The sequence below is a fragment of the Mustela lutreola genome, chromosome 6, assembly GCF_030435805.1.
Source record: "Mustela lutreola isolate mMusLut2 chromosome 6, mMusLut2.pri, whole genome shotgun sequence".
Lineage (NCBI taxonomy): Eukaryota > Metazoa > Chordata > Mammalia > Carnivora > Mustelidae > Mustela > Mustela lutreola.
The window spans coordinates 148,076,408-148,148,496 of NC_081295.1; the positions used below are offsets into that span (position 1 = coordinate 148,076,408).

General features: G+C 39.9%; 1 long non-coding RNA gene across 1 annotated transcript; it reads right to left on the minus strand.

Annotated features, from left to right (window-relative positions):
- Positions 1-7,822: 7,822 nt before the first annotated feature.
- On the minus strand, positions 7,823-33,339 carry LOC131833270 (uncharacterized). Its single transcript, XR_009354376.1, has 4 exons — positions 33,281-33,339; positions 32,138-32,376; positions 12,680-12,789; positions 7,823-8,042 (listed from the first exon to the last, which is right to left on the minus strand). It is a non-coding gene; the product is annotated as an uncharacterized LOC131833270 (long non-coding RNA).
- Positions 33,340-72,089: the final 38,750 nt, after the last annotated feature.

Genomic DNA, 72,089 nt, shown 5'->3' on the forward strand with positions numbered 1-72,089 from the left:
AATTTGCAAAGCTTGGATGCTCTGAGGCCAAAAAATTCCTATTGGTCAACCAAAAGTTATGAAAGATAGTAATCCTCTCTTCTCCAAGCATGAGCAACTGCCAACAAATCTGTATCAAGAAGAGGACTTTTTCATTAAAGAGATAAAGATATAGAGAGGCCTAGTAACCTTATGTGCTCTACAAAAGTGCTCAAGGGGAGAACTTTATTTATTCTAGAAGGTTGATATACCTGGTGAAGAGGTCATGTCTCTAAACCCACTTGTCTGTAAAAAAGGGAATGATCTCTATTAGAATTACTTCTCTTCCTGACTCAGCATTTTTGGAATTGAAGATAAAGACCTACTCTTATCTTCCTGCATAAGCCACCCCTCCAACCTGTTTTTGAAAGAGCCATTTGGTGAGGGGGCTTCCCCTCCTTCCTCCATAAAATGCCAGGAAAAGTAGGGTGCATTCTTTCATACCTTTGTTGAGCTCATCGTGAAATGACATTCAAGGAACTATTTACTACCTGTGTTAGTTTCCTATTGCTGCTACCAAAAAATTACCACAGATTTAGTTGCATAAAACAACACAAATTTAATCTCTTCTATTCCTCAAGATCAGAAGTCTGAAATGGGGGACACCTGGGTGGCTCAGTTGGTTGGACGACTGCCTTCGGTTCAGGTCATGATTCGGAGTCTCGGGATCAAGTCCCGCATTGGGCTCCCAGCTCCACGGGGAGTCTGCTTCTCCTTCTGACCTTCTTCTTGCTCGTGCTCTCTCTCACTGTCTCTCTCTCAAATAAAAAATAAAAAATAAAAAAAGTAGTCTGAAATGGGTCTTAAGTCCTATCTCTTTCTTATACTTTGATTTTTTGGTCTTCTTCTTATAAGGCCTTTGGTAATTCTATCAGGCTCACCCAGGTAATCCAGAATAATCTCCTAGTCTAAAGATCCTTAATTTAATCACATCTGCAAAGTCCCTTTTGCCATACAAAGTAGCATTTACAGGTTTGAGGATTAAGATGGATACAACCTTGAGAACCATTTCTTTGTTTGCCACACTAGCAATGCATATATGGTCATGAAAAACATTCTTGGCTTTTTAGTCTCTGGTCTTCAAGCACACTTTTTCAGAGAATCCATGATTTCACTTTATCTAGTTTTCCACACCATCCAAAGAAAGCTCACAGGATTTGGTATTTGGCTTGCAACTGGCACTGTGCTTGACTTTGTCTTTTTCTGTACCACCCCTGGAACGTTCTTAATGTTTGGGCATAGAATGGGTCCTGTTTCTGGAGTGTGGTAATAAATCCGGTGGATGTGCTTTACTTTACAATTATACTCCATTATTGTCATTAGGGAGATAATGCTCTTCAACCAAGTAGAAAAAAATTTTAGGGACTAATTGACTACAAGGAATTAAACTCATTCATGATAGCTCCAACTCAAAAAGATATCTTTTGGAAAGACATTTTTGGGAGCTGCTAACCTGAGAGAACCAGGAACTGATGTTTGGACTTAGTGTTTCTCTCAGTCTTTCTGTTTCTCTATGCCACCCCAGATCAACTTTCTTATTTTTTTAAAGATTTTATTTATTTATTTTTGAGAGAGAGAGCAAACACATAAGAAGGGGGAGGGGCAGAGTGAGAGGAAGAGGAGCAAGCAGACTCCCTGCTGAGTAGGGAGCCCGATCCCAGGGCTGGATCCCAGGACCCTGGGATCATGGTCTGAGCCAAAGTTCGGTGCTCAAATGACTGAGCCACCCAGGCACCCCCCACCAGATTGACTTTCTGAGCAGCTATAACACAGGCTGAACCAGAGATGGCCAATACCAGTTTTTTCTCACCAGGGAGTTTAACACAGACCAACTAAGTATCTTTGAATCCCAAACCTCAGTATCTGGGAGATGGTACCTGATTAGCTTGGCTTGACTTGGTGTCTAACCCTGTTCTAGTCAACTGTGACCAAGCATGAAAGGAATAAGACATGGGATCCATTGCTCTCAGTGGGGTTTGTATGGTGAGACCATTAGAATGAAGGGGTGAATTGTTCTCCAAGAAGGAAGCATGGGTGCAAGGTGGAAATGACTGCTAAATCCAATATATGTCTTCCATATCTTGGGAGGTGAGACATCTGGACTTCCCACTCAAAGGAGAGATAACAATAACAATACCAGGCCTTGTGGTGTAGACCAAAAGAACAACGTGCTGAGGATATCTCTCACATTCCCAGTTTCAGATTTAGCTCTGCCTCTTCCCTCAGTCTATGTGAATTCTGTTGGGGGTCAGATCCTCTGGGCCCACTGCTTCCTGTGGCAGAGTCAGCTTGTGGACCACAGCATACCTGTGTTCTTTTCTCTCAGTGGGTGTTGTGATTGGGAAGTAGCCGCTCAGCTGGGGCCCAAGTTTTTCAGCTTCTTTGGGTTGAGCTGGAGCCACATGGCCGAGCACTCCATAATGGAACATGAACAAGCTCTCATTGGACATGCTCCATGCTCTTCTCCCATTGGCTTTTGGTCTCCAAGGACTCAGTCCCTACTACATGGAAGAGCTTTGATATGGAAAGAGCCTGGGTCCCTGCATCACTTCTGGAGGAAATCTGCCCACTACCAGGAGCCCTTCATTGGATTGTTCAACGAGTATCAAGTCACTCCTATTGCGGTAAGACACTGATGCTTTATAACTAACTTCTGGCTACTAATATGTCAAAGTTCTTCTAATTCAACAAGGAATAGCTTCAGAGAATTGCTAGAGTTCCTTGTATCTCCACCTAAGACCGAGCAAACATCCATTTCTGCTGAACTCTACAGGCCAAAGGAGTGGCAAGTGACGGAGTATAGATTGCTCCGTTTACTGAGGGTTAATTACTGACACCTGTACCCAGGAAAAACATACAAAAATCAGGAAAGAAGTTACCTGCATCTCTCTCTTCAAAAAATGGAGGATATATATATATATATTTCACACACACACACACACACACACACACACACACACAGAGCAGGAAGAAACCTGCATTGCAAGGAGTAACGAAGACCACTGTGAAAATTTGTTCCAGAATTTAAAATTCTTAGGTTTGGATGTGGTGGTGATCTGGTTGCAACATCTGTCACCCTATAGATCGCCAGTGTTGATTTGGCTGATCTGGCTGGCTAGGTGGGTGTCCCCTTCCTCCCTCACTGCTCCATGTGCGTCCCTCCTGAAGCTGCATGCAAGGTCAAAGAGGATGACCTTCCCTGATAGAGGAGAGGACCATTCTTCAGTCAAGGGTATAGGAATAGCTATGCTCCCCAGCTAGGACCTCCAAACAAGCTCTCAAGGTCCATTTGTAGGGAAACGTGGGAGAGTAGAGACTCCAGACACATCCAAATAAGGCGCTGCACGTGGCAGTCTGCCTTTCAAAAAGAAATAAATAAATAAAATTCTTAGGCTTACCACTGAGTCACCAAATAACTATATAAAATATCAGCAAAGTGAGAGAGGAACAGAACAAAGCAAAAGAAAACTCAGACTTCTCTATGATTACAGAAACTGTTAATTCTCCTGTATCGACATGCACGTTTGAAGAGTAGAAGGGATGTATTGTGATTTGTGTGCTTGTAGGTGAGGATTTGAAAACGTCAGACTTTTATTTACATTGGTAAAAGGCAGTCTGCAAGCCACAGGAAGGGAAGAACAGCTTGCCTTGGAATTTTGGGCAATTTCACAGGTTGCTAGTCAATTTCAAAGGATTGCAACATGCAATAGATAAGAAGTAGTCTGGAAAGAAGTGAGGGGCAGGACCATTTACAGGAAGGAGAGAGGAGCCCTTGCTGCCACAGGAGAAATACTGGTTAGTTTCAGTGTTCACAATTTATAAATGAGTTAAATTTCAAGGTGCATTACTATTTATTCATTATTTCCCTTTAATGAATGCTTAGAGTGACTTGTTTACTAGAACAGTTATAGATAAAATGATAAGGTAAAGGTGTTGCTGTGAGAACAGGTATACTACTCTGGATATATAAACAAACAATTGTGAGACAAGAGAAATCTCATAACAAAAGTATGAAAGTCAGTTGTTTGGAACAAAGAACATGTTTCTTTAATAAATAAAATTATTAAAAATGCCTGAAGGATAAAAACCAATGGACCCAAACCTGTTTGATCCATCATGTACCCAAAACACAGTGAAAAGGGATTATTTTATCTATATCTTACTGTCTTTCAACTTATGGTGGTATTTTCACAAAAGATCCAGACAAAGTAGGCAATCCGAAGCATGAGTAACCTGTTATCATTCTATATTTAAATAAAACAAAATCTTTACACATCAGTTGCTTCTCCAACACTCCCATATTGGAGAACTCCCTTGTAATAAATGAGCTCTACAAATTCTTCATTTTCTAGGTGATGCCCAGCCTTCACTTGAATGAGGGAGATTGGCCATTGCTGAGCAAACCTAGTTCCGTGAGTGGGAGTGTTTGGAGGCCGGCAGTTTTGGAAGTGGGTGTTAAGGTACCTCTGAGCTCAGGCATGTGAACTCCAGTGTCATCCCAGCTGGTATAGTAAACAAGAAGATGGTTCTGGGAAACTGCTTCAGGCAGCCTTCTGGTAGGAGACAGATGGCAGCCTCAACTGGGATTTTGAGAAACTTTATAGCAGGGACTATTTACAGAGGTGTGAGCAGGGCTGAAGGAACCAACAAGCAATGTTGAGGCACTCAGAGGCTGACAGTAGTGGGAAGCTGTTACATCTCTGGGTCTGAAAGGGAGTATTAGTTAGTGTTCTCCAAAGGGAAAGAACCAGTAAGATACGTACATATGTATGGATGGATGCAAGTATATGTTTATATATACATATACATATATATATAATATATTCTTTAGTTCATTAACTAATTAGGAATTAGTTCATGCAGTTACAGAGGCCAAGAAGTCCCCAGAAGTGCAGGTGGGCTACTCAAAGACCCAGAAGAGCCCATGGGTTTGAGCTACAGCCTGAAATCGAAGGCTCCAGAAGCAGGAGAGCTGACGGTACTGTTCCAGCTCTTGTCTGAGTCCAACAGCAGGAGAAGGCTGATGTCCCAGCTCAAAGATAGTCAGGTAAAGAGAAAGAATTCTTTTTTACTCAGCCTTTTAGTTTACTCAGGCCTTCAACAGATTAGATGAGACCTACCCTCACTGGGGTGAACAATCTCCTTTACACAGTCCACTGAGTCAAATGCTAATCTCATCCGTAAACAGCTTCACAGACACACTCAGAAATAACATTAACCAAATGTTTGGGCACCCCATGGCCTGGTCAACTTGGCATATTAAATTAACCATCACAGGGGCAAAAGTGAAGAGCGTTCCTGGTGTGAGGTGGAGTAGCGGGTCTTGAGAAGGGATCCATAATCAAGAGAGGTCCAGCTGTTATCAGAACAGCTCCCAGACAGAGAGGTGAATAAACACTCTGATCTTTCTCTCTGTGCCCCTCATCTCCTGCCACTGCCTCCCAATGGCCCAAAGGAACCAAAACCCAGTGGATCATGGAGTCTGACTGATGTAGTCAGTGGTGTGGAGAGAGGTCAGCTGCAGACAAAAGAGAATGGCTTGGAGAAAGGGAAAGTGGAGACTACCACACTCAGCAACTTTACAGCTGTTTTTAAAAGGCAGGCTTCTCTGGGCACCCGGGTGGCTCACTTGTTAAGTGTCTGCCTTTGGCTTGGGTCATGATTCCAGGGTCCTGGGATGGAACCCCACATTGGGCTCCCTGCTCGGCAGGAAACCTGTTTCTCCCTTTCTCACTCCCCCTGCCTGTGTTCCCTCTCTCACTGTGTCTTTCTCTGTCAAATAAATAAATAAAATCTTTTTAAAAATTAATTAACTTGAAAAAAAGTATAGGTTTCTCCCTCACCCCCTTTTGAAAGTAGAACGCTCCTTTGAAACCTTTTGTAAGCCAAAATGGCACAACTTGAAAAGGCAATTACCATTCATTTGTATGTAAACACTTTTGAGCTTTTCCAGACCCCCCAAATAATGTCTCTTATCCTTTCCTGATACCTTAGGACACATCTTGCTAATAGATGCACAAAATAAATAGACGTAAAGCATAAATGTTCCCAGACATGATTCACAGCTATGGAGGCTCAATGCTAAGAGGCTGAGGGTGGTGGGAGAAGGAGCCTGGGTGGGGAGGGGGTGGGGGGATCAATTCTTACAGCTCAGGGCGCCTGCTGCCTCTGTCATGGCTCCCTGCAAAACCTGCTGAATGCTATTTTCACTTTTTGCCTTTTTTCCTATAAACGAAATGGCCTCAAGATATCTTTTGGTTAGTGAAAGCAGATACCAGTGTAGGCCCTTCCTAAAAGCAAAGTGGTGTAATGCAAGCTTTCAAAAACTGGAGAGTACTTGTACCTAGTAAGGAAAACGCTGAAAATAAGACCATTACTCATGGCCAGGGATGGCTCAGGGTTATTCGGTCTCAACATTCAACAACTTGAAGCATTCAACAAGCAGGAGACTTATTTTGTAATTCACATGCAATATTTGAGGCATACCAATTTCATATGGCTGCATTTATTATTAGAAATTCTGTAATTCTGTGGGGCGCCTGGGTGGCTCAGTGGATTAAGCCTCTGCCTTCGGTTCGGGTCATGATCTCAGTGTCCTGGGATCGAGCCCCACATCGGGCTCTCTGCTCAGCAGGAAGCCTGCTTCCCCCTCTGTCTCTGCCTGCCTCTCTGCCTACTTGTGATCTCTCTCTGTCAAATAAAATAAATAAATAAAATTTAAAAAAAAATAAAAAAGAAATTCTGTAATTCTGAGAATGCATTTCTTACTTCTTCTTTGAGGCTTTAAGCTATTGTAGGGAAAACATTGCCTTAGAGTTTTATTTCCCCAACAGTGCCTTGAACATGGCAGGTGTTCCATAAATATATGCCGAAGTACTATTCAACTTTTTTCTTTGAACCTTTTTTATATGAAATATAAAAAAAAAAAAAAAAAAAAAACAAGAAAGGTCTCCTAAGTGTCATATAGTATCAGCTAAGGAGATTTTTAGCACAGTAGGTAGTGAGAAGAGAACTAAATTGCTTAGTCTAAGACTTCTTAGAGCTCATTTATCCAACAAATATTTATGGAGCACTCATGCTGTGCCAGACACTGTGTTAGGCTCTTGAGATACAAAATGACATTTCCAATGAAGAAATCTACTAAGCACATGAACCATTTGGTTTCTTATGGCATGTAACTAGCCAATAGACACTATTCAAAAGAAAACCAGAGATGCAAAATGGTGTCACTTGGGCCAAGTCACCAAACTGAGGCTTCAAACCTAACCTAACTGCACTTTCAACCTCCCCCAGAAATGTATTCTTAACTGGTCAGTCAAGAATTTTCTGGTCAGTACTAATAATATGATCAGTCATATGGGCCTTCTTCATTCCCCAAAGGAAGAGGAGGTGATCCACCTACAACCCTTTGGTCCCCAAATGAAGGTGACCTCACCTGAAATAATCCCTTCTTTCTGTTTATGACTTCCTGCCTTTAAAAACATTTCCCTTTTGGGAGCACTTTGGATTGCCTCCCTACTTGTAAGATGTGATTCTGCCTGATTTATGAATCATTTTATAAAGCCAATTAGATCTTCAAATTGAATTAAAAAAAAAACACTACATAGAGGATTGGACAGCCTTATAGAGGTCTGAATTGGTTAAGCCAATGAAATGGGTTGTTATGACCTATTTATTTCAGGCATGCAAGAACACCATTCATTTTGCTGTCCACTGCCCTACTGTGGATTTATTCCTCAACAGAACTTTGTTTGCTATAACAGACATGGTGCTAAAGATCATGACCAAACCATTTAATAAAGTTATGTGCTGTATCAATCACTTATAGCTTCTCCCAAAACTTGGACCTGGGGATGATGTGCCCTTGAAATTGAAGAGCCCAAGGAAGAATAATAGTCGCAGAACAGTTAGGCTTTCTTTAGCATTGTCAAATGCCAGCATAGCCCTTGGGGAAGCATCTTTTATATCTGCAGACAAAACAATGTTCCCATCCACCAGTTTCAGCTGGCTTTTGCTTCTGGACCCTAGGGCATGAAAAGTTGTTATTTAAGGAGCCAAGAATATTCAATGGGGAAAGGATAGTCTCTTAAAAAACGGTGTTGGGAAAACAGGATAGCAGATGCAAAAAAATGAAATTAGACTCTTATCTTACATCATTCATGAAAATTAACCTGAAATGTATTGAAGACTCTGATATTGTGGCTTATAATGAAGAAATTGATCTTTACCTTTTTTTTTTTTTTTAGCACAGAACTCCAGAACCCTTGGAAATTCCTAAGTTATGAGAGACATAAAAAGGTGTCTACTGTTACGTAAATGGTGACTTTTGGAAAACCCCTTAGCTCGCCTAAGGATGTGGACTGATTGCCAAAGGGCCCAACCATGTGGTTAGAGGGTTGGAATTTTCAGTCCCACACTGAGATCTGGGATGGGGTACTGGGGCCATAGACTGAGTTCAGGCTTGAATGGCTGATGATTTAATCAACCATGCTCTATAACAAATCCTCCATGAAAACCTAAAGAGAGAAGATTCAGAGAACTTCCAGGTTGGTGAACCTGTGGAGGGGCTCAAAAAGTGGCATGCCTGGAGACAGCATGGAAGCTCTGAGCCATATCTTGCCCTAAGCATTTCTTCCATATGGCTGTTCCTGAGTTATATCTTTTTATAATAAACCAGTACTCAAATAAGTAACATATTTCTTCGAGTTCTGGGAGCTGCTCTAGCAAATTAATTTAACCCAAGGAGTGGTTTGCTGAAGCCTGATCTATAGCCAGGGGGTCAGAAGCTCAGGGAACTACCTGGATTTGGGATTGGTACCTGAAGTGTGTGGTGGGGGGAGGGACAGTGTTGGAGGGCTGAGCCTGTAACCTGTGAGATATCTCCAGGTACTCTGGGTAAATAGTGTCTGAATCAAATTGTAGGACACCCAGCTGGTGTCAGAGATTGGCTTGGTCGTGTGGAACATGCACAGGCAGGTGCGCGCACGCACACACACATACACAGAGGAAAAATTACATCAAACTAAAAAGCGTGTGCACAGAAAAAGAAACAATCAATAAAATGAAAAGGTAGCCTTTGGAATGGGAGAAAATGGCTGCAAATCATATCTCCGATAGGGGGTTGATACCCAAAATATAAAAAGAACTCATACAACTTAATAGCAAAAAACCTCAGATAATCTGATTTTAAAAATGGGCCAAAGATCTGAATAGACATTTTTTCCAAAGAAGACATTCAAATGTTCAACATACATATGAAAAGGTACTCAAAATCGTTCATCATCAGAGAAATGCAAATCCAAACCACAGTGAACTATCACCTCACACCTGTTAGAAGGGCTATCATCAAGACGACAAGAGAAGACAAGTGCTGGCAAGGATGTGGATAAAAGGGAATCCTTATGCACTACCAATAAGAAGATAGGAATGTATACTGGTCCAGCCACAGTAGAAAACACTATGGAGGTTGCTCAAATAGTTAAAAATAGAACTACCATATGATCCAGCAATCCTACTTCTGTGTATATATCCAAAGGAAATGAAAACATGATATTGAAGAGATATCTGCATTCCCATGCTCAATGCAGCACTACTCACAATAGCCAAGATAAGGAAACAATCAAGTATCCATCATGGGTGATTGCATCAAGAAGTTATGTACATTATTATAATATATACAATGTATGTTATATGTTATATATAGTATATATTACATATTCATATACTATACATATATATTACATACATACATATATATATTTTAATATTATTTAGCCACAAGAAAGAAGGAAATCTTGCCATTTGTGACAACATGGATGGAATGTGATGTCATTATGCTAAATGAAATAAGTCTGAGAAAGGCAAATAGTGTATAACTTATTATGACATCTAAGAAGCTGAACTCGTAGGACTAGAGAGCAGAATGGTGGTGATCAGGGGCTGGGGAAGGGTGGGGGAAATGGGGATATGCTGGCCAGTGAATATTAACTTCCAGTTTTAAGATGAATAAGTTATGGGGGTCTAACGTAAAGCATGGTGATTATAGTTAATAATACTGTATTATGTACTTGAAAATTGTTGAGAGAGCAAATCTTAAATGTTCTCACCACAAGAGAAGTGGTAATTATGTGACAGGATGGGGTGTTAGCCACTCTATGGTGGTAACCATTTTGTAATATTATAAGTGTATTGAATCAACACACTGTACACCTTAAACTTATATAATGTTATATGTCAATCTCAATAAAGCTGGGAGTAGGGTGAAGAAAAGCTACTGTTTATTTGAGTGGGTTCGCTCAAAGCAATACAGCCTTGACTTCTAACTTCCTTTTCTAGAACCCTGTCTTCTTTCATAATTCTGGGCAAGTGGATTGGATTCCCCTGCTGTTTGTGTCAAACAGCAATTCTTTTATGTTGCTCTATTATAAATGCTGCTCAGACATTTTGAGTCAAAACTGTGAAATATCCCTTCTTGCCTTCCCATTATCTATTCTATTACTAGATTTAAGACTTGTGAATAATCCCATATGTGACCTTGGTTAGAGGATTCTTTTTTTAACCAGGACAAAAACCAATTGAGTGATCTCTTCATGTAGGGTGTGCCAGTAGTTGAATATCCTACATACTTTTAAAGAGTTTTATTATTTGATCTCAAAGTATTCTGTAACAGGATGGGATAGATTTTCTTCAGAATTTAACTTTATACTCATTATATCTATCATGGGCTGTGAGACATATATTAGAATTACTGAACTAATGTCAATCAGAGTTTTACATTGAGTATTGTCCATCTGAAAGGAAAATTTACCAGGTTTCTCAATGTGATCACTAGTAATATATTTTAATTAACTTGCTGATGTGCTCATTAGTTGCAGTTCTGATTTAGAAATGAGAATAATAGTGATGACATTTCTTCCTTCCCTACTTCAGATTTGTTGAATCAAATTAAAGTAGCTTTTATTTTATAAATACTTGTGCACATCTTTATAGATGATAAGATCTTCGAATTGAGATATATTTTTATTTTTGTTTTTTCCCCCACAACCAGCCCCAAATATAGTAACTTATAATAAGAGATACTCCATAAATGTTAGTGGAATTGAATCAACATGAGTTTTTGAAAACTGTTAACGTGGAATAAAAAGAAATTAAATACAAGGCTTAGAAGGTAAATTTGAGGAAATCTCTCAGAAAGTATAATAAGGGGATACTGATATGGAAAATAGAAAAGTAAATTAGGGGATTTTAATAGATTAATAAAAGTTCTATAATCAAAAAAAATAGAGAAATGAAAGGAAGATATCAAATAAATTACACAAGAAAAATTTCAAGAACTGAAAAACGTATTACAGATTTAAAGTGTCCATTGAAGGCTGAAACAAATGAAGAAAAAACTCATCAACTCATATAATAGTGAAATTTTAGAACCTGGAAAAAGAAGCAAGCTCAAAGACTGCTAGAGGAAAGAGAAGATCAAGACCAGTGATTAATAATCATTTGGAGCTAGATTTTTGAACTGCAAAATCAGTAGCTATCATATAACTAAATGGTACTTTGAAAATTCTGAGGGAAAAGTCAGTTCAACCTAGAATCATACACAAAAAGCTATTATTAATCAAGGATCAGAAGGAAATAGAATGTGTTGTGGCATACAAGATCTCAAAATTCCACTTTACATATATCCTGTCTCATGAAGTGTTCTACCCAAGCAAGAGAGTAAACCAATAAAGAGGAAGACAGTAATAGATCCAAGCAATGGGAGATGAAAACAGGATCAAAAAGACATCCTAGTGCTGTGATGAAAAAAGATACAGGATGAAAGCTATGTCTGAGGCTCAGGGGTCAAGTTCACATTATATCAGGTGGTTAGAGAATTCCACAAGAAATATTGATGAGAAAAAACAAAATAATTACAATTCCTTATGGCTTGCCCATGCTAAGATAGTTTATTTTATGTCTATGTAGGAATGCTAAGAGGAAAAAGTCATGATATTATAGAAAACCACATGAAAACACTAAGGCAATTATAAACTCTAGAAAAACAAAAATTTGTATGAGACAGTAAATATATCACATTCTCTATCTCAATTTGAATAATTTAAACATAATAATGATTACTGCAAACATGAAGAAAAAGAAAGTATGTATGTGTACATGTATAAGAGAGAAAGTATAAGAGAGTTAAATTTTCATCTCCATAAAAGAAAGACAAGAATTAGTTAAATGTAAAAATCATAAAATAGTAGTGTAAGCTTATTGTTTAAAAATATTATGGTACATATAAAAAGAAACAGAAGAGTTGAAAGTAATTATCTCCACAAGGAGGCAGAACTCACAGGTAGGAAATTTTGGAGCTGAGGAAAAAAAGAAAATTAAGTTAAAAATTACATCATGATTTCCCCCAAATTCATGCCAATGCATACATACATATACATATATACATGTATATACATATATGTATGTATATACACTATATATAGTTGTATATAACTATGAAATATATATAACTAACTATATATTTAGTTTGAAAGAACTGCTAAATTATAATACTTGATAACAGAAATAATTGAAAGTAATATCTACACATTGGATTGTGTGTGCATATATATATATATGCATATATATATTGTGTGTGCATATATATATATATATATATACTCACCTAGATATGTACTGTTTAATGTTAGTCACGTGTGCTCTTGAGCATTAGAAATGAACTGGTCCAAACTGAGATGTGCTATAAATATAAAATATACACTGGATTTTGAAGGCCTGGTTTAAGAAAAAAAGATGTAAAATATCTCAATACTAGTATTTTCCACTTTAAAAATTTTTGATAAGAATATTTAACATGAGATCTACCCTTTGAAAAATTTTTAAGTATACAACCCTATATTGTTCCCTAAGGCATGATATTGTGTGGCAGATTTCCAGAAGTTTCTCATCTTGCAGAATTGAAACTTTATTTCTGTTGAACAAAATCCCCTTTCCCCCTCCCCTAATCCCTTGCAACCAACATTCTACTCTCTGCTTCTGTAAGTTTGAGTGTTTTAGGTACTTCATATAAGCAGAATCATGCAGTATTTGCCCTGTCACTGGCCCATTTCATTTAGCATAATGTTCTTCAGTTTCATTCATTTTGTCACACATGGTAGGGTTTCCTTCTTTTTTTAAATTTAATTTAATTTTATTATTTTTTTAAGGGTTTCTTTCTTTTTAAAGGCTAAATAATATCTCCTTGTATGTATATGCAAACTTTCTTTCTTCATTTATCTATTGATATACAATAAACAATAGGATTGTTTTCCTATTTTGGCTATTGTGAAGAATGCTACAATGAAGATCATTAGTTCTATTTTTTTATTTTTTGAAAAAACATTATACTATTTCCCATAGTGGCTATACTATTTTACATTCCCACTAACGTGTACAAGGGTGAAAATTCTATTTTACAAACAAATAAATGAAGGATGACTGGGTGACTCAGTTGTTAAGCATCTGCCTTCAGCTCAGGTCATGATCCCAGGGTCCTGGAATTGAGTCCCACATCCAGCTCCTTGCTTATTGGGGATCCCACTTCTCCCTCTGCCTACCACTCCCCCTGCTTGTGTTCTCTCTCTCTCTCTCACAAACAAATAAATAAAATCTTAAAAAAAAAAACCACGCACACACATGCACACACAGGGGCGCCTGGGTGACTAAGTGGGTTAAAGCCTCTGCCTTCAGCTCGTTCCTGATCCCAGGGTGCTGGGATTGAGCCCCACATTGGACTCTCTGCTCAGCAGGGAGCCTGCTTCCTCCTCCCTCTCTCTCTGCCTGCTTCTCTGCCTACTTGTGATCTCTATCTGTCAAATAAATAAATAAAATCTTAATTAAAAAAATAAGAAGAAAAAAACACACAAATAAACGGAAAGATATTCTATGTTCGCTAATTGGAAGACTTATTATCTTTAAAATATCTATACTACCCACAGCAATTTATAGATGCAATATTATCCCCATCAAAATCTCTATGGTATTTTTTATAAAAAATATAAAGGACCACCTTGAAATTCATATGGAAACACAGAAGATCCCAAATATTCAAAGCCATCTTAAGAAAGAAGAACAAAGTTAGAGGTATCACACTCCTTTATTTCAAAATATATTACAAAGCTACAGTAATTAAACCAGCATGGCACCAGCATTAAGACAGACATATGGACCAATGGAAGAGAAGTCTAAAAGTAAACTCAAACAGAACTAAGGCTCAACCAGGGTATCAAGAACACCCAATGAGGAAAGGATAGTCTCTAACAAATGATGGACTAAAGGCTTAAACATAAGACTGGAAACTGTAAAACTCTTAGAAGAAAACATAGATGGAAATCTTTGACATTAGTCTTGGCAATGGTTTTTTAGATATGCCATCAAACCATAAGCAACAAAAGCAAAAATAGACAAATGGAACCACAGCATACCAAAAAGCATTTGCATAAGAAAGGAAACCAACAAAATGAAGACAGCATTTCCAATGATTTTCCCATTTCTCAAAACCTCTATCTGCTAATGGGTCAATATCACTTCTCTATTTTTATATTGATTTAGTGGTAATATTTGTGATATATTGGGTTACAGAAAATAAATAATTCAATCTGTTTTACTTGCTACTTTTGCTTATTGTTGAATGTGGCTACCAGAAAATTTTAAATCATACATGTGGTACCCTTTCCACCATCTTGGAGCCTGTGGGGTCTCCCTGGGGACAGAACTAAAACAACAAATGTGTGTGGAAGGCTGTGGTCCAAGGCCATGTTTTCTGGCTATAAGCAAGGGTTTCCAGAACCAGAGGGAGCACACAGCCCTTCTTAAAATTGAAGGTGTTTATGCTCGAGATGACACTGAATTCTTTCTAGGCAAGAGATGCACTTACATGTACAATGCAGAGGACAGCATAGTGACTCCTGGTGGCAAACAGAACAAAATAGTGATGTGGGGAAAGTAACTCACACTCATGGAAACAGTGGCAAGGCTTGTGCTGAATTCCAAAGGAATCTTTCTGCCAAAGCCATTGGCTGAAGAATCTGTGAGATGCTGTGCCCCTCAAGGACTTAAACTGCCTGTTAAGTAAATAAATAAAGGTGTGTATTTTTAATAAATAAATAAATACAATTACATACATGGCCTGTGTTATATATTTTTTCTTTGTTCCTTCAGCATAGAGACCATATTTTATCCATTTATAGATACTTAGAATGGTGCCTAGCATATTTGGGGTGATAAAAAATTTGCCTAATGAAGTAATGAACACCACAAGGATTTTTAGGATTGTGACTGTTCACGAGCCTCACTGCATGTAACAGAAAAATCTTGAAATAACAGTGGTTTGAAAAATTCAGATGTTTATTTTTCACACACAAAAAAGAGGTTCAGAGCTAGGCTCCTGAGAACCAGACCAAGACTCCACACATTTGAGAGGCACAGGGGCTCCTCCAGCTTTCTGCAAATCTTGCGTTTTCAAAGATGCTCAATCAGATACAGAGTTGCAAATGATGCCGAAGTAGACTACACGTAAATCTGTGTTTACCTCTGTTATAATCCATTTTAGTGCAAGAGCTTTTATGGGGGTGGGTAGATCACAGAAAGCATCCAGGTACATTGTTTTTGAAATATTTACACTTAACAGGGAAATGTTTTAACTTAGGTATCTAGAGGAATGTGTAGTTAGCATGTCTTCTAGTCTCTCCTTCAAATATCAGATGTTTCCAGCAAGCTATTGCCAAGGGCTGGATCAGAAGCAGGACTGAAATCTCCTAGGAGTGCTTGTAGAGCCTCTGTTTTGTGCTGTTGATTAAAGAGAGAGCCATATGCTTTAGGTAACAGGTGTGCAGGTGGCAAAGACGACATTCTGTTATGCAAATTTAGTATCCTAAGTGGTATGCTAGCCCAGAAAAGGGGCTACCAGATTTGTGCACAACAGCTGATAACAGGGTGTCTGTGCAAAGGCAGCATTTACTCAAAAAAGAGCCTTGAGTCAAGGCAAGCACTTGAACAAGAATTTGGTTGCAAATCCTTGCCCAAGGAATGGATGAGTAAGGTTTGGACTGGTAAAAGGCAGGTGGAACCATCTGGTCATTTCCACCGTAAAATACCCTATGCAGAGTCTGGGTAGGAGAATGAGTTTTAGAAGGGTGGACCCTGAAGAGTTATCCCCAAGATATATTTCAAGATTCTGAATAAGTCAGGCTGAGGCTAAGGATTTTGTTGTTTGAACTTTGGATACAGTTCTAATATCTTTGGTGATTATAGTTTTTGTTTCTTTAATGTTCAGGTAGCTTGATAGCAATTTTCACTCACACTATAACCTGAATGTGTGGTATAAGTGCAACTCTTTTTATTTGTTTCTCTTTGTTTGTTTGTTTTTTTCTTTCCCCCAAGTCTTTCCCGTTGTGTCATTCTACATCAAGCTTCTAGTTGGAAAGGATCCTCTCTCCACTTAGATGAACTGTATGGACTAGGTTCTTCAAGCTTGGCTGGTACCACACTAAAGGATAAGAATTTGAGAAATCTTCTTTCAAGATAATGGTTTAGGTTGCTTGGCTTATGCTGTGTAACCCCTTGAGATGTCAGAAACTGAATGTTCCCCACAGTATTTCTCTTTGAATCCCACTTGTAATATATTCTCTTCTTTCTTTAGGGAGATGGATTCCCAGGGAAGCCAGATGAAGGTCATTTATTTGTTAAGACAAATGAGGAAATTGCATTGAACTTTTAAAAAGCACATCCACCCTTTCAGCTAATCCCTACCTCCTTGATTCTAGAAGTTCATAGTTGGCATGATCTGGGATGCCTAGATCATAAGTCTTCTGAGAGCAGAGATCCTGGTTGTTGTTTCCCACTGTACACCAAGCTCCTCAGACACTACTTTGAGGACTCTGTAATCAACCAGTAAATATTTTTTGAATGAATGAATAAACCATGAAGAAGTTGGAATCTATACCCAGATGGAACAGATTAACCCAAAGATGACTCACATTCATCTAAGTCCAAGAAAATTCATTCCCTGTAATGCTAAAAAGAAAGTAGATGTGGACCATTGAACAGATGAATCATAAACCAATGAGTCTCCAATTTGGGGCAGATGCAGAACATTCCAGATTAATTGTTGTGTGGATTGCACTTTGAAAATATTCTGAATGCACTATGACTGAAGAGAACATTAGGGGAAGTAACTTGGCAAAAACTGGAGGCCATCAAAAAATGGTATAAAACTTGACAAATGGAGAGTCAAGATGGCGGAGGAGTAGCAGACTGAGAAGACATCAGGTCGCAGGAGTTCAGCTAGATAGTTATCAAACCATTCCAAACACATACAAACCCAATAGGAGATCGAAGAGAAGAAGAGCAGCAATTCTAGAAACAGAAAATCGTCTACTTTCTGAAAGGTAGGACGTGCAGAGAAGTGAATCCAAAGCTACAGGGAGACAGACTGCGGGGGGAGGGACTGGCTCCCGGCAAGTGGTGGAGCAATGGAGCACAAAACACGAACTTTTAGAAGTCTGCCCCACTGAAGGATGGCGATCCAGAGGCTAAGCGGGGGTGGAGCTCTAGCAGGGACAGTGTGGTCTCAGGTACCACAGGGTCACAGAAGGATCAGAGGTGTCTGAGTGTGGCAGAGTTGCCAGGTATCAGAGCAGGGAAGCCAGCAGCAGAGATGGAGCTGAGGAGTGAGCTCTCAGCTTGGGGTTCCCTTAAACTATGATCTGTGACACAATTGGGTCACTGCTCTTTGAGCAGGAGCCCCACAAGTGGCAGATCTCAGGAGACTTACATTCCTCCTCCAGGAGAAGCAGCCCTAGAACACGTGGCAGGAATCTGCTGGGTTTGGAGACTTCAAGCAGACCATGGGCCAGAGATAGAAATGCTTGGTCACAGGCTGGGCGAGCTCAGAGCGTGGCGGGAGACCACGGAGACAGGGGGGACTGATAGATTTTCTCCGAGGGCACACTGAGGAGCAGGGCCCGAGCTCTCACCTCCTCTGGGTGGGAGACTGGGCGACCGCCATCTTCATTCCTGTCCTCGAGAGCTCTATGGAAAGCATTCAGTGAACAAAACCTCCAGATAGCCAAGACGAGTAGATGGCTTAGCCCAGCTCCTGGCAAGGGTGGTGCAATTCTGCCTCCCGCAGAGACATTTGAGAATCACTACAACAGGCCCCTCCCCAGAAGATCAGCAAGAACATCAAGCCAAGACCAAGCTTACTGGTCAAGGAGAGCAGTGGAATTCCAGAGAAGGGGAAAGCAAAGCATGGAATTCTTAGCTTTCTCCCCATGATTCTTTAGTCTTGCAAAGTTAATTAAATTTTTTAAATTTTACTTTTTTCTTATTCTAATTTTTTTAAGCTTTGAGGAAAAATTTTAAAACTTTTAAAGTTTTTAAAAGTTTTAAAACTTTTAATGTTTTTGGGACGCCTGGGTGGCTCAGTTGGTTAATCAGCTGCCTTTGGCTCAGGTCATGATCCCAGCGTCCTCGGATCGAGTCCCACATCGGGCTCCTTGCTCCGCAGGGAGCCTGCTTCTTCCTCTGACTCTACCTTTCACTCTGTCTGCCTGTGCTCGCTCTCGCTTGCTCTCTCTCTGACAAATAAATAAATAAAATCTTTAAAAAAAAAACTTTTAATGTTTTTTAACTAGTTTATCGTAACAATACCTTTCTAAAAAAATATTTTTGAGCCTTCATTATTATACTCATATTATATCCTTCATTGTACCTAACTTTATTTTTGTAGCTAACATAAATTATATCTAACTTTATTTTTTGTGTATATATATATATATATATATAGGTTATACATATAACCTATATGTATATTTTTGGGATAAAATTCTTCTAATAGATCAAAATATACCCTAAATCTAGCACAGGGCTTTGTTCTAGTCTCTAGCCTCAGCAAATTCTCTCCACTTTCTTTTTCTTTCTTTTCCAACCAACTTACCTTATCAATTCCTTTTTTAGAACTTTAAAAATTTTTTTTATCTTTATAGTCATATTCTATCCATTCATCATGTTTACCATTATTTTTGTATATATATAATTTTTCTTTCTTTAAAATTTTGGGAGGTAGTTTCTTCTAAGAGACCAAAATACACCCAAAATCAAGTATCAAGTGGGTGGCTCTGTTCTATTCACCAGTCTAATACACACACACACACACACACACACACACACATATATATAATTTTTTTAAGTATATATATATACATATGTATACTTAAAAATTTAAAAAAAAATTTTTTTTTACTCCATTTCTTCTCCCCCCAATTTGGGGGTATCTTCTGATTTGGTAAGCATACATTTTTCTGGGGTCTTTGGCACCTTTTTAGTATTTTATTCTCTTGTTCATATATTCTTATCTGGATAAAATGACAGGGCAGTAAAAAGTCACCACAAAAAAAAAAAAAGAACAAGAGGCAGTACCAAAGGCTAGGGACCTAATCAATACGGACGTTGGGAATATGTCAGATCTAGAGTTCAGAATGATGATTCTCAAGGTGCTAGCTAGGCTCAAAAAAGACAAGGAAGGTTTTAGAGAAAGCCTGTCTGGAGAAATAAAATCCCTTTTCTGGAGAAATAAAAGAACTGAAATCTAACCAAGCTGAAATCAAAAAAGCTTTTAATGAGGTGCAGTAAAAAATGGAGGCTCTTACTGCTGGGATAAATGAGACAGAAGAGAGAATTAGTGATATAGAAGACCAAATGATGAAGAATAAAGAAGCTGAGCAAAAGAGACAAGAGAGACAAACAACTGCTGGATTATGAAGGGAGATTTCAAGAGATAAGTGATACCATAAGATGAAACAATATTAGAATAATTGGGATTTCAGAAGAAGAAAGAGAGAGGAGGGCAGAAGGTATATTGGAGAGAATTATAGTAGAGAATTTAATATGGCAAAGGGAACAAGCATCAAAATCCAGGAGACACAGAGAACCCCCCTTGAAATCAATAAAAATGGGTCCACACCCCATCATCTAATAGTAAAACTTACAAGTCTTACCAACAAAGAAAATCCTGAAAGCAGCTCCAGACAAGAAGTCTGCAACATACAATGGTAAAAATATTAGTTTGGCAGCAGAGTTATCCACAGAGACCTGGCAGGCCAGAAAGAACTGGCATGATATATTCAGAGCACTAGTTGAGAAAAACATGCAGCCAAGAATACTATATCCAGCTAGGCTATCATTGAAAATAGAAGGAGAGATAAAAAGCTTCCAGGACAAACAAAATCTAAAAGAATTTGCAAACACCAAATCAGCCCTGCAGGAAATATTGAAAGTGGTCCTCTAAGTAAAGAGAGAGCTTAAAAGTAGTAGAGCAGAAAGGGACAGAGACAATATACAGTAATAGTCACCTTACAGGCAATATGATGGCACTAAATTCATATCTCTCAATAGTTACCTTGAATGTAAATGGGCTCAATATCCCAATCAAAAGACACAGGCTATCATAATGGATAAAAAACCAAAACCCATCAATATGCTATGTACAAGAAACTCATTTTAAACACCCAAACACCTCCAAATTTAAAGTGAGGGGGTGGAAAACAATTTACCATGCTAAATGGGCATCAAAAGAAAGCTGGGGTGGCAATCCTTATATCAGATAAATTAGATTTTAAGCCAAAGACTATAATAATATATGAGGAAGGACACTATGTCACACTCAAAGGGCCTTTCCAACAAGAAGATCTAACAATTTTAAATACTTATGCCCCTAACATGGGAGCAGCTAACTATATAAAACAATTAATAACAAAATCAAAGAAACACATTGACGATAATACAATAACAGTAGGGGACTTTAATACCTCCCTCACTGAAATGGACCAATCATCCAAGCAAAAGATCAACAAGGAAATAAAAGCCTTAAGTGACACATTGGACCAGATGAACACCACAGATCTATTCAGAACATTCCATCCCAAAGCAACAGAATAGCGTTGGTGGTATAGTGGTGAGCATAGCTGCCTTCCAAAGCACCAGAATACATATTCTTCTGTGGTGTACATGGAATATTCTCCAGAATAGATCACATCCTGGGTCACAAATCATGTCTCAACCAGTACCAAAGATTGGAATCATTTTCTGCATATTTTCAGACCACAATGCTCTGAAGCTAGCGCTCAATCACAAGAGTAAAGTTGGAAAGAACCCAAATAAATGGAGACTAAAGAGCATCCTACTAAAGGATGAATGGTTCAATCAGGAAATTTAAAAAGAATTGAAAAAATTTATGGAAACAAAAGATAATGAAAACACAACTGTTCAAAATCTGTGGGACACAGCAAAGACAGTCCTGAGAAGAAAGTATATAATGATACAAGTCTTTCTCAAGAAACAAGAAAGGTCTCAAATACACAACCTAACCCTATACCTAAAGGAGCTGGAGAAAGAACAGCAAATAAAGCCTAAACCCAGCAAGAGAAGAGAAATAATAAAGATCAGAGCAGAAACTAATGAAATAGAAACAAAAAGAACAGTAGAGCAAATCAAGGAAACTAGGAGCTAGTTTTTGTTTTGTTTTGTTTTGTTTTTTAGGAGCTGGTTCTTTGAAAGAATAAGATAGATAGGGGCACCTGGGTGGCTCAGTGGGTTAAGCCACTGCCTTCGGCTCAGGTCATAATCTCAGGGTCCTGGGATCGAGTCCCACATCAGGCTCTCTGCTCAGCAGGGAGCCTGCTTCCTCCTCTCTCTCTGCCTGCCTCTCTGCCTACTTGTGATCTCTCTCTGTCAAATAAATAAATAAAATCTTAAAAAAAAAAAAGAATAAGATAGATAAACCCCTAGCCACACTTATCAAAAAGAAAAGAGAAAGGACCCAAATAAATAAAATCATGAATGAAAGAGGAGAAATCATAACCAACACCAAAGAAATACAAACAATTATATGCAACTATATGCCAGTAAATTTGACAATCTGGAAGAAATGGATGCATTCCTAGAGATGTATAAACTACCAAAACTGAACCAGGAAAAAACAGAAAACCTGAACAGACCCATTACCAGTAAGAAGATTGAAGCAGTCATCCAAAATCTCCCAACAAACAAGAGTCCAGGGCCAGATGGCTTCCCAGGGGGAATTCTACCAAACATTTAAGGAAAAATTAATACCTATTCTCCTGAAACTGTTCCAAAAAATAGAAATGGAAGGAAACTTCCAAACTCATTTTATGAGACCAGCATTACCTTGGTTCCCAAACCAGACAAAGACCCCATCAACAAAGAGAATTGCCAACTAATATCCTTGATGAACATAGATGCGAAAATTCTCACCAAAATACTAGCCCATAGGATTCAACAGTACATTAAAAGGATTATTCACCACGGCTAAGTGGAATTTATTCTAGGGCTACAAGTTTGGTTCAACATCTGCAAATCAATCAATGTGATACAAGACATTAATAAAAGAAAGAATAAGAACTATATGATACTCTCAATAGATGCTGAAAAAGCATTTGACAAAGTACAACATCCTTTCCTGATCAAAACTCTTCAAAGTGTCAGGATAGAGGGTACATACCTCAATATCATCAAAGCCATCTATGAAAACCCACAGTGAATATAATTCTCAATGGAGAAAAACTGAGAGCTTTTCTGCTAAGGTCAGGAACATGGCAGGATGTCCATTATCACCACTGCTATTCAACATAGTACTAGAAGTCCTAGCCTCAGCAATCAGACAACAAAAATAAATTAAATGCATCCAAATCAGCAAAGAAGAAGTCAAACTCTAACTCTTTGCAGATGATATGATACTATATGTGGAAAACCCAGAAACTCCACTCCAAATCTGCTAGAACTTGTACAGGAATTCAGTAAATGTTCAGGATATAAAATCAATGCTCAGAAATCAGTTGCATTTCTATACACCAACAACAAGACAGAAGAAATAGAAATTAAGGAGTCGATCCCATTTACAATTGCACCTAAAACCATAAGATACCTAGGAATAAACCTAACCAATGGCAAAGAATCTGTACTCAGAAACCTATAAAGTATTCATGAAAGAAATTGAGGAAATGGAAAAATGTTCCATGCTCATGGATTGGAAGAACAAACATTGTGAAAATGTCTATGCTACTTAAAGCAATCTACACATTTAATGCAATCCCTATCAAAATACCATCGATGTTTTTCAAGGAAATGGAACAAATAATCCTAAAATTTATATGGAGCCAGAAAAGACCCCAAATAGCCAGAGGAATGTTGAAAAAGAAAACCAATTTGGCGGCATCACAATTCCAGACTTCAAGCTCTATTACAAAGCTGCCATCATCAAGACAGTATGGTACTGGCACAAAAACAGACACATAGATCAATAGAAAGGAATAGAAAAATGGACCCAGAAATGGATCCTCAACTCTATGGTCAACTAATCCTCGACAAAACAGAAAAGAAAGTCCAATGGAAAAAAGACAGTCTCTTCAACAAATGGTGTTGGGAAAATTGGACAGCCACATGCAGAAAAATGAAACTGGATAATTTCCTTACACCACACACAAAAATAGACTCAAAATGGATGAAAGACCTCAATGTGATAGAGGAATCCATCAAAATCCTTGAAGAGAACACAGGCAGCAACCTCTTTGACCTCAGCCACAGCAACTTCTTCCTAGAAACATTGCCAAAGACAAGGGAAGCAAGGGCAAAAATCAACTACTGGGACTTCATCAAGATCAAAATCTTTTGCAGAGCAAAGGAAACAGTCAACAAAACCAAAAGACAACTGACAGAATGGGAGAAGATATTCACAAATGGTGTATCAGATAGATAAAGGGCTAGTATCCAAAATCTATAAAGAACTTATCAAACCCAACACCCAAAGAACAAACAGTCCAATCAAGAAATGGGCAGAGGACACGAACAGACATTTCTGCAAAGAAGACATCCAGGTGGCAAACAGACACAGGAAAAAGTGCTCCACATCACTTGGCATCAGGGAAATACAAATCAAAACCACAATGAGATACCACTTCACACCAGTCAGAACGGCTATAATTAACAAATCAGGAAATGACAGATATTAGTGAGGATGCAGAGAAAAGGGAACCCTCCTACACTGTTGGTGGGAATGCAAGCTGGTGCAGCCACTCTGGAAAACAGCATGGAGGTTCCTCAAAAAGTCGAAAATAGAGCTACCCTATGACCGAGCAATTGCACTGCAGGGTATTTACCATAAAGCTACAAATGTAGTGATCCAAAGGGGCACATGTACCTGAATGTTCATAGCAGCAATGTCCACAATAGCCAAGCTATGGAAAGAACCTAGATGTCCATCAACAGATGAATGGATAAAGAAGATGGGAGATACACACACACACACACACACACACACACACACACACACACAAGGGAATACTATGCAGCCATCAAAAGAAATGTAATCTTGCCATTTGCAATGACATAGATGGAATTAGAGGGTATTACGCTGAGTGAAATAAGTCAATCAGAGAAAGACAATTATCATATGATCTCCCTGATATGAGGCATTTGAGAGGCACAGTGGGAAGTATGAGGGATAGGGAAGGAAAAAATGAAACAAGATGGGATTAGGAGGGAGACAAACTGTAAGAGTATCTTAATGTCACAAAACAAACTGAGGGCTGCCAGGGGGAGGACGGTAGGGAGAGTGTGGTTGGGTTATGGGCATTGGGGAAGGTATGTGCTCTGGTGAGTGCTGTGAAATGTGTAAGCCTAATGATTCACAGACCTGTACCCCTGGGGCAAATAATACATTATATGTTAATTAAAAAAAAAAACTTCACACACACACACACACACACGGTTACACACAATCTGAATTATATCAGCGGATTGTCTCAAAGTCAATATCCTAGTTGTGCTGTTACACTATAATTTTATAAAATGTTACCATTGGAGGAAACTGAGCCAATTGTACGAAGACTCTATCATCTCTCAGAATTGCATGTAAACCTATAATTATTTCAGTATAATTCCAATAAAAGCAAAAAATAATAGTACTAAAAAGAGAGAAGAGACCATTGTGAGATGGTCTGCCAAGGATATGGCCAAGGGCACCAAAAATTGGGGGCCACTAAATTAAATAAATAAATAAATAAATAAATACATCTTTATTGAACTGAAATATAGGATTATCCAAAGAGGGCAGTCAAGAAGGGTTTAATCATAGTTTATTTGTCATTTTTGACTAGGTGAACTGAGGTAGATACCTTGAGACCATGATTCAAATCTTTTGATTAACTCCTGTAATATTATTAGCTTTCTAATTTCATAGTCTCACATACATAGTTTTGTGTATGATCAGATTCATCCAATTTTAGTGTTGTTTTGTTGTAATTAGTGTTAGATATGACAAGATAAGAAATTCCTTCAATTTGATCCCATAACAAAATCAATGTTTTCATTTGTCTGTTGTCTTTTAAAGCTGTCCATATATGTATTCAATTTTTATATATTTGTAGCAATATTATAACCCCAATTTTAAGTTATTTATTTTTACTTAGCATTATACCCCCTGATTCTCCATTTTTGTTCTATGGATTCATTCAATTAACATTTTTAACTATTAATAAGCACCTGCCATTGTGGTTAGGGTAAGTTTAAGGGGGAATGTTCTTTTAATCCAATTTAATGTCTTTTAATCCAATTTAAAATACTTATTTTGAAAATAGAAGGGGGAAATGAAAATAGAGAAAAGCAAAGATGTAAAGATTACTTAATAGTCAGTGATAATCCCTCTTGACTAGAAATATAAGTGAAGTCTATCCCATGCTCACCCAATTTGCCATCAGTGAGTCATGATGCAATTCATTTAGCCCTTGTGGATTCATGCAGACATGTCTGGTGAAATGATCAAGAGGGATGAACCTTCACTCTTCTTGTTTTCTGTAGATGAAATTTTAAAGAACCATTGCCAAACCTGTCATTCAATCTCCCAACAAGTGTTCAGTCAGCTAGTGTATGCTGAAAACTGTCAAAGGGATTCCACACATTAAAGGAATCTGTGTGCCCATTAGGGGCAAGGATTGATATATAATGATAGGCCAGGCTGATCCCATCAGGAAGCTGGACTAAGATGTGGAGTCCATTCTCGCTATCTGAATAAAATGAATTATGTTCACCTAGATAACCTTCTAATGACAGTAAAAATCAATCCAGCCAGAGGCTTTGCTTCCACTAGACTTCCTTGGCCTTGAAGCTTGAGAATGCAAGGCAGAAATGAAGATTCACATGAGGAAGGATATTCTGAAACATGGTGCATTCTGTAAACGGGTGACATTAAAGTCTAAAAGAAACATTATAAAGTCTATTATATGTTTGCTTTTCTATTTTGCCTCATTTAAGAACAAGATGATTCGTCATCTGAAGGCACTTTCTTAGACCCTGTCACTGTCAGGAAAAAAAAAAAAAAAGACAGTATTTCTCTTTGAGAACTTAACCTTAAATGGCTGTCTAGTTGCTGACCTATAGTTGGCTAAGCCTAGCTTCTCAGAGCCAGGCATAGCGGTAAAGGGAAGAACGTGGACCTATCAGTCCATCTGCAGAAGGAAGGTCTTGCAAAGAAATCATACAGATGCAGGGCAAGAGAGTGTTCTGTGACTGCTGAGAAAAAGATTGGTGAGGGTTTGGGTTAAGCTTCCCAGGGAGAGAGGAACAGAACAATTTGCCTGAGAGTTTGTACTGATGAAAATGTTATCACACAGGATTCTACCTCATGAGGAGAATATTGGCTAAAACCTTGACACTTTTATTCGGTTTGCTTTCAGTGTGATAGGCTCTTGCTCATCCCCAGGAGGGCCTGTAGAAGACCCTGACCTTTCTTACCTGGACTCCTTGACTCAATTTCCTCTCTTGAGAGGTGAGATTAGTGTTATTTGGATGTGCACAGCATCTGAGTCCTTGAAGGGCTGCACAATTCTGGGCTGGTTCTGGTTGTGAAAGAAAGGAATAGGTCTTTTATAGAGAGGAGTGTCAGGACACCTTAGCTGTTTTATCTTAGAGATACCCCAGGGAAGGACTGCATCTTCAGTTCTTTCTTGTTCCTTTTTATGTTGAGAAAAGAGGATAGAGAAATTGGTATACAGGACTTTTGAAGTCTAGGTTTTGCAAGAAGAGATTCAATTTACCCAGGTTTCTGTTTGAAAGGCTGGAAGTTGTTAAGAGAATTCGAATACCATTATCAACTGTGTTCTTGTCTCTCTGAGGCTGAGGACCATAGATTTGTTTCTAAAATAAAATCTGATGGAATGCTATTATTGATAGGTGCTTTCTGGAAGTGAATGCACATATACTTCTTTCTCAGTCCATGACATGGGCTTACTGAGAGGCGTGGATGATGCTACAAAATATATAGAGAAAATTTTGAGTTTCAGTGTACACTTTCTGGTAAGGTAAAGGCCGATAGTCCTAGGTTATAGACTATTTTCCCAAGGGCTCATCTGAGCGACAGCTGCAGCTGGGCTCTTGTTCTCCTTGCGGAATATTTTGGCTCGTAATTTTTCTTGCCAAGAGCTATGATTTTAGATGTGGAGGTATCAGCCTTCCTCAGGAGACCATCTCTGTGATCCGGGCATCTTTTAGATCTGTTACAGATGACCTGACACCCTGTAGCCACTACAAAAACAAAACAAGCCCCATATTCACTAAAACAGCTAACAGTTCAAAAGAAATGTCCCCATCACTAATGTGAGCAAGTTCTATTTGATTTAAAACCAACCAACCAACCAACCAACCAATCAACCAATCAACCATCCGTTAATACTGTGATGGACAGGTTGAAGCCATAAACTCAAGTCTTTGGTTGAGATTTCCAGTGGAGGTCTCTAAGGGGCCTGGTGATTCAGTTAGCTGATGGGAGCTGATTTAAAGCTACAATGTAATAAACCTGCAAGGGAAAATCAATTTACAGCATGGAGTGAGATCTGGGCATGGGCAGATGATTCAGCTAATTTCTCTGTTGGGTCAGCTGCATTGAAAATTTGGACCAAGAAAACGGGTATTTTTTTTCTTCTCACTGAGATCCTCATCCTCCTTTCCCCTCTGCTCCGTAGGACCATGAAGTGGTTTGACTTGCTTTATAGACTAAAGGTTATAAAGCGAGGGTTTACTGATCTTACTTCCAACAAAACATCTTTCATTTTCATTAAATAATGAGCCTAAAATCTGGTATGTTGCAAGTAATACACTTGTACTTTGCATCTTTACAATGTGTTAAACATGCAGTTAAGATGAAGCTAATTTCTCAAGCTCTATTAGGGGCTGCATGAATTATTTGAACCAAACTACAACACAAATTCAGACATCAAAAAAAAAAAAAAATCCTCAGAAAAATACATAGTCCGGATTCTCAAATATTCATGAAGCTGAAACTTTTTTCATATTCTTTCTCCCTATAAGAGTATCAGGTTATCAGTAGAAATAATTTTAAGATTTAGGAAAAGATAAAGAGGAAGGTAAAACTTAATTTGAATCCACTTATAATAATAACATAAAAAAATACCTAGGAATAAATTCAACGAAAGAAGTGTTAGTTTATATACTGAAGACTAAAAGGCATTGTTGAAAGAAATTAAAGGAAATCTAACTAAATGGAAAAAAATCCCATGTTCATGGATCAGAAGACTTAGTATTATTAAGGTGATAGTACTCCCCCAAACTGATCTACAAATTCATTGTGACCTGTATTAGAATCCTAGCTGCCTTTTGTTGGGCAGAAAGAAATAAACTGAACCCAGAATTCAGATGGAAATTTAAGAAACCCAAACTAGCCAAAAGAGTCTTGAGAAAGAAAAACAAAGTTTAAAGAATCATACTTCCCAATTTCAAAATTTAATACAAAGCTACAATAATCAAGATGGTGAGGTGCTTGTGTGAGTTTAGACATACAGATCAATGGAATAGCATTGAGAGTATAGAATTAAACTCTTATATTTGTGAATTTGTGATCAACTGATTTTTGATGATGGTGCCAAGATCCCCCTTAATAGGGGAAAAACAGTCTTTTTTCAACAAATGGTGATTGGACAACTGGATATCCATGAAAAAGAAGGAAATTTAACTCTGCTCAAACAGTATACAAATACTAACACAAAATGGATTGTAGACCTAAATATAGAAACTAAACTATAAAACTCCTTGAAGAAAACATAGGCATACATTTTATGACCTTAGATTAGTCAATGAACTCTTAGATACAACATCTAAAGCACAAGCAACAAAATAAAATATAATGGAACTTAATCAAAATTTAAAACTTTTGTGCTTCAAACAACACTATCAAGAAAATGAAATGGGAGAAAATATTTGAAAGCATGTATCTGAAAGTGATTTGTATATAGACTATATAAAGAACTTCTATAACTCATTAATAAAAAGACAAATAACCTAATTGAAAAAAAGGTCAAAAGATCTGAATAGACATTTCTCCTAAAAGAACATATATGCCTTCTTAGGATATATGGTGGGTTCAGTTCTGGACCACTGAAATAAAGCAAGAATTACCAAAATGTGACAGAGAAATATGAAATGAGCAAATGATCCAGGAAAAAAATGTCACTGACAGGCTTGCTTGCTGCGAGATGGCCACAAACCTTCAACTTGTAAAAAATGTGGTATCTGTAAAGTGCAATAAAGCAAAGCCTGTACAAATGGCTAGTAAACACATGAAAAGATGCTCAACATCCTTAGTCATCTGGGAAACATATATCAAAACCATAATGCAATACCATTTCACATCCCCTAGGATGGCCAATATAAAAATGACAGATAAGTAACAGATGTTGGGGAGGTTGTGGAGATATTGGAACCCTCATACACTGCTGGTGGGACTTTTAAATGATGCAGCCACTTTGGAAAGCAGTTTGGTAGTTCCTTAAACTGTTAAACATAGAGTTATTTTGTAGTTCAGCAATTCTACTCCTGGGTATAGACCCACGAAAATTGAAAATACATGTCCATGTAAACGTGCACACAAATGTTCACAGAAGAATTATTTTAATAGCCAAAATGTAGAAATAATAAAAAAAAAAGTGTCTACCAACTAATGAATGGATAAATAACAATGTGAGATATTCAGGCAGTGGAATGCTATTCTACAACAAGAAGAATACAAGTATTACTACATGGTACAATATAGATGAACTTGAAATGAAAGAAGCTAGTCACAAAAGTCTATACATTGTCTGATTCTATTTCTATGTTATTTCCAGAAAAGGCAAATCCACAAGTCAGAAAGTAGATTAGTGATTGCCAGGGTCTGGGTATAGGGGACAATGGGAGAGTGGCTGTAATGTGTACAGTGTTTCCTTTTGTGATAATGGAATGTCTTAATACTAGGTTTTGTTGATAGTATACAACTCTGTGGGTATGCAAAAAAAAATCAAATTTTATACTTAAAAAGATGAACTTTATAGTACATAAATTATGTCTCAATAAAGTTTAAAAAATGAGTTAGTCATCACTTTTAAATCAAGGTGGCACTTGTGAGAAAACAAAACAAAACAAAACAAAACAAAAAAATCGTAAGTCAATCTGAGACCAATAGAGCTAACCACTATTAACATGGGGAGGATACATATGTACCTTTGTCATACACACATGCACATGCACACAAACACACTCACATTATTTTCACAAACTTTTGACCACGCAGTTTGCATCTTTCAAGTAACAGCATAGCCTTTGCTCCAGGAACACCATATAGTTTTCTAAAGCAGGGTTTTCCCAAAAGGTAGGAAGAGTAACACTGGGGTTACTCAGGCTGATTTTAGCTAAGACTCAGTTGAACATTTTGTTATTTTAATACTTCCCTGTTTAGGTTACTGGGTGCTGAAAAATATAATCAGCGCATCAAACGCATGTCATAGATACCATCATTTAGGATAAGGATGGGTGGGAATATGTGCTTTAAAACTTGAGTCAATTTAAAGAAATGTATTAAGTATAGAATAGTAGAGCCAAACTTTGGGGGGAAAGTAGTACTGAAATAGCCAGTTTGAAAAAAACTCTTCCAAAATATTATTTTTCACTGCATCTTAGTATTGTGCTGCACGGATCTAACATCACTCAATCTCTATTGATAGGCCACTGGGTTACTTGCAACTAGGAGTTATTATTCTGGTGAATCTCTCCATGGCCCAGTTGGTGCCCTGTTTGCCATGGCTGGCAGGTGGTGGATCACTGAGGAGGAAGAAGCCAATGAAGGAGTTTCTAGTGATTCCCGAAAGCAGACTCCTTTGGTAAAGGTTTAGGTGTAGGTTCAGAATGTAAATTTACCCAATGGATGCACTGAGGATATCTGAAAGCTACATATTCTCATGGTAAGGAAGGAGAAAAGAGGGCTGGCCAACAGTCATCATGAATTAAACCACTCCCCTTCCCCTTTGTGCCCCTCACCCCCACACCCTGTCCTCTCCAGGATTTATAACCTAATGGGTCCTGAACCAGTGATCAGGACAACTTGGGGCTGTTCCCACAAGAGACCCTCTCTTTTCCTTTCATTGCAATCTTTTTCCTTCCACACCCTCCCCAAGCAAATGGGCTCAGAACAGCAAGCCCATTTTGTAAAACCAGCTCTTAGAAGGACAAAATGCCTGATCTGTGTTTAAAAGGCAACACCATGTATTTAGAAATAACCTGCTTTCAGGAAATTCAGAACAATCTTCTTAAAGTTATGCTGGAGCTAGCCAATTTCTCTTTTAGGGTCACTTGTTTGTATTAATAGAAATCCATCTGCATAAAGTGACAGTCTACGTTCCTGTTCCCCCGCCTGTCACCAGATGGAGACTTGGTCAATGTGGGATGCTGTCTTTCACACAGATGCCAGCATATATAAAAAGACAAGTTATTGGTGGAAATTATAATAGATGGAGATTAGGACCATTCTAAAACAGACTTGGATCCCTGCTTTTGACACAGGAAATGTTGTTTACACCATTTCAGTAGGATTGCCTAAAATATACCAGTTCCACGCTAAAGATAATTGCTTACACTACTTACTAACAGATAATGCATTCTTCTGAGTAAGTTTAAAAAAAAAATTTTTAAAAAAAAGAAACTCTTCCAGCTAGCATTTATTTATTTATTTATCTTTTTTTTTACTCACCTTTCCTTGACGATGGAGTTTTGTTTCTCTTTCTTTCTTTCTTTTTTAATTAGTAAAAATAACAGAAGGAAGCAGGAGATGGCACGCCCTTCTAGGAGGCAGATGACTGGAAAGGGCAATTCTTTCCCTCTTGCTCTCTATACCCAACCCCAGGCTACTTACTGACTCTGCTAAGTCCAACAGCTACTGATACCCATAGGCAGCTGGATGCAAATGGGGCCCGAAGCTCTGGTAGAGTCCTGGCAGAGGAGAGAAGGAAATGGTGTGCAGATTTCATCACAATGGCTTCACCAAGAATCTGGGAAAATGAATCTAGCCCACGTGCTGAGGACCAGAAAGCAGCTGATCCTGGGAAGAGTGACACCTTCTCCCACCCTATTTTGTACCATGCTAGGAGCCTCCCACCTTTTGTTTCCTGGAGGATCCTGCTCTACAAACAGACCCATGATTCCCAGGTGCAGCCTCCCTGGCTTCTGGAGGTTCTCAGTCCATTTTTCAGACTTCCCTGCTCTCCCCCATCACAGCCCACTTGTCCAGAGTTCTCATGATCCATCCAGAATCTTGACAGCCCTCTGTTTCCTCAACTCCAGAGTTTTTGTTGGAGGATCCAGAATTGGCCAGGGTTACCTTTGACCATAGAAATGATTACAGCAGCTTAGCTTTGTAACCGGAACTCCAGAGGAGGCAGCAGCCTCAGACCTCTGAATCTGCCCTATGTCATCAAGGATGACCTGCTCTATCATCCTCAATGTTTGGTTTTCGTCTTTGTGGTTACAAGATGGCTTTTTTCCAGCCATGGACGTCAAATCTGTTCCCAGGCAGGTTGAGAGATGAAGGGCTAAAGGCACAAGTCAGCTGAGTCTGTCCTTATTTTATCAAGAAAAGAATAATTTCAGCAAGTGTCTCCCAGAAGACTCTTTGCTTTCAACCTACTGTCCAATACTGAGTAACAGTGCCACCTCTGTCTTAAGAGAGTTTGAGGAAATGAATTTTTTTCAAAGATTTTATTTATTTACTTGATAGAGAGAGAAAAAAAAAAAACAAGCAGGTGGAGGGGCAGAAGGAGAAGCAGACTCCCTACTGAGCCAGGAACCGGGAGAAGCAGGCTCTCAGGACTCGATCCCAGGGCCCTGGGTTTATTACCTGAGCCGAAGGCAGATGCTTAACCAACCGAGCCACGCTGGGCATCCTGGAAAGTGAATGTTTTGACCTGAGTACTTTGTAGCCCCTGACAACATTTGGGCTCTATTATGAGGAAGACAAATAGAATAGATATTGAGTTACACGGCAACCAGCCAGCCACGTCCACCACAAACCAAGTCCAAGGGAAACACTGGACAACTTGAATAATGATGCTTCCATGTGCTTGACTTCCTGTGTTACTTCTACCTGGAAGTTCCTATACCCACCTCTGATGAGAACTTTCTTGACATTGCTGGTGACTGGAATCCTTAATCACTCTAGACACAACATTGGCCTGTTGGCTAAAGCCCTCAGCAGTCAAACCCCTTGCTAGTTCCTATTAAGTTCCCCCCATTACGTTTAATCCCTTTAAGTTCTGTGACATTTGCTTCCTGTTCTTTTCCAACCATTTCACACCGGTCTCAAGCAAGCTCACATCTTGTGGCCAGGACCGCAGGAGTTCATGACAATAGAGTCTCACAGATGGTGGGAAGCCATGAGGATTGGAGGAATCCGGGAGAGTTTAATTTGTAGAAGGAGGCATAGAAATACTGGGAGCTAAGATATTGGAATGATAAGAGTTTTCCATTTTTCCTGAACCTTCCATCCCATATCCAGAGGCAATCTTTTGGTTTGTTTCTGGAATGTCCTGCAGAAAATTTCTGTTTACAAACATATATGGCAGAATTGTCCTAAATGTGATGTGGTTGGGTATATACTAAACACCTGTTCTGTGACCTGCTATTTTTCAATGAACGGTATATCTTGGATATTTTTCCATGCCAGTTCATAAAGCTCTGCCTAAATCTACTTGGCATTAAATGAAGTACCAAAATTTCTTAAACTATTCTCATACTGAAGGACATTTACTTGCTTCCAGTTGTTACCCATAATGCTGCAGTGAACAGTTTTCCACAATGGACTTTAATCACCTCTGTGAGTATGTGTGTTGGACAATTTCCTACAAGCTTAACAGAAATTCACATTTATTGAAAAGAATGAAATTGGGATTGTCCCAGAAAATCTTGGTTGCATAGGCACAATAATTAAAACTATTTTCTGCTCACAAACAGCTCTGTAGATCTAAGTGAGAACTGATTTTCCCATTCACTACAAGCTACAATCGAAAGCCCAGGAAAATTCCTCTCTCTTTTGGTTTCTCCTTAGGGAACATTTCAATGATATTCCTTCCCCAGAAAAATCCACAAGTTAATAAAAAAAAAAAAAAAACGAGATTTCTTAGTATTATACTTTTGTAAAGTGCAGAGCATTAGTGGGCATGGAGATTTTAATAATTCAAAAGGGAAAACAAAACAAAACACTTAGCCTGAAAATAGTCAGAAGACAACCAGAAGTGGTATGGGCTTTCTTTTTCTGTTTACTATACTGAAGGATGCCATTTTACTAGAAAATTTGGGCAGGGAGGTATCATTTTAATAGTAAAAGAGAACTGCACATATCATGCATATAGTTTCAAATTTGTATAACTTTTTAAATTAACAGGAGAGTTTGAAGATATTTTATTCTTGCTATAGGTCAGTCTGTGACTCTGGTCTCCTATGCATTAACCCCTGAATTAGGGGTAACTCTGTGTCAAGATTTCACTGGACGAACACACTGACTTTTCTTTCCATTCCTCATTTTGTAAGAATGGGTTCTTGTGTGTGTGCATAAGCAGATTTAAAAGAACACTACAAGGGTAGTAGTAATGGAATCGGCCATGTTAACTACCATGAGAGTAACACCTTACTCCGTGTTAAAGTCCAGAAATATTAAGGTCTAAGGTAGTAAAATGAGATATAAAGTTGCAGATTGGTTGACTGACTGACTGATTTTAGGTCAAGACAGGGAGAGGACAGGCAGATTTTGAAAATATATATATATTTTTACTTATTTGAAAGAAGCAGTGAACAAAATTTTCTGTCCATCTCAAAAGGACTTTCATGATCTCTCCAAGCATTTGTCGAAACCAGAAGTGCAGCATTTCATAGACTCTTTCTTAAAGCTTTAAATTTCTCTGTCATGCTCGGAGGCCTACAGAATGATCACTGTTTCTTTCACCTATCCTGATGTTATGTAAAAGTAAATCCTTTACCTTGTTTGTCTTTGTTCACAGTCCCTTTTTATAAAGATGAATGATGACCTTGTGACTTCTGAACACCAGTGATAGGTTATTTCAGGACTTTTTTTCCTCAATAGAGCAGACTCTTTTTTTTTTTTTTTTTTAACCTTTTATCTATTTTGGAGTTAAGCATTGGCAGTATTACCCTGGCCCTCTTACTTTGGGAAACACACACACACACACAGCATCTTAAAGGGATTATCTCTTTAGTTCTTTTTTTTTTTTTTTCTTTTACACCTAAAATTCTTTCTACTTCTCCAGCTTTTTGTTTCTATCTGCCTCTGAAATCTGTTTAATTTGGTGGTGAGCTGATACGCATTCCATTTCCAGGTCCAGGATTACTGGTATTTTCAATGACCCTTCACAAGTAGGGACATTGAGGTACCAAAGACGGTAAGGGGTTCTGCAGTGTCCTCTACCGACCACCCTCCCACTTTAAGTGATGGGGTTATAAATGGTAACTAGAATAACTGGCTAGAGAGACAGGAGTGATGGCTGAATTCAGTCTTAGTCGCTTGGGAAGGGCTAGGCAAACATGGGGTTAACGTTCACAATAGATTCTCAATCTGGTGGGAGGGGGCAGGAGACGACCAGCCCCTCCAATGATGTCATCAACTATCTCGGCTCAAGCAACCAATCTCTGGTCTTCTATTATCTCAGTAAATCTGTATCTCCCAGCCCTGAATTAGAGGAAGCATGAATTCAGAGGGAACACTGGAAAGATCTAGATCCTAGTCTGGTTCAGATTGTGAGTGTTGAAGCAGACACTTCACCTTTTAGTTTTCTACTTTGTAAAATAAAGATTTGGTCTTTCGCACTTAAGTTCTTTTCCAGCCTTGCGTACATTCTGTGAGTCTTACAAAAGTGGCCAAATGTCAAATGCCAAATAAATGCCAAAGAATTATGAGAGATAATTCTAAGAAATAGCAGTGTTCTTTCGGTCTTCCACCTTTTTAAAAATCATTTGCTAATTAGAGTAAATAATTATTTTATCAAGTGATTTTTTAAAAATAGAAATGATTCATGCTACTCTTAATGACTGGTAGTTTTTTAATTAGCTTAGGGAGAAAAAAGTTATCCACTCACTTCGTTCACGAAAAGTACTGAACAACGAGTATCTTTCAGTTACCACGATAGACCGTGCTGGTAACACAAAGCTGAGTGACTCCCAGCCTCTAGGCTCAGGTAATGAGTATGATAAAATGAGTATGATGATGGGGCGCCTGGGTGGCTCAGTGGGTTGGGGCTTCTGCCTTCGGCTCAGGTCATGATCCCAGGGTCCTGGGATCGAGCCCCGCGTCGGGCTCTCTGCTCTGCAGGGAGCCTGCTTCCTCCTCTCTCTCTGCCTGCCTCTCTGCCTAGGATCTCTGTCTGTCAAGTAAATAAATAAAATCTTTAAAAAAAATTTTAAAAATGGGGCACCTGGGTGGCTCAGTGGGTTGGGCCGCTGCCTTCGGCTCAGGTCATGATCTCAGGGTCCTGGGATCGAGTCCCACATCAGGCTCTCTGCTCAGCAGGGAGCCTGCTTCCCTTCCTCTCTCTCTCTGCCTGCCTCTCTGCCTACTTGTGATCTCTCTCTGTCAAATAAATAAATAAAAATCTTAAAAAAAAATTTTTTAAAAATAAAATAAAATGAGTATGATGAATCAGAACACAAATTCGGGAGAGGGGGCTATCGCTCTCAGTAGGAAGATCTGGAAAGACTTTATGGAGAGGTTCAGGTCCTAGTACATAGGAAGTATTCAGGGAATTTTTGTTATAGAATGAGTGAGGCTGCATGTGAATAGGCCGTTGAGAATGAGTAGATATTAGTCACATTGAGATAAGCAAGTAGGGGACTGAGGCAAAGGGAATCGTGTAGACAAGGGTGAGGCATTCTGGACACGTATAGAAGACAGCTAATGTCTAGACAGATCTGACATCCCTGTGAGCCCTTTCTTGTAGCTCCTGCTCCTAGGTTACTGAAGAGTTCTTGGACTTTGTGTACACACACATGCATGTGTGTGTGCGTGTGTGTGTGTGTGTGTGTGTGATCTGACATTCAGGTTTCCAGGCAAATGATTGTCAAGCAGGCATTTTCTTGTTTGACTCTCACCACCACACGAATCTCTAGATTTCTGTCCCATTTCCTGGACCTGAACCCACAGTTAGTAATCAGCCTGCATTACAGCCTCTCTTAGATATAGCCTTGTCTCATTCTTGGTGTTTCAGCACTTTGAAGACATTGATCCACTATTTTCTGGCCTCTCTGGATTCTGAGATGTTCACAGTCTTTTGAATCATTGTTCTCCCGCATGTCATGTATCATCTTTCCCTAGCAGTTTTCAAGATTTTCTTTTTCATCTTTGTCTTTCAGTAGTTTGATAGTGATTTGTCAGGTGTGGTTTACTTTGAGTTAATCATGTTTAGGGTATACTGAGCTGTTCTAATCTATAACTTTATGTCTTTCTCCAATTTGGGAAGTTTTCAGCTCGAGTTTCTTTTTCATCTCTTTCTGGAATTCCCATGACATATATATTCCCATGACCTTTTGATATGGTTCTACAGGTCTATTTTCATTTTATTTTTTCCCTCCCTGTTCTTTAGATTGGATCATTCTTATTGCTTTATCTTCCAGCTCACAGACTCTTTCTTTTTGATATGATAATCTCCATTCTGCTGTTGAATTTACCCAATGAATCTTTAAATTTTGAGATCTTTTATTTTTCAGTTGTAGTTTCTGATTAATTCCTTTTTATAGTTTCTATTTTTCTGTTGAGGACTTGTTTCTTTCTGTTCACTGTAAGTATTTTTACCTTAATTTTATGGATCATAGTTATAATAGCTGCTTTGAAAGTCTCTACTTGAGAATGTTAACATCTGGGTCATCTCAGTGTTGACATATATTGCCTGTCTTTTCCCTTGAGAATTGGTCACATTTTCTTAGCTTAATGTATTTTTAAGCAATTTTGGATTTTATCCTGGCCTTCATGAATGTAGATCCTTATTATAATTCTCTGGAAAGTGTTACCTTTTTTTTTTTATTTGTTTATTTGATTCATCAGACAATCAACTTAGTTATGTTCCAGCTGAAAGTTCTGTTTTGCCTTCTGTGGGTGGTGCTTCTAATCTCAGTTCATCTTTTAAAGCTCTTGTTATGCTACTTTGAGTGTGTTCTGTATGTGCACTACTCAGAGCTTCATGAGAGCTGGGCTTCACTTTGGGTGTGTTCAGCTCTCAAAGCCTTGCTGTGTTATTTTAGGTCTGACTGAGCACACCCTTGTGTGGGGTTATCAATAGAATGGTGGGACCCCTTTGGTAACTCTCCCCTCTCCATACTCTGGTCCATAAGGCCCCCTTCTTTCAGCTCTCAGTCCAGAAAATTGAAAATACTATCTCAGTTTTAGCAGGCTTCAGTGCTGACCCCTTCCCCAGCTCTGTGCTTGGGGCTGCCCTCCAGGCAAAGCTATGAGAAAAGAGAAAAAGAGAGCGAGAGATCGATCTGATAAATTCATTCCTTTGAAGGTCACTTCTCCAAACTTCAGTTTCCATCTCCAATCTGCCTGCTTTGGCTTAATTTTTCTCTTCAGGTAGTGGCTTCTTTATATTTTGTCCAGAGTTTTTAGAAGCATCTGTAGGAGAGGTAAACCGCGGTGCCCTGCTATGCCAGAGATGGAGCCTATTCATGTGGAAAAGTACATCTTCAAGGAGCTTGGAGAGAACAAAGATGAGAGCCGGATGGGACAGGGTAGGCAGCAGGGTGGAGAGAAGGATGTTTTAGAAAGACAGGGCTTGCTTGAAGGCCACGAGCAGAGACCCAGAGGAGAGGTAAAATTATCGGGATGACCTGACTCTGTCTAAGATGAAACGATGCTAAAAGGTCTCTGAAAGTTGGGGACGTGCAAGCAGATGAGGGGGGGAGGAGTTAGAACTCAGAGACGTGGCCTGTAAGGAAATGGATTTCCCAGGTATCTTTTTGTTTTCCTTTTCCATGGCTATGACCTCCAGAATCAAGCACAGAGCTGGGAGGGAGGTTTGGGATGTGGGCAGTTACAACTAAGACAATATTCCCATCTTTCTGAACTGAATAGCTAGGGGTATCCAGGTCAAGGGGGCCAGGGTGCAGAAAAGAGTGAGCTGAGGAAAGGGATTCCATAGTTGTGTTGAAGAGCCCACACCAGTGCCTGCCTGGGTCAGACCGCAGAGTCCAGAGAGAGGGGATGGGTTCAGGACATACAGGGTGAGTGTGGCTTGGCAGGGAGGAAGGATCCTTCCTTCTCTGAGATGGAGGAAGAAAGGCAAGGATGGGAGATGATCCCCAGAACTTTGGGGGTGAATAAAAAGGAATGAGTTGAGATGAGTTGGCTGACATCTTATGTTCTACAGAGATCACCTGCCAGGAGCAAGGGGTCTGGGTGAATTCAAACCCCATGATGTCTCCAGGAGTTTGAATCCAGTTGCTGGTGCTAGTATTGTTTCATGTCTGACTAAGGCGGGTCGTCTTTCTCACGCCCTCTAAATCACCAATGTTCCCATGGGAGCTAAACGTTGGGGCAGAACTCATGGGGAGGGAATGGATCTAAACTTAGGTAACATGTGCATCGCATACTCTCTCCATTTCTAGAGTTGAAAATGGCCCTGGAAAAAAGAAATCATACAATTATAATATGTGGACCGCAGAAGAGAGAAGAAAAGTTAGCAATGTTCTGGGAATCATGCCCAGCTCTTTTATGATTCTGAGTAGTAAAGTTACAGCATGCCACATGTGAGCTTGGCAGCGCGTTCCCTGAAGCAACACTCCATGAAGACCTCTCGCTCATCTATTTCATTTTCCACCATTATTAAGGAAGAGTGACAGAGCCGCATGGTGGGTTGGAGTGAGTTCTGCTGTGATTGTCCATTATCTCCCTTGTCATCGTTTTTGTGTACTCAGATTCCTCCCTTCTATAGGCTGAACTCTGACTCCCAGCACCTCGTTCTTTGTGAACCAAAATGCCAAGTCACTTCAGATCAAGTTTCCTCTGCCTTTCTCTCCCAGATACTAAACTCTGCCTCTCCCATTTGCAGTGGGGGGAAAGTCATTTAGAGATTTGACGTCGATTCAATTTCTATTAACCATGGTACAATATCAACATTTTCCTTCAGCCAAAGGTACAAATGACACACTTTTTCCATGCGTGGTTTGTGCATGGGTATGTGCCCTAAGACTGTTTTCATTAAAACAAAGGAAGACCTGCTTCCTGTGAGAATCAGTGTTTTATTGTTAAATGATGAGGTTTTTGTGTTTCTATGTCAGAAACCTCCCCTACCCCTGTCAGAATACTGACAGAGGAGTCACCGGAGTGTGTCAAGGTTCAGTTTCCATCATTTAACAGTTAAACTAGCCTCGGATGAAGTTGAGGACAGAGGAGGGAGAAGAACACTTCAAAGGATTAAAAAAAAGAAGAAAAAAGAAAAGAAAAGAAAAAGAAAGAAAACCAACGACATGAAATAGACCATTAACCACAAACCACCATGTTGATCAGTTTAAAATTAATAATGTGCTGTGTGATGGTCTCCTGACTTTGGTGGGGATTTAATATATGTTTCAATCACCCAGGTAATCCTGACTTTTTAAAAGTGAATTCCAATGTCAAACTAAATAGGACACTGTTCTCATTAATGAGCTTTTGTCTCATAAGTCAGAACCCCACGGATGGGCTTATGAGCTCTAGAAAGAAACTAAGCTGTAGGCACCTAGATATTTCAGGCTCAAAAAATATATATATATTTTTAAACCCTCTAGTCCAATTTCTTTACTTTATAACCAGTAATTGAAACAAGAGAGAAGTTAAGCAACTTAAAGGTCACAGAGCTGGTTACAGACACAGCCCACACTCAGACATGTGTGTCCACTCCCTAGGGCTTTCCGTTGTACCAAGAAGATTTTGCGCCTCTTGCTGACTTGCTTTGTCTCTTTCAACTCAACACTTGAAGGTTGTGGAGTACGGGGTAGAAAGGAAGAGTTTCCAGAGAGAAAGTCCCTGAAAAGGACTCAGTTTCTCAGAAGGGGATGCTTAAATAGGTTCATATTCATTTATTCCAAGATTTTCATTCACTCAAGGGTAAGCTAGTGACTGTCACTGCTACAAGGATTCCAGGGATTCGGAAAGTTCTAAACCTTCCAGCGTTGAACAGTGACACCTGACCAGGACCTTCCTTGGGCTCAAATTGTTACTGGTGTTTCCTGCCTGTGCATCCCCTCCCCCAATGAGCGGAAACGTAACCCATCTGATGACGACGCACACGTCACAAACAGAATTAAGATTTTGTAGGTGTCCCGAGATTTGGTTAGCATGAAAATCTCCCCTTGAAGGCCTTATGAAGAATGCTGGTTATCTCCGGGCAACTTGGAAAATGTGGGTTTTATTTACGTTCTCAGTGGGCACCCTCTGCAGTCTGATGAAGACAAAACCAGGTAAAAATAGTGCTTCAGGTTTATTTAGGAGTAACATTCCCCAGTGTTGTAAAATCCGAATGGGCAGTCAGACCTTTTCCAAGGTGGGGCTAGGGAACCACACTGTTGAGATGACCCTAGAAATTCAGTCTGGGGGCTAAGCAGCAGGGACTTGAACTAGTCTGCCCTGAAACAGAACTACCAGCCAGGCTGCAGAAAATATTTTCTGGTATGCTCTGAGCATGGGGCCTCATCTCAACCAGACACAGGCCACCAGGCCAGTGATCTGGGGAAAGAAGTCACTTGGGTTATGCTAAACAAGGCTTGGCTTCAAGCCTAGAGCACAACTTTTATCTCCACTGAGATGCCCTTCCTCCATCCAGGAGACCATGGTGGCAGATATATATATTTTTAATTTTATTTATTTATTTGACAGACAGAGATCACAAGTAGGCAGAGAGGCAGGCAGAGAGAGAGAGGAGGAAGCAGGCTCCCTGCTGAGCAGAGAGCCCGATGTGGGGCTCAATCCCAGGACCCTGGGATCATGACCTGAGCCGAAGGCAGAGGCTTTAACCCACGGAGCCACCCAGGCGCTGCCAAGGTGGCCGATTTTAAACTTTTTTTTTAACCAGTGACACACAGCAGCTTGTGGAAAGAACAGGTTTAAAATCTGGAGTCCCAAAGCCCAGCCTCAGTGGGAACAAAACCGTAGCAGGCTGTAGGGCATTAGGAAGACCACTTTTAACCTTCTTATGCCTAAGGGTTTATGCTTCCAAAATAAGCTCTATGGTCATTTTCCAGTTTAAAATTCTGTGTTCATTACCCCATCAAGGCTGCACATGGCAACCATGATAACTTCCTCCACGTGGACCTGAACACCATTTCTATTTGGCAATGCCGGCATTGAATTGTTACAAAAGGTGTCGTCCACAGACCATAGCCAATGGAAATTTGCAAGAAATGCAGATCTCAGATCCTGTCCCAGATCCACTGAATCAGAATCTGCGTTTTAACAAGATCCCGAGGTGACTGGTTTTAGAAGCTCTTGGACAGTCAGAAAACCAGTAGAGAAACTGAAAATTTTCATCAGTCTTGTTACTTTTGGGAGTCGGGGTCAGGGGGTCTCTAGAGGTAAAAACAAATAGCAAAATCTGTTTATTGTGTGTTACCTATGTACATACAACAAATCAGTCATGGTATGTGAGTATTTTATTCCTAAGGTTATATACATATAATCCACTTTTGCATGAAGAGGCATCCTTCTGGTAAGGAGCTAGCTGAGATGAACTCTGTGGTCAGTTTCCTCTACTATCGTCTAACTAGTACTGAGAACATCCTCTCTGCCGCACTGTCCCAGGAACTGGTTACACGGTGATATGCAAAACAACCACACTCTCTGCCCTCCTGAAATTTAAGAGCCCAGTGAGGAGTCCTCACAATAACTAGAAAATCGTAGAGACCGTATCTTCTACATGCCTACGTCTTCTGAAGGCTCTAAAACTAGAGCAATACTATAAATATTCAATAAACTTCGCTCATATACCCATGGTCATAGCAGAATGTCTGGAAATCACCTGAACAATATTTTGCAGTTGTTCAAGCTGTTTGGACAAAACCCATCAGGAAGCTGAGAAGAATGTGGTTTACCTTTTAATTTATTCCGTTTCTTCTCATATTATCAAACTTGGAACAGTTGTCAGGTTTTGTTTGTAACTTATAACTTTCCAAGTGCCGTATAACCATGTTTCTCATTACGCGTAAGTAATATTTGGTTAAATATTGCCTAAGCTTGTCTCCATGACAGGGGGAAAAGAGATTTCAGCAGAAAATAAAGCAATATGTTTGGTTGGAACTTGTTATACTTTTTTTTTTTTTTTTCCATATTGGTTTCTACCTTTGTTTTGAAATGTTTTTGTCTGAGGGGAGATTTCCAGACCACAGCCTTTGGTTGAATGACAGTGACTCAGGTCCCCACCCTGTCTTATCTTTAATACTTTCTTTGCAAATTAAACAATAGGAAGATGAAAAGATATTTTGGCTCCATGAGTACAGAATGATTTGAAAACACCAGCCTAAGGAAAAATTTGCCGGAAAATAAAAGCAGAGGAAAAATCACAGAGCTAAAAGGGGCCTTAGATAAAATCTAATTATGTGGGAGGGAGGGTGGGGTGAGTGGGGGCAACCCCCACCCCCTCATTTTGCCCATGAGGAAAAAGAAGTTGAGAAGGGAGAAATGACTTGCCTCAGGTCAATCATATTTTAGGGAAACAAACTGAAATGCTTTCAGAGGGATGCCTCTGGTTTGTAGAAAATGTTCTCTAGTGAAAGTACTATATGGATTTTCATTTTTTATAACTGAGGTATATAAAGCAAACTGTGAGGTAGGTGATATTTGCCTGCAATATTTCAAACGTCTTTCTTCCTCTATAGCTCATTTTAATGTTACTCTGTTGCCTTTTCTCTAACTTCCCCTTGCTAATTTTTTCTGTTTTGCCTATATATTCTGTCAATGACTGATAGAGACATTGAAGTCTACAACAATGACTATGGGTAGGTCTGTTTCTCCTTTCAATTCTTCCAGTGTTTGCTTTATGTATTTTGAAAATTGTTGTAAGGTGCATACAAATTTAGGATTATTACATCTTCTTGGTGAATTGATCTTTTTATCACTATGTAATGTCCCTTTTTATCCCTAGCAATTTTCCTTTTTAGGAAGCTTACTTTGCCTGACAATTAATATAGCTACTGAGACTTCTTCTGATTCAGGCTTTTGTGACTTATCTTTTCTCATCCCTTTATGTTTAACCTATCTTTATCATTATATTTAAAGTGCGTTTCTTGTAGACAGCATATACATGGGCAATATATAATTGATGTGCTTAGACTATTTATATTTAAGGCAACTCTCACTGTGTTTGGACTTAGGACTACAATTTTCTCTTTGTTTTGTTTTATATCTTTGTTTTTATTCCCCATCCCTGTCTTCTTTGGGGTTATTTGATTTTTTTTTTTAATTTTATTTATTTATTTATTTTTAGTATTCTCTTTTAATTTTTCTGTTGTGTATTTGGCTATAATTCTTTGAATAGTTTTGTTTTGGGGGTTTTTTAAAGTAGTTTCTCTAGAGATTACAATAACTGTACTTAACTTTTTACAGTCTGCTTGGAGTCAATATTTTCCACTTCAAGTGGAATGCAGAATACTTACCACTATATAGATTCTTTTGCCTTCTTCCATTAATGTTTTAGGCATCTTATGTATTACATCTCTATATTTCTAAAACCCAACCAGGCACTGTTATAATTTTTTCATCTTACATGTTTTAAAGAACTAAAGAGTAGTCTACTATATTTACCTACACATATAACATTTTTTTGTGGCTTTTCCTTTATTCTTGACATTACAAATTTCCATCTGATATCATTTCCCTTCTGTCTGAACTTCCTTTTAGAAAGTGTTTGTGTTTTGATTTTGGTAGGTCTGTTGCTTAACAATTCTTAGGTTTTCGGGGTGCCTGGGTGGCTCGGTGGGTTAAGGCCTCTGCCTTCGGCTCAGGTCATGATCCCAGGGTCCTGGGATCGAGCCCCGCATTGGGCTCTCTGCTCAGCAGGGAGCCTGCTTCCTTCTCTCTCTCTCTGCCTGCCTCTCTGTCTACCTGTGATCTCTGTCAAATAAATAAATAAAAATCTTTGGAAAAAAAAAAAGAATTCTTAGGTTTTCTTCTTCTGAGAATATCTTTAATTTCTCTTCATTGTTTAAAATTATTTTTGCCGAATACGGAATTCTGGATTCATAGTCCTTTCTAAAGCACTTCTGCTTTCATGATTTGTTATGAAAGATTCGTAGTTATTGAAACACTGTTCCTTATAAGAAAGAAATGTGTCATTTTTGCTTCGACTGCTCTAATACTTTTTCTTTGTCTTGAGTTTTTAGCAGTTTGATTATAATGTGTCTTGGCATGGATTTCTCTGCAGGGTTCCCTCCTCCCCCACCCCCCATTTGGAGTCACCTGTGCTTCGTGAATCTGTAGGTTTATGTCTTTCACAAAATTCAGATTTTCAGCAATTTTCTTTTTAAGTAATTTTTTTTTTGCACTTCATTTTCTCCTCTCCACCTAGGCCTCCAATAACATGAATATTAGATATTTTGATATTGTCACGTAGGTCCATAAGGCTCTGTTTATGTTTTTTTTCGGTGTTTTGTTCACTCAGTTCTTGAAATTTGATCATTTGTACTGACAGATCTTCAATTTGCTGACTCTTTGTCTTTTCCATTCATCTCTTGACCTCATCTACTGAGTTTTAATTTTGGTTATTCTATTTTTTAGGTCTAAATTTTTTATTTAGTTCTTCTTCATAGCTTTCATTTCTTCTTTTAAGAAAGATTTTATTTATTTGAGAGATAGAGCATGAATGGGGGGTGGGGCAGAGGGAGAGGGAGAAGCAGATTATCTGCTGAGCGGAGAGCCCAACTTGGGGCTCAGTCCCAGGGTCCTGAGATCATGACCTGAGCTGAAGACAGACACTTAACCAACTGATCCACCCAGGCACCTGGTAGCTTCCTTCCTTTGATAAGAGATCTACATTCCATCTTTCCAGCCAATTCAAGAGGGTTTACTCTTCTTGGAGCATATGTGTAATAGCTGATTTAAAGTCTTTGTCAAAAAACTCCAACATCTCTATCACCTCAGTGTTGACATTTGTTGATTGCCCTTTTCCATTCAAGTTGAAATATAACTGCTTCTTCTTTGGGTTTTATGCTGAGTTATTTGTGGTCTTATCTTGGGTATTTTAAATTATTTTATGAGACTCTGTGTCTCATTTAACTCTATGGAGACTTTTGAAGTATTTGTTTTATCAGCCAAACAACCCAGTTGGATTCAGGTCACAAGTTCCAGACAGCCTCCTATAGTTTTGCTGTCTGTCCCATTTCCAAAGTCTTGCATTGCTCTTTGACTCAGTCCTACATTTGCACCATCCAGTGGTCATTCTGGGACCTGAACAGCAATTTATCCCACAGTTCAGCTCTCAAAGCCTATGAGATGCTGGTTAGCATCAAATCTATATTTGCATAGCTAATGGGACCAGAAGTGCATAAACACTTTCATAGGGTCACTTTCTCAAGCTTCGCATTCTCTGCTATCTCCTTGATGCATTCCAGTTCTTTGAGGCTCCCCTCTTTGATCTTCTGGCAGAGAACTGGAGCTTTATTTGAACTGGAGCTTTATTTGTCCACTCTGGCAAGTACTTTCTACAATGTGTCCATTTCTAGGGCCAACAAGTGGGTAGACATACAAGAAAAATAAGTAGCAGAGTTCCTTGCCCTCCTGAGACCACAGTTGCTCCCAGCTGAGAGGAAGGGCCCCTCCCTCAGAGTTTTAAATATCTATTGGCCACTAATACTGGGGTGGAGTGGAGGGGGTGGGCGGGAGGACAAGAACATAGAAATAAAGGAAAAAATGATAAAATCATGGATATTCCCCACTTTCCTTGCATATTGGGATATGCTTTCTTCTCCTGAGGATCTTTCTATCTGTGCCAATGGTCACTTCTGAGTTTTAGGATGCCTTAGCCCAAATCCCCACCACCAAAGAAAAAGGTAAACTCATTAATAATGGGACTGAGAATTTTGGTGTTCTTCTCCAATCCACCTGCTTTTTTTACTTACTACTTTTTACTTTTCAGAGCCTTCAAATAGTTGCTTGATGCAATCTGTTCAATTTTGTAACTGCATTCGGTGAGAGAAATGGGGTGGTATGTGCTTCTGTCTTACTGGGAATCAGAACTCCAGAAGCTTTAAAAATAAAAAATAAAACTGACACCTAAGTCTCCATCCCAAGATTCTGATTTGATTTTTATGAGATGGGATAATGAGCAAAATTTTTATTATTTTTTAAGATAGCCCTTGTGATTTGAATATACTCCAAAGTTGAGAACCTCTGTCATAAACAAAGATACCTAAGGGCAGATTTTATTTTCAAATTCACAGCATTGTTTTATTACTATCTTTGCCAGACACTGTCCTCGAAATTTTAAGGGTTATTTAACTTTATAGAATATGGTTAAGCGTTCATATTGAGCTGTACCTTGTCTTGAATTCCTACTAGGACATTCACTGGTTGTACGATCGTCTTCACTTTGCTTAACCCCTAAGCCTCAGTTTTGCATCTGGGAAATGGGAACAATAATGAAACCTGCATTAAGAGGTTATTGGAAGAATTAAATGAAATAAGCAATATAAAGTGCCCAGCATATGCCTGGAATATAGCAAATAGTCAATAAACATTAGCTATTAGTACCACTCACATTTTATAGGTAACAGATTTGAAACTCAGTGACTTACCTAAAGTTTATTTCTAGTGCTTTTAAAGTGAAATCAACCAGACCCCGAAACATGTGACAGGGCCCTCAGTTTTGCCTTTTTGAAGAAGTTTGTCCAATTCACCTAAAACATTCATGGGCATTCAGGAGGTCACTTGATGGAATGAGCACTAGGTGTCTTAAGCGACTGATGAACCACTAAATTCTACCCCTGGAACTAATAATATGTTAATAATATAATAATAACATAATAGTATGGGTTTTTTTTTTTAAGATTTTATCTACTTATTTGACAGAGATCACAAGTAGGCAGAGAGGCAGGCAGAGAGAGAAGAGGAAGCAGGCTCCTTGCCGAGCAGAGAGCCTGATGCAGGGCTCTATCCCAGGACCACCAGGATCATGTCCTGAGCTGAAGGCAGAGGCTTTAACCCACTGAGCCATCCAGGCTCCCCTAACATAATAATATGTTACTCAAATTGCATTTAAACTTTAAAGAAAAAGTTTTATAAATAAATAAGTAAATAAATTAATTAAAAAATTAAATGCTCATGGGTGACAGTTAAGGAGGACGTAGCTGCTTCTTCTAGGAAGTCCAAGTTATGAGAACATGTAGGCAGCGTCATGAATGGAAATCATTTTTTTCCCTAGAAGCTTTCAGTGACGATATTTTCCACATTTGCAAATGCTTAAGATTTTACACGGTGATAGAGGACAAGGAAGTCCCAGACCTGTAATTTCTTCTTCTGCCACTCTGAGCCCAGGAAATAATGATTTTTACTTTTGTAATCTCTTGGATAGGATGCATATGGATTTAGGATTGTGTTCCGAAGCATCAAGTAAATGATTGCTAGATGTATAATTCATGTGTGTGTGTATAGAATATGGTATGATATAGTATTTGCAATTAATGTAGAGCTTTTTATTATCTAGTGAATTTTAAATTAACAAGGAACGTCTCCCAGGTTTTTGAATTAAAAGCTTCAAGTGGTATTTTAATGTATTTGTTTCTCAAAATACAAGTTTCATTTTTGTTTTTCTTCCTATTTCCTTCTTTCCTATAACTCTTAAAACAGAAAAATAATATGTTTTGTGTTTGTTTGTTTGTTTGTTTGTTTTTTCCTAGGCAGAAGAGATCCTGGTACTCTCCTAGGAGAAGTTCTATCCTGCTAATATGATTCCCTTTTTGAGAATCAAGAGTGGAGGCTCACTCTTAACATTTTATCTGCCAATTTATTAATAGGAATAGTTCTTTGGAGATCTTTATTCCATCATGTAACATTACCCACAACATCTAGAATAAATTTAATGTACCTTTTAAAACCACACTGCTGAAATATTCACAAGCTGTAAATGTTTTCTTGGTCTGCATGTGTAGGTGGAGGGAGCTGGAGTGGTGATGATCAAGGGAGAGGGCCAAGGAAGAGCTGCTAAGTGTATAGGGGAAATGAGTCTGTTGAGTCTCTGATGGTAAAGGTCAATATTCTCCTAAACCCAAATTTGATGTTCAGTACAAATCTAACTTCTGTCACATCTTTGCTTTGTGATTTGTATTCCTCAACCTTCTCATGTCGTCTTTGTTTATTGGCCAACCATCCCTGCTGACTCGCAATCTTGAGGACGCAGCTCTGGCAGAGAAGGGTCTCATATCATCAACTGCATTTTGCTGAAGTCACATTATGTGGGAGCAAGGTCTTGTTGGTAGTACAGCCCAGTGTATCTCTCTCTTTTGTGCAGAAACTGGCATAAGCACAGAAGACAATGCCTTGAGGGAGGAACCTTAGAAATGGTCCATTACATAGTTGTAGAGAGCCAAAGGTTTTCTTGGAAAGGGTGGAGGGTTTTGAAGGAGGTTAGGAAATCCTTGGTCTGAATTGCCCCTACTAAATAAAGCTCAGGTGACTTTTAGATCAACATTTGATCAACAAGACCAACATTTCTGCTAATGAAGCCTCTTTGAGCAGAAATTGGAATGGGGTGCACACACTTTTAGAAAACTAGCTCATTTTAGAAAAAACACAAATGTGTCCCATTGGGTTTTTTATTCTCATTTTCTAGCAGGATAACATAGGGGGGTCTAGGAGTAGTTGCATCTAGGAAGGAAAAGACGGATGTCCATAGATATCCCAACCATACCTCCATGGATATCCCACTCTGTGGCATTTGTCCAGCCAGTTCTTCTCATTCTAGCAGACAATATGGGGAAGATAGGACAAGTCGCATTTAATAGTTGAATCTTGGACCTACTATTTATCAACAGGATACATCTCTTCTGTGAGTGTTACTTTCCCCATCTATAAAACAGGAGCCAAAACAAGATCCCACTAAGTTATTTAGACAATTAAGAGAGAACACAGTTAAAAATAACTCTGGAGTGCCTGGGTGGCTGAGCTGGCTAGGCATCTGCCTTCGGCTCAGGTCATGATCCCAGGGTCCTGGGATCGAGCCCCGCATCGGGCTCTCTGCTCAGCGGGGAGCCTGCTTCCTCCTCTCTCTCTGCCTGCTCCTCTGCCTACTTGTGATCTCTGCTGTCAAATAAATAAATAAAAATCCTCAAAAAAAAAATTATCTGGCCCAAAATGTCAGTAGTGTTGAGGTTGAAAAATCCTGATTTAGATAAAATGAAATCTAGGATGTAATACATCAGGCAAATTCTAGACATCAGAAGAGTTCAAGTTCTTTATCGTTTTCTGATTCTAGCCCTCGACATCATTCCTTCGTGCCCCTGATTCCTCCCTTCGTGCTGGAGAAACCTGCTTTCAGCAGAGATGACTATCCTTCCTTCACTTCGATTGCAGAACAATGAACCAGGCAACCAGTGAGAAATATTTTCTCCAAAGATGATCTCTCCCCTGCTACCTCAGCCAAAGTCTCGTTAGAGACTTTAGAGATATTAGATCTTGTTAGCCAAAATGAGAAGAGGAACCAATTTCTGCAAGTTTAAAACATGACACGTTCCTGGTACTTTTGAAATCTCTGTCTATATTATTCCTTTGACTCAATTTCTGATCTGCTTTTTGTTTGCTCTATCTTTCCCAATTATTCAGATTTTAAGAGCAATTCTTAATAATTTCTGCCACTAGGCAAGAAATGAGCAAATAAATAGTGAAGAGATGTATTCCAATGTAACAGTTCTCAAGCATTTTCATAGGTCCACCAACATTTCTTAGGCAGAGTTAGGAAATTTGTTTTTTTTTTTTCTGTTAAGAATAACTAAACTAGTGTATAAAGCAACCAACAACCAGCCTATGGAACTAGGGGGGCTGAGAGACTGGGGAGAGAGACCAGGGTGGATGGTGCAGAAGATATTTGAGGCACTATAAATTTTTGAGGAAGAAAGGGGCGACTAGGTGGCTCAGTCGGTTAAGCGTCTGCCTTCAGCTCAGGACATGATCTCAAAGTCTTGGGATGAGCCCGTGTCAGGCTCCCTGCTCAGCAGGGAGTCTGCTTCTCCCTCTCCCTCTTCCTCTGCTCATGCTCTCTCTCTCTCTCTCTCAGAAAAATAAATAAAAAGTCCTTAAAAAAATAAATTTTTGAAGAAAAAAACTACAATTTCGATTAACAAATACAAAAATATAAATGTGCTTCAAGTACATATCATCCAAGGAAATGAGAAGATCCAAGGAAAAGAAAAAGAGGCTAGGAGAAAGAGGGAGAGAAGGAGACTGCAAAGCAAGTGCATGGGCATGAAAAGAGAAGACCCAATGCATAGTCAAGGGCCAACCTCCCCTAGTTCCCCAGAGGCCAGTCTCAGCAACGTCATTCCCTTGTCCTGATGCTCAAAGTTTCTCTCCCCCACCAGGCGACACTTGCAGAGACTATGTGTCCAGACAGATTTATGGTGGGACTTAGGACATAGAAAATGAAAATAATCCTTTGTCACCTTTTCAGTATTTTCTTAACCTTTTATGGCCTACAGGAAGCAGGGAGGCTTTACTCCCTAATTATTTGCTGACCAGTTCCCTCACCCCACCCTCCCTCCAGAGCTACCAACAATCATCTTTCCTTTCAGAGCATGAACTGGGATGACACCAGGCCTGGCCTCCTACCATTTACAGCCTGTGAAACAAATCAACAAAACATACACACACAGAGAGAAGTCAACTGAAGGGAAGTTGGAAAAAATTGTTCAAGTTTAAGCAAAAAATTTTTAAAATTCTTTTTTGTTTTTTTGCAATATAATTACTGCTTTTTGGCAACGTTCAGTTCTTTGGGTAAAAACAGTTGGCAATTTGGACACATGTGAAGACAAATCACAATCCCCTTAAAGGGTTTGTGGATCCAGTGTTGGAAGAAAGGCAAAAACGGACTTTAAAAATTCCTAGTAGGCTATGTACTGGATGACTCCAACTACATGACTTCCTAGAAAAGGCAGTAAAAAACAAAAAAATCAGTGGTTTCCAGGGATCAGGGGGAGGAAGGAACACATAGGTAGAACATGGAGGAATTTTAGGGCAATGAATCTGCTCTGCAGTGGTGGGTACTTGTCATTATATATTTGTCCAAACCCATAGAGCCTACAAGGAGCTAATTCTTATTCAATATTCTTATTCTTTTGTGTTGAAGTAGGCTCGTCAATTTATCAACTGGCCCACTCTGATGGGGGATGTTGATAACAGGGGAGGCTGTGCATGTGTGGGGGTGGGACTATATGGGAAATCTCTGTGCCTTCCTCTCCATTTTGCTGGGACCCTAAAAGTGTTCGTAAAAATAAAGTCTATTTTCTAAAAAGTCTACTGGTAAAATGGAATAGATCTTAGAGAGGGCAAACCTTCCACTGGTCAGCTGTTCTGAATTCCAAGTACCCGCAATTTTATGCATACCTCCCTTCACACACACACACACAAATAATTAGCTTGTTGACTGAACCGCCAAACATTTGAATTAAAATAAATAAATAAATACATATATACACACACACATACATACACACATATATATGTATGTCTGTGTGTGTGTGTGTGTGTGTGTGTGTGTATCTAGATATATAGAGATCTAGATATCCAGTGTAGAAATTCCCGGCAAATAAATTGCTCTTCTGTGTGACTCTTGAACATTAAATATTTGATCTCCCATATTTTAACGTTGAAGACCTTTTGCAATGTGTTGTGTTTGTATCACCAAAGCAAAATGTTTTTGCCTTACCAAAGACAGGTTTAGCTCTTTCAAGTGGCTGATAATAAGCAACTCTAAAGTAAAACATAAATTCACCCTAGTACTGAGTATACAATTGACAAAATAATTTCATGAAAAAATGTCACAGAAATCAAGCAATTCTTTGAGGGAAAAGAATGGTATGTGTATCTTATAATCCTGGGGTAGGAAATCTTGAAGTGCTTTGAATGAATTATTCCTACAAAGAAACATTTTCCTATGAAGGTAAGGATGGTTCTTTGTTCCCTTGTTCCTAATCTTCAATGATAACCTCAGGATGAATAAACCACATTACAAGACATCAGATAGAAATCTTATAAGCCACAATTATTATCTGATGTGTACCTGTGGTTACTACTGTGACCCAGCCTCTAAAAGTGTCTCTGTGTCTTAGACAAGTAGATGGTCCAAGCCTTTGTTGGAAAAGGGTTGCCCAGGCCCTCCATGATGATTCCAGACTCTTTCTGATGCATTAATTTCCCATTAGGTGTTCATTATAAATTGATGCTTCAGAGAGGGTCGTACTTGCCAAAGATGTTGCATGTCAGCGATTGCTGAGATATGGAAACGTCATGACTAGTCAGTCTTTCACACATTCCATAAATATTGACCGAGTGCCTCCTGGACACATGTGAAGACACATCACAATCCCCTTAAAGGGTTTGTGGATCCAGTGTTGGAAGAAAGGCAAAAACGGACTTTAAAAATTCCTAGTAGGCTATGTACTGGATGACTCCAACTACATGACTTCCTAGAAAAGGCAGTAAAAAACAAAAAAATCAGTGGTTTCCAGGGATCAGGGGGAGGAAGGAACACATAGGTAGAACATGGAGGAATTTTAGGGCAATGAAACTGCTCTGCAGTGGTGGGTACTTGTCATTATATATTTGTCCAAACCCATAGAGTCTACAAGGAGCTAATTCTTATTCAATATTCTTATTCTTTTGTGTTGAAGTAGGCTCATCAATTTATCAACTGGCCCACTCTGATGGGGGATGTTGATAACAGGGGAGGCTGTGCATGTGTGGGGGTGGGACTATATGGGAAATCTCTGTGCCTTCCTCTCCATTTTGCTGGGACCCTAAAAGTGCTCGTAAAAATAAAGTCTATTTTCTAAAAAGTCTACTGGTAAAATGGAATAGATCTTAGAGAGGGCAAACCTTCCACTGGTCAGCTGTTCTGAATTCCAAGTACCCGCCAGTTTATTCCGTGTTTTCCCACTGCCACTGGCAAATAGTTGGATATCTGAAGGGGCCTTGGTGAAAGAAGATTGGTGGGGGGACTTTTAGGAAGATATCTCTTGGGAATGGAAATCCATCCAGAGAAAGAAGACCTAAATAGACCATCGTAGGTAGGCAGTGAGCAGGGAACATTTGTTGGAGGAGGTTGGGTTATGGGGGTGGAGGGCAACATCTGAATTTGAGTTCCACAAAAGGCAAGGTGGTTCAAAAGACAATGTGACTCAAAATGGATCAAAGACCTAAATATAAGAGCTGAAACTATAAAGCTCTTGGAAGAAAACAGAGGGGTAAATTTTCATGACCTCAGATTTGGCCATGGTTTCTTAAATATGACACCAAAAGCACAAGCAACAAAAGAAAAAAAAATAGATAAATTGGATTTTGTTAAAACGAAAAACTTTCGGGCATGAAAAGATACCACAAAAAGAGTGAAAAGACAACCCACAGAACAGGAGGAAACACTTGCAAATCCTACACAAGAGTCTAGTATTCAGCATAGATGAAGAACTCTTACAATACAACCATAAACAAACAACTCAAACAATGGGCATTGTTGGGGCACCTGGGTGGCTCTGTTGGTTAAGCATTCGACTCTTGAGATGACGTCATGATCTCAGGGTCCTGGGATCGAGCCCTCCATCGGGCTCCATGCTCAGCATGGAGCCTGCTTGAGATTCTCTTTCCCTCCGCCTTTCCCTCCACCACTCCCCTTCATACCATGTGCATGCCCTCGCTCGTGCTCTCTCTCAAAAAAAAGGGCATTGCATGAATAGAAATATTAATAGCTTACTGTTGATCAGAAGTCTTATCAATGACACATATAGTTGATTAACATACATTTTGCATGTTGTATATATTATATGTTTACAATAAAGTAAGCTAGGGATAAGAAAATGTTATTAAGAAAGTCATAAGGAAGAGAAAATTTATATATGGTACTTACTATATTTATGGGGAAAATATCTATTTAAATTCAAGGTCACCTGTAATTATCTTGTTAATCTATCACTTTGCACATGTAGAGTCTAGAATGCAGCTTAATACTTGAAGATATATAGTCTCAGCTAGAGTGTAATACTTATATGACTCCACATATGCAGATGATTTTAAGTAGTGTTGAATAAATTAATAGAAGTAGTCCATGAAGTGTAATAAAAAATTACAATATGATCATTTATTCTTTTACCTGGCTTTTGAGAAGAAGGCTAGACAACCCAGTACTGGGGTTGCATTGAAGGAATGGCTTGCAGGTTGGAGAATTGTCTGGTTCCTTCCTGAATGGATGAATGCCTCAATCTCCAAAAGGCCCCTCTTATCAAAAAGGCAAGGAAGAATGAGGCCATGTACCATTCTGATCTCACCTAAACCAGAAAGCCTGTCCCAGTACCTCTCTGAGAGGAAACTACATCCTGGAAAAGCTAAGAAAGGTTTCCAGGGTCTCACTATAGAGTATGGAAGAATCAGGTTCAAGTCTGTGTTTGCCCTGATCTTAAGACTTTCTGCTTCACCATGCCACTGTCCAAGCTTTTCAGGCAGATGTCCAAAGCTCTTGACAATCTAACACCACCTGTTTAAACACCTATTTTAAAACTTCATAATTTCGAGGAACCATTGTGATCAGACTGATCATGCCTTCATCTTATAAACCTTTTTTTAAAGATTTTATTTTCTTGACAGAGAGAGAAAGAAAGAGCATAAGCAGGGTGGGGGGGAGAGGGAGAGGGAGAAGCAGACTCACGGCTAAACAGGAAGCCCGATGCGGGGCTTAATCCCAGGACTCTGGGATCATGACCTGAGTAGAAGGCAGATGCTTAATGACTGAGCCACCCAGTCATCCCCAAACCAGGCCCCTTATCCCTGACTGAAAGCCTTATGCTATTTCCCTTCCTTACTCCTACCTCACACGTTTCAGAATGTGATTCCAGTCTCACGTCATTCGTGAAACTCTCTCTCAGCACTCCGGCTCCTGTCTAATTGACCTTCTTTAAAAAAATAACAATGAAAAAATAAAACATAAAAAAAAACAAAACAAAAACAAGAAAGCACTTTGACACTAATTATTTCTGTAACTAATCTGGCCCCTTCACTATGGTCCAACACAACGTTTTGGTTTTGTCCATCTCTGTTTTACTTCTTTCTGTCACAGGCTTTGCTCAACCTCAGCAGTATCGATATTTGGGGCCAGGTCATTGTTTGTTGTGGTAGTTGTCTTGTGTTTTAGAGGAGGGTTAGCAACGTCCCTGTCCTCCACCCACTAGATGCCTCTAGCACTCAGCCACCTCCAGTCATGACAAGCAACAATGTCTCCAGACATGGCCGGATATCTCTGGGGCTGGGGAGGGGGAGCAAAATCACCCCCAGTTGAGAACCAATCCTAGGGTGCCTCTCTGAACCTCAGCAGCAATACAGCTGGAAGTTACATTTCTCAGACTCTGTTGTCACTGGGACCCAGGACAGGAAACTTGTTCTGACAAGTACGTGAACTTGTGCTAGATTTCAAAGGTTACAGTGAGCGGGGAGACCACCTTCCTTTGCTTCTGGCTATTTTCAAATGGCAAAAAAAGGGGGTGTATGGAGAGGAACAATATTTTTGTAGCAACATTCCTTGTCCATTCTCCAGGGTGTTGAGAAGGTCATGTATGCGTGCAGGGGGAGAGTGGTGGTGGGAATGAGCGCTCCGTGTACCATTTTCTGGCTTTATCAATGTCAAGAGGTATTATGTTTCCATAATGGCACAGTGCTGGTAGCTTCTGGATTCCAGCTTCCTGATTCCTGAATGGCCATTACTCAAGTGTGTTCTTGAGTTTAACAGATTTGGTGCTGCCTTCATATTTACTAGCTCCCGGGTGATTGGCTGTGCTGTTACAACAGTCGGTCCCAAGAGCCAATAGAGTCAACTCTTGAAAGCTTCTGCCATTTTTAGACATCTGGTTCACTTCCTTGATCTTTTTCTGAATGAAATCAGTTGTTTCTCTTTCCTGGGCTAAACCCACATTAACACCGTACCTGTGGATGATCTCTTTGGTGAATTTCCTTTCTTTCTGAACATTTAAGTTTCTTATGGGGAGGAGTCACGTTTATTTCTCTCATCTGCTTCCCATAATTTCTATCCATTGCTATCCCAATTCCCAAAGCGGGAGCTAGAAAGGCCATTCAATTAATTTGTGTTTGGCATTCATTAGAAAACTTGCTTGATTAATAAAGACTTGGAAAAAAATAAAGATGAAAGAAAGAGACCTGCCCACCCTACCAGTTTTTTGTCTTCTTCAGTGTGTTACAGATCTTGGACCTGCATATCTGATCCAGCAGAGAGAAACTACTTCTGGTGGGAAACTGATGTGAGATGTTCTTCCTGATGGGCTCAATCGTGCTCTCCATCCCAGGCTAATGGCCATAGAAAATTCCCAAAACACACTGTCTCCCTAGAATAATACCAATCAGATGTTTGGTTGTAGATGTCTATTCACTGATAGCTCCCGAGTTTACATCCCCATGCCTGGCCTCTTGTCCGAGCTCCAAACTTGTATGTACCAATCAATGCCTACTTGGTGTCACCATTTGGATAACTAATACTCATATTAAAAGCCACGTATGTAAAAGCAAATTCCTCTTCTCCTTGTCTGGTCTGCCCCTCTCCCTGTCTTCTGCTTCTTAGCAAATGACGCCACCATCCACTCATGTCAAAAACCTAGAAATAATGACCAATCTCTCTTCTTCCGTCCACCTCCACTGTGAGACTATCAGCCATCCTCCATCACCTCTCATTCCCTCACTGCCTCCACTGCTTTCACTCTTTCTCCAGAATCAGATCAAGTCTCTACTCTGCTGAGATCTAGTCTATAGCTTTTCAACAGAATAAAATCTATCCCTTTTAATACAGGGAGCAGAGCCTTCTAAGATATATCCACTGTCTGGCCCCCAAAGTCACCCTCTCCCATTCTCCCCTTAACCTTATGCCCCAGCCCAGGTCTTTCTTCTGTTCCCTGAACTCCCAAGTTCTTTACTGCCTCAGGGCCTTTGCAACGATTTATCTCATCCATACTCTGGCTCCTTGCATGTCTACTACTTCACATCTTTCAGATCTTAGTTCACATGTCACCTCTCAGACATGTTTTGTTTGATCATCCCATCTTCAGGAAACCCCACCTTCCAGTCATCTGCTGTCATATCACCCTGTTAATTTCCCTGAGTGCTCCTCAGTATCTAAATGACCTTGTCTACCTCTGTTTTCTGGTTGAGTTCTTATTTAGTATGCCCTGACAAGATGCAGCCCTCATTAAGGCAAGGCCATCTATCTGTCTCACTGCTCCCTCCCAGCACCTGAAGCAGCAGTGGGCACACTCGAGGTCCTCAGGAAATGGTTTTTGAATGAAGGAGTAGTCCTTATCCATAGTATTTTATTGTGGAAAATACATATAATCATATAAATATATATATTTATAAAAATATATAATATATAGTATATAATACATAATATATATAAATACATATACATCTTAACTATTTTCAAGTATTCATTTTAGTGGTATTACATTCAGTCACATGGTTATGTACTCATCACCACCACTGATCTGTAGAGCACGTTTCATTTTGAAAAATGGAAAATCTCTACCCATTACACACTAACTCCCTGTTCTTCCCTCCCACAACTTCTGGTAACAACCATCATTCTACTTTCTTCATAAATTTGACTACTCGAGGGACCTCACCTAAGTAGAATCATGCAGTATCTGTCCTTTTGTGACTTGTTCATTTCATTTAACACAGTGTTCTGAGGGTTCACTCATGTTGTAGCCAATGTCAGAATTTCCTTCTTTTTTAAGGCTGAATAATATTTCATTGTATGTATCTACCACATTTTGTTCATTCACTCTTGTGCATATGGATTCTTGGTTTTTTTTCCCACCATTTGGCTATTGTGAATAAAGCTGCTAGGAACTGTAGGGGCAGATATTCCTTGAGATCCTGCTTTCAATTCTTTTGCATATATGTATATCCAGAAATGTCATTGCTGGATTACATGGTAATTCTAGTTTTAATTTTTGGGGAACCACTCTCCTGCTTTCTGGAACACTGTATCATTTTATATTCCCATCAACAGTGCACGAGGATTCAAGTTTCTTCACATCATCACCAACATTGGTTATTTTCTGTTTTGTTTGATTTTGTTTATAGAAGTCATTCTAATGGGTTTGAGGTGATAGTTTATTGTGGTCTTGATTTACAGGTCCCTAATGATTAGCAATGTGAAACATCTTTTCATGTGCTTATTGTTCTTGTGTGTATCTTCCTAGAAGAAATATCTATTCAAGTCTTTTGCCTATTTTTATTTTATTTTTTTTAAGATTTTTATTTATTTATTTGACAGACAGAGATCACAAGTAGGCAGAGAGGCTAGCAGAGAGAGAGAGGAGGAAGCAGGCTCCCCGCTGGGCAGAGAGCCCGATGTGGGCCTCGATCCCAGGACCCTGAGGTCATGACCTGAGCCGAAGGCAGAGGCTTAACCCTCTGAGCTGTTGTTGATTTGTTGGAATTCTTTATATATTCCAGATACTAGAGCTTTATCAAATATACAATATGCAAATATTTTGTCCCATTCCATGGGTTGCCTTTCCATTCTATGGGTTGTATCCTTTGATGCACAGAGTTTCAGTTTTGATGTAGTCCAAATTATCTATTTTTGCTTTTGTTGCCTTACCTTCTTGTGTCATATCCAAGAAATCATTGCTAAATCCAATGTCATGAGGTTTTTCCCCTATGTTTTCTTCTAAGAGCTTTATACTTTTAGCTCTTGCACTTAGATCTTTGATGTACTTTGAATGGTTGTAAGGTAAGGTCCAATTCATATCATCCAGTTTTCCCAGCACCATTTTTTGAAAAGACTGTCCTTTCCCATTGAATGATCTTGACATTAAAAAAAAACTGACCATATATATATGAGGGTTTATTCTGGGCTTAGGATCTCTCTTTTATTTCATTGGTCTGTATGTCTTTATGCCAGCACAACGCTTTTTTGATCATCATGGCTTTGTAGCGAGTAATAGAATCAGAAAGTGTGAGCGCTCTAACTTTGTTATTTTTCAAGATTGGTTCAGCTATTCATGGTCCCTTAAGATGCCACATGAATATCAGAACAGATTTTTCTATTTCTGAAAAAAATGTCATTGGGATTTTGACAGGGATTATACTGAACCTGTAGACCATTTGGGGTAGTACTGACATTTTAACAATATTAAGTCTGCCATTGAATTCCGTTACATAGTATTTTGTTAAGCATTTTTTCATCAGTATTCATCAGAGATATTGGTCTGTACTTTTCTTGTAGTGTCTTTGTCTGACTCTAGTGTTAGGGTAATGCTAGCTTCTGAAAATGAGTTTTGGAGTGTTCCCTCCTCTTCAATTTTTGGAACAGTTTGAGGAGGATTGGTATAATTCTTTAAACGCCTAGTAGAATTTGCCAATAAAGCCATCTGGTTCTGGGCTTTTCTTTATCGTGAGGTCTTTGATTACTGATTTAATCTCCTTACTAGTTATAGGTCTGCTCAGATTTTCTATTTCTTCATGATTGGGTCTTGGTAGATTGTTGAATTTCTAGGAATGTGTCCATTTTATCTGGGTTATTCAATTTTTTGGCATACAAATAGCCACAATACTCTCTTATGATTCTTTTTTACTTCTACACAATCAGTAGTCATGACCTCTTCCATTTCTGATTTTAGTGAGTTTAGTTTTTCTCTTGTTTTTCTTAGTCAATCTAGCTAAAGGTTTGTTTATTTTGTTTATCTTTTCAAAGAACCAATTCTTGGTTTGTTCTTCTCCATGTGTTTTAGATCTATTGCTTCAAGAGAAGGGAAGGAACAGAAAACAAATAGCTCGAATCCTTGTAAGATAATTCTAAACTTGGCTGTGTAGGGAAGGAAAAACTTGTTGAATTGAAAGTGACGTCACTGCTTAGGTAGGAACTGGCACTATTTCTGGAAAAGTTCTTTGTCATTCTTCATTGTAGCCACAGTTAAGCCTAGAAAAGAGAAATCTTGTTGTGCATTTTGTATAAAATAGATAATAAAAAAACAACTAGCTTATATTTACATATGTGCTTACTATGTGCCAGGCATTATTCTAAGCACTTTACATATATTAACTCATTTCATCTTCATAGTAATCCTAGTAATCCATAGTAATCTTCATTGTGAGGTAGGTACTATTATTAATCTCACTTCACAGATGAATAAACTGAGGCAGAGAGTTTAAATCATAGCTAGTAAATGTCAGAACTGTGATTCCCACTCAGGTGCTCTGGCTTGAGAGATGCTACACTGCCTCTACTAATTAGTGCATCATTTTGATAGGTGTATTGGTAATGGATGAAAGAGACATGCAAATTGGTCTATCCTTTAAAGTTTGCGAGTGGGTCTAGGGGCACCTGGGTGGCTCAGTCAGTTAAGCCTCTGACTCTTGATTTCCGCTCAGGTCTTGATCTTGGGGTCATGGGATCGAGCTCTGGAAGTCTGCTAAAGATTCTCTGCCTCTGCCCCTCCCCTTACACTCGCTCTAAAAATAAAGACATAAATCTTTAAAAAAAAAAAAAAAAAAAGAGTTTGTCAGCGGGTCTGAATGCTACTTAGAATCTGCCAGTGGCTTAAAACAAGCTAGCCCTGCTTACAAACCTTGCCCTTAGAGCTTTGATTCCAAGGTCTTCACTATTCCAAGCTGAGCTACATGCTAGCTTTCTTCCCTGGGTCTGGGCTTCCATTTAAATCTCTGCGATGACATATTCCCTTGCCAAGCCTTTACAATGGCTGTGACTCAGCTAATGTCAGCATCATGGTCTGCGATGCCAACATGACACCCTGCCGGGCACTTGGCTTACCTTAGGTACCTACACTTCTGCCCTCCCCTCCTCTGTGGCATCTGTCCCATTTTCAGACCCACTGTGCTCCCTTTCTATTGTTGCTCTGGGCTCACTAAATTTTTCAAATAAAACCTGACTGCCACTACGTTAAGGCTGGCCATTTGATAAGGGCAGTGTCTTAAAAGGTTAATCTCTTATTCTAGAGACCAGCGGAAGCCAAAGCAGAACAGAATCAGAGCATCCGTGCCCTGGTCAGAAACTTCGCAGGGATTGGAGGAGAAAAGGGTGGATGGAAACCTTTCCTGACACGTCGCTGGGCCACGGATCTGATGCAATAATCTGTAAACACACACACACACACACACACACACACACACACGCACCTTAGTCACAGCGTGCTTCTCCCTCCTGCCAGAATATTGAGTGGGGAAAAACATTCAGACCCTGAGCTGGGATGTTGCTAAGTGAAGAGGAGATTTCAGGTGAGAAGTAAATGTGTAGAGAGGATGCAGTGACCTTTCTTATTTGCAGTGTTTTCATTCCGCAGCTTGCACGGCGGGGACCCTGACATCAGAAGCTCTGATGGCCCGAGGCTGTGTTGGAGAGGAAATAAATGAGCCTGCCCTACTTCCAGAGGCTCTGGTAATGTGTGTGCTGCACGGAACCCGGGCAGGGCACGATGTGTGTAGACAGGCGACCTCTAGTGGGCCCGAGTGGGAGCTGCATCGCCTGCTCGGCCACGGAGAGAACCCTGAGTCAAAAGCACGCAGGGTCTATTGAGAAGATCTGTTTGCCCAGCACCCACCTGGACATCAGGGAAGATTCAAAGGAATGACAGGCTGGCAAACTTAAGGTGCTTATCCCCCGGCCTGGGAAAATCAAAACAGCACCTTGTTTCTTCTATTGACTTGATGCCGTGGGAGCTTCCAATCACATGGGTCAGGTTAATCATCCAGGAAGCTGAGCCCGGAAGGACAATTGGACATGAGATGAAAAGAGGAAGGGCATTCCAGGACGGAAGAACAGCACGAACCAAATAGGCAGGAAGAAAAGTCTTGATGACAAGGAGCAGAGTTTTCTAGCGAGAAAATCGGACACTGTGTGTGTGTGTGTGTGTGTGTGTGTGTGTGTTGGGACGACTGAAAACTAGCCAGGGGGCTCGAAGGCCAAGAACAGAAGATCCAGCCCTCCCGAGCTCTTCGTAAAGGACCCTCCTCAGGTCTCCACTGAGAGATGCTGGGCCTCTGAGGACGTGATCAGGAATCGCAAACTCAAAGGCTCCCCCGGCCAGATCGTGCATGGAAATGCATGAAACCGGCTGGATGGAGGATTCTGGCATTTCAGAGATGTCAACTTTCGTTTTAAAATTTTGCAGTGATATTTAGCCAGCCTGGAGTCATGAATGCAGCTGGGAGGAGGGGAGGCTGTGACAGAAAGGGGAGGGTTTGGACCTTCTTACCGCGGGCAGCCGTGACTCAACACCGGCCAGTTGTTACTGTGAGGAAGGTGGACCCACTTGCCAAATATTCCAAGCCCGCGTGAGAAGCCCATGATCTACCATGTTACGTGGAAATGTTGGATTAACTTTATAAAACAGATGAAACAAAACATTTGGCCTTTGGGTGGTCACTTGGTGAGTTGGAGCTCCATTCATCAAGTTTATTCTGAAGATGGTTTAAGACGTGGAATGAAACAGACAAATTTTACTATAATTCTCAGGATTTGGCGGAAGGCCAATGACTACTTTAATTTTTTTTTTTTTTTTTTTTTTTTTTTTTTTTTTTTTTTTTTTGGTGGGAGAGAGAAGTGTTTTTACTCTGACGAGGGCCTTGAGAGAGAAGTGTTTTTACTCTGACGAGGGCCTTGAAAGGAGCTTGCTAGGATGAGCTCTTTGCTCCTGTCGCTCTGACCCTCATTCACAAGTCGGAGTCACCTTCCTGAGCCTCTGTCTTTTTGCCTGGAGATAACTGACATGTAACATTACGTTAGTTTCGGGGGTACAACATAATGATTTTATATTCGCCCATATCGCAAAAGGATCACCACGGTAAGTTCAGTTAACGCCCATCACCACACAGTAACAAATTTTTTTTTCTGATGATGAGAACTTGAAAGGTTTACTCCCTTAGCCCCTTCAAATATACAATACAGTATTATTAACAGTAGTTGCCCTGCTGTCCATTATATGCCCAGGACATACTTATTTTTATAACTGGAAGCTTGTACCTTTTGACCACCTTCCCCTCGTCCCCCGACTTTGGTGACCACCAATGTGTTCTCTGTATCTGCGACTTCGGTTGTTTATCTCCATGGTCTTTAGATTATATACATAAGTGAGATCACACGGTATCTGAGGCTCTGTTTTCTCCTCAGTCAAACTGGCAATCTAATTAGAGGTCCTTTTGGCTCAACAATGTAAGATTCCGGGGCGCCTGGGTGGCTCAGTGGGTTAAGCCTCTGCCTTCGGCTCAGGTCATGGTCTCGCGGTCCTGGGATCGAGCCCCACATCGGGCTCTCTGCTTAGCAGAGAGCCTGCTTCCCCCTCTCTCTCTCTGCCTGCCTCTCTGCCTACTTGTGATTTCAGTCAAATAAATAAATAAATACTTAAAAAAAAAGACTATATAACCTTTGCCTTAATATTTAAAAAAAAAGAAAAAAAAGATTCCTAAGGTGCCTTTAGAGCTAAAATTCTCTGACTCTTCTTCCAGTGTGGAAGACAATGTGTTTTCCAGCTGACCTCACCTTACAGAAAGCTCGGAGAGAGTTTCATTTGTGTACTAGGCTCCTGTCATCCTTCAGGAGAGGCAGTGAGGGGGAGCAAAGTCGTGGTTAACCTTGACCACGCATTAGAATGAACTGGAAAGTTCCACAATAAACCCAATGTCAAGCCTCATTCTGAGCCACCGAGAGAAACTGAAGGGGACTCTGGAGATGGGTCCCAGGCATGGGGATGTTTCGAGGGTTCCCCGGGGGCGATTCTAATGTGCAGCCCGGAATTGAGAACCACTGGTGTCAGCAGACGTGGTCTTTCAATGCAGGCTCTGGAATCCGACAAACGGGGGACAGGGAGCAAACCACTTCGGAGCCTGAGACCAAAGGAAAAATGTGGGTTCTTTATATGCTCATCAAAATGTCCTACCCTAGTTAGACAAAGTAGGAAAAGATGCTAGAATCTCTACAATCAGAAATTAAGATCGGGGGCGCCTGGGTGGCTCAGTGGGTTAAAGCCTCTGCCTTCGGCTCAGGTCATGATCCCGGGGTTCTGGGATGGAGCCCTGCATCGGGCTCTCTGCTCAGTGGGGAGCCTGCTTCCTCCTCTCTCTGCCTGCCTCTCTGCTTACTTGTGATCTCTCTCTGTCAAATAAATAAATAAAATCTTTAAAAAAAAAAAAAAGAAATTAAGATTGTATATAAAGTCTGCATCTCTCTATCTGTTCACTATCGTCAACCTTCCTCATCGGGTCGGGGGCTCCGTCGACCCGCAATTCGGGGATTAGTGGGCTGTCCTGGTCCCCGCTAATGCAGGCTTCTAAAACGGACCAACAACCCCGGTCTGCTTTTATGGAAAGTCATGATAGTTCATTGATCATGGATATTTTGCATTCCTTTAGGTGTTTAAAAAAACCCTGGAATTCAAACGTTCTTTATCTTGCTAAATTACTTGCCTTGAGTTGCTCACCACCGCTCAGAGGAGCTCGCAATTCATTCCACCCAAACCTGGTTCTGAACCTGGGTTTAAATCCTGCTTCTGCTTGGCTAAGTTACTGATCCGATCTAAGCTTCTCTTACTCATGTGTAAGATGAGGTTAAAGCCGGCGTGTCCTCTGCGGCGCGATGAGGTTCAAACAAGGTCATGTGCCAAAGTGCCTAGCACAATCTGGGAGCTCTTTCATGTGCGCTAATGTGGGTTGGAAATATCACATACAAAGATTGGGCAATACCACGGTTACCATGGCTTGCATTTGTCTGCTGCTCCCAAGAAAGCTGGCTTACCTCGGGTTTGTCACTTCTTAGGTATGGGATGGGGGTTGAATTAACATCACCCAGTGACTCCAGTCAGGGATGTTCTTCCAAGAAACCCTGGGGATCAAAAAACAATCAGATACTATTTATAGCAGAACAAGGACACGATACATTGCCTGATGGATGTCATTATTTTAATCTATTTTATACGTTTGGCTCTGTGCAAAGTTTACCTTAACCAATTACAAAACGTGTTCCATAGACTTTACATATTAGGGGGACTCCTCTTGTAGATGCTGTTTCTTGGGATTTCATGTCCATGAGATTCAGGGAGTCTTGTTGAAATTCAGATTTTCATTCAGCAGGTGTGTATTTGTATTTGTTGCAAGTTCCCAAGCAGGATTGGCTATATAATTTGTGGGGTTCGGTGCCAATGAAAATATAAGCCCATCGTTCAAAGGTGATGAATGATTTCAAGATGGCAGTGACAAAACATTAAACCAGGCACAGAGCCCTTCCAAGTGTGAGGCCCTGTGCCCCTGCACAGGCCACCCATCCAGGAAGCCTGCCTAGGTCCCGGGGATACCTGTGCTGCGGCTTACCGCTTGCTACTTTGAGTAGCAAGCGGGATCCAGCAGAACTTCCTGTGACAAAGGAGATGTTCTAAGTACGTGTTGTTCAATACAATATCCGCTTAGCTGGTGGAGCTGTTGAGCCCTTGAAAAGTGGCTTGTGTGACCCCAACTAACATTTTGTTGAATTTTCATTAGATGTAAGAAGGCCCATGAGCCTAATGGCCGCCCCAATGCACAACATAATTTGGTTGTCAACTCTCTCTAGTAGGATAGTTTCCTACTCAAGCACATTGTCAGCCTCCAAGCTAACTACACAACATGAGTCAAGGGAAGTCAGACCAGATCTTTTTCTTTATGCTTTAATACATCTATTTAATCTTAAAAAAAAAAAAATCTGACAGGTAATGCTATTCCAAATATTCTCATGACAAAAACCTGGCCTAATCTGGGAAATAATAATTTTTTTACATTAAAAAATTCTATTTAATTTACGGTGGAAAATATTGGCAATTCATATGTTAAAAGTTTTTCAGCTCCTTTCATAGGAAATGACTGACAGCCTTTAAGTGCCGTCTGCGTCTTTTAAAACTTAAGTGACTGACACTCTGCAGGCAGAATACATCTTCTCACAGCCTGGAATTATGACTTGATTTCCCTGATGCAAAGCCGGTTTTTAACCCTCTGTGGTCAGACCTCTTCTTTCTGGTAATCAGACCCAGCCTGCCCAGGAAGGAAGAACAAGCAAAAAGTCCACCAGTGCCACCAGGCTTGCGGTTAGGAATGAAGGGGCACTTCATTCTGAAGGGTATTTTTTTTTTAATTTGGGCTGAGTGAAATCTCCAAATTGCTAAATTGCTAATCTCCAGAGAGGTTTTCTGATTTCCCCACTCCATTCAAGACTTGGAACTTTCTTTTTGAAACAGGATTAATTGGACATTCAATGAAAGAGAGAGAGACGGAGAAAGAGAAAGAGGTGGGGGTGGGTGGGAAGAAAGGTTAGAAATCGAACTTCTTGGGTCAAAGAAATGGAAGTAAGAAGATGCTAGCTGATCGGGACACATTTAAGAATAACCACCCCCAAACCGAAGATCCATCCATCAGGAATTTCTAAGTACCAGGAAAGAACGGCCGATAGTTTCTGTGACTGGTTTTTCTTTGGATCTGCCGTGAGTTCATGGCTCTTGACATCAAAGCATAAAGCACAGGAGGAATTAAACATTCTCCAAATGGGTCAGTTCTTGGCAGCCCCGAGATCCCACTGTTTGGAAACCCAACACCTGGAATCAGACCCAGGAATCTATAAGAAGTCGGTGAGAAAGTGCCCGTGGCCTAAAAGGGAGGCATTATTCAAAAGTGTTAAGTCAACAGGCCAAACATTTGGGGAAAATAAATATTGCTCAAGACTTACACTCTACAACAAAATAAATCCCAGATGGATTAAGCATGTGCTAAAAATACACCAAAACCCAAACGATAAAAGTGAGTGGAATTTTGGGGTCAAGAGTGTGTTTGTACTTAAATCTGAGTACAATTTACTCACCCACTGACCATGCACGAACAGTTGCATGTCTGCAAATCCACACCGATACTTGGTTTTTTTTTTTTTTTAAAGATTTTATTTATTTATTTGAGAGAGAGACAGTGAGAGAGAGCATGAGCGAGGAGAAGGTCAGAGGGAGAAGCAGACTCCCCATGGAACTGGGAGCCCTATGCGGGACTCGATCCTGGGACTCCGGGATCATGACCTGAGCCGAAGGCAGTCGTCCAACCAACTGGGCCACCCAGGCGTCCCCCGATACTTGTTTTTGTCTGGTTTCTGGTTTCACCATGCTAGTAGGCATGAGGTTGATTTGAAACACATTTCTCAGAGTGCTTGCGTGGCTCAGTCAGTTAAGCATCTGCTTTTGGGTCAGGTCATGATTTCAGGGTCCTGGGATCGAGCCCGCATTGGGCTCTTTTCTCAGCCGGGAGTCTGCTTCTTCCTCTGCCCCTCCCCCTGCTCATTCTCTCTCTATACATACAAATAAAATAATTCATTTTATTAAATTAAAATATAAATTATAAAATATGAAAATACAAAATATAAAAAATACAAAAATATAGAGAGATATATAATATAAAAATTATATAAAATATAAAAATATAAATTAAAATATAAATAAATAAGTAAATTTTATTAAATTAAAATATAAATTAAATAATTAAAAATAAAAATCTTAAAAACATAAAAATAAAGCAAAATGCATTTCTCCGATCACTAATGAATTTGAACACCTCTTCAAATACTTGTTAGTTTCTCTGGGTTTCCATTTTCCTCAAGTGCTTACGTGTATTCTTTGCCCAATTTCTATTGGCGTTTCTGTATTTTTCTTCTCGATTTGAGTAGGTTTCTTGTGTGTTCTAGATATTACTCTCTTGTTAATTTAGACACTGCAAGTTCCATTTTCTCCGCGGTCATCTACTAAGTTCATTTATGTTAGTCTTTGTTGAACACAGGAAGTCCTTTCAGTGCAGCAGAGACATCCAGGGGGGATTGTGCCCCGAAGCGGGAGGCAGTTGGAGCGCCCCCTGCCGGGAGAGTGGACTGGTAAGATGTGCCCATGCCAAGAGGACTGAGCAGAAACCATTAGAAACAATGGACCAAAGGCACACTGAACATCAAGGGAACATATCATTTACGTCCATTAAAATGGGTGAACATAATACAATCCCTATTGAGCAAAACCATACGAGAATTAAAAGATACATAGTTAACCCGTTGGAATGAGGATAAGGGGGGACTGAGATAGGAAATAGGGGTAAAAGAGGAGAAATAAATAAGAGAGGAGCCTAGGAAGGCTCCCCCACTGAGAATGTCTTAGGAAGTGAGGGACAAAACCAGATCTGCACCACAGTATCCCACGCTCCAACATGCAAGGAGAAAAGGCGAGACATTACCCCAAATTTATCATACTGGGGTAAGAAGGCTTTCTAATCACGAGACTAAGGTCAATATTTTATTGACATAAAATATTTTAACGCTGTGGGGAAACAGACATAAAATCTGTCATCTGAATCACTTTTACAGGATGTATTTATTTATTTATTTATTTGACAGAGTGCGAGAGCACAACCAAGGTGAGGGGGAGAGGGAGAAGCAGGTTCCTTGCTGAGCAGGAAGCCTGAGAGGGGGACTCCATCCCGAGGACTTGGGGATCGTGACCTGAGCCAAAGGTAGACATTTCACCAACTGAACCACCCAGGCGCCCCCATCATAACCGTGTTTAAGTGTACGGTTGGCAGTGTTGAGTACATTCATGTTGCTGTGCAACTCATCTCCAAACCTCTTTTCATCCTACAAAACTAAAACTCTGTTCTCATTAAGCAGCTCCCTCTTCCCAACCCCTGGCAATCCCCAACCTACTTCCTGTTCGCATGAATTTGACTCTTCTAGGTACCTCAAATAAGTAGAATCACAGAGTTTGCTTTATCTACGGATGAAAAGAAGGCCTGGGTGTGTGAGGAGGAGGCTTTTAGGACACACGCCTGGCAGCGTGTGGAGAGCTCAGTTTCCTTAAAATGTCCTGCCTTCCAGTTGACCATCAGCTCCAGCCAGCCTGCTCAACCCACTGTCTCCAGGTCTAAACTAACTGCCTTCCTCTGCCCACTCAATCCTAACCATTTTCCCACACCTCTCTTCCTCCAGAACCTTCTCTTAACCCTTCATTTTGCAATTCTCCCTGAGTCCCTTAATGCACGTCTGCTCTGACATCGCTGAGAGAGACCCCAAGGCTCCACACACCTGCCACTCACGGTACAGCAGTAAGACATTCAAGTTAAGAGAATGGTCTTGGGAGTCAGACCGGAGTTAGAATTCAGGTCCTGCCAATAACTACTTATTACTGCAGCTCAGCTTGGGTTTCTTTATCTATCCACTGAGGAGGACGATGCAAGTGGTAGCTGATGTTTGCCCCAGACACTGAGCACCTAAGACAGATCATCTCTCCTAAGAGGTGGGTACCCTGTATTCTCTTCCCTTACCCGCTCGTAGGACTGCCATGAGGCGCGTGAGATGCTTCCCCCCAGGCCCACCATAAGCATTATATAAATTCTATCTGTTGTTCCTAGAAGGTGGGTCATGGGATCGCCGGCCATTCTGGCCATGGAAGCCCCAGCTCCATTCCTGTCTCCTACTGACCATGGCGTCCTACTGGGATGTGAGACCGAACTTGAGAAGAACCCGTCCATACACTGATCTAGCACTCATTCATATTCCTCATGGACTATTCCTAGGTCACTCCTGTATTTCCGAGTGTCTGGAGGCTGAGAACCCTGGGTGACCCTTCTGGGCACCTCCCGCAGAGAGTGATAAGCCTCCCAAGTCCGCGGGGTCGCCATGAATGGAGAAGGTGTGTTGGGAGACGCTGAATCCTAGCGGGGCATTTCCTCCCCATCAGGGTGGGAAGAGAGCCTTTCCCAGGTGCCAAGCCGTGCCTCGGAGAGAAATGACAGGCTGTGGGTGGGACCTCAGATACAGCAAAGAACTCGGGGGCCTCACAGCCTCCAAGCTCGCCTTGGCAACAGCTCTTCTCCCTGTTCCCTTTTGAAAGGGAATTATGTGACTGCCGGCATTAGGCAATTATCATTTGTGAACATTTTTTTTTCTTGTGTCATGTCAGAGAAAGACACACACACACACACCTTGCCTATGAACAGTACATTCAGGAATTACAGGCAGAAGCCCATCTGGTTTTAAAAATGATGTTGCCATCTAAATTCTATTAACCCTACAATGCAATCTCCCCTAGACCCAAATATTGCAATTTCCTTCTCTTTTCACTTTCTTTTCCCCCAATTTAATTTGATTTTTGCTCCTTTAGAGGATACACAGTGATCAGCTTAGGCCATCGTCATGTCAGTGCTGCCCTTCGAGCTCCTGCCCGCTCTATTTCAGCCTGTTCTTTACTTCTTCCTTAATCTACTTTCTGCCCAGTGAATCTCCCAAGAAGAACTGGACAGAGATAAATCATTTTGCCTTGGAAACTTATCAGGTTGAAAAAAAATAATAATAAACAAGCGGCTGCCCTCCAAAACTCAGAAAATCACGTTAGCCTAGGGTACCCAGTCTGTTTATTTTCCTTTATCTGAGGGA